Source organism: Ovis aries, chromosome 1 (genome assembly GCF_016772045.2).
Source record: "Ovis aries strain OAR_USU_Benz2616 breed Rambouillet chromosome 1, ARS-UI_Ramb_v3.0, whole genome shotgun sequence".
In the NCBI taxonomy this organism is placed as follows: domain Eukaryota; kingdom Metazoa; phylum Chordata; class Mammalia; order Artiodactyla; family Bovidae; genus Ovis; species Ovis aries.
In genome coordinates this window covers 118623087-118695175 of record NC_056054.1, presented here as the reverse complement: position 1 = coordinate 118695175, position 72089 = coordinate 118623087, and the positions used below count along the sequence as shown (strand labels likewise).

At 37.9% G+C, this 72089-nt stretch overlaps 1 protein-coding gene across 1 annotated transcript; it reads right to left on the bottom strand.

The window, feature by feature from the left end:
• Positions 1 to 14533: 14533 nt before the first annotated feature.
• Positions 14534 to 50702, bottom strand: LOC121820785 (flavin-containing monooxygenase 5-like). Its single transcript, XM_060403523.1, has 8 exons — positions 50627 to 50702; positions 47126 to 47265; positions 44139 to 44863; positions 38021 to 38163; positions 36873 to 37072; positions 25840 to 26189; positions 24059 to 24131; positions 14534 to 23040 (listed from the first exon to the last, which is right to left on the bottom strand). The coding sequence occupies exons 3-8, from the start codon at positions 44323 to 44325 to the stop codon at positions 22689 to 22691; spliced, it is 1305 nt and encodes a 434-aa protein (XP_060259506.1). The 5' UTR covers positions 44326 to 44863; positions 47126 to 47265; positions 50627 to 50702; the 3' UTR covers positions 14534 to 22688.
• Positions 50703 to 72089: the final 21387 nt, after the last annotated feature.

Here is a 72089-nt window from a genome sequence, read left to right as displayed (position 1 = left end):
GATTCTTTGCAACCCCATGGACTGTAGTCTACCAGGCTCCTTCATCCATGGGATTCTCCAGGCAAGAATACTGGAGTGGGTTGCCGTTTCCTTTTCCAGGGGATCTTCCCGACCCAGGGATCGAACATGGGTCTCCCACATTGCAGGCAGACGCTTTAACCTCTGAGCCACCAGGGAAGCCCGAGTTTGATAACAGCGAATCCTAATGGAAAGTTACTGTTTTGCTCCTAACCAAACTTGTGACCCCAGTGTTCAGGATGGAAACAATTGTTTAATGAAATTGTCAGAGTATAAATGCTCATGATGTGTAACACTGCTGCTTTGAATTTATTACTTAAAGTGAAATTTGCTCAGTTGTGTCCGACACTATACAGTCCATGGAATTCTCCAGGCCAGAATATTGGAGTGGGTAGCATTTCCTTTCTCCAGGAGATCTTCCCAACCCAGATATCCCACATTGCAGGTGGATTCTTTACCATTTGAGACACAAGAGAAGCCCTTACTACTTAAAGCACATGTGCAATTTTTGTGTGACAATTGAATATAAATGGCAAAATGTATGGTCTCTAAAGCATTTCTTCTATTAACATACCTGTAAGCCTGTTCATAATGTCTGATTAGTTTTCCTCCAACATGGAGAACTAGATAAAAAAGAGGTCTAACACCAAGGGCCATGAATGGACCCAGAGCAGGCAAGTAAGTCATTCTGGCAATGCTGAAAAAATATGTTGATTATCAATGCTTTCTGTGGAAAGGCTTGAAATTAAAAGGGGGAAATGATGAAGAAAATTTTCATATATTGTAGTGTGGGGAAATCATTCTGGCTTATAGATGATTTAAATTGAACTTTAGGTAATCAAAACACCCCAATTGTGGCCTATTAAACTTATATTGTGCATCTGCTTTAACCATTAAAAAAAAAAGCACATTCAGAGTAGAATAAAGAGGTATATTTTGACTATTATCCTCATGATAATATGTCTATTAATTTTGTTTGTCTAGTCCAGGTACTATGACAAAGTAATCAAAAACAGAGGTAATGCTGAAAAATAATACAAAATGTTGATGATAAGTTTGGAATTCAAGATTATTTCCAACTCTGTGTCTATTTCATAAATTAGGTAGGACTATGACCCCCTTCATAGGAAGTAGCCAAGAGTGACCATTTCCCCATTCCTTCAAAGAGTTGGCAAAATTGGAACAGAAATGGAACTAAAACCAAGTTTCTCTTCTAAGTTTATGACTAACCTCTCTATTCGAAACTTTATGTACTCTCCCTCCTCATGACTGAGAATTATCAAAGAAAAGGAGGCTTGAAATGAAGCAGGATCTTATGGTCCCTACCTCTTTCCCCTATGTTCTCAGTTGGTCTTTTATCTATGAAAAAATTTTAGCCAATGGGTGAATTTAATCAAAGAAATGAGAAAATGCAGAAACAAGGGAAAACAGTCAAAGGAGACCAAATAATATAGTTTCATGATTAAGCATAATCAAGGACCTTTAATTCCTTGTCAAAGACTATAGATAATATCCTGAACCATATCCTGTGAGCTGTCTTATAGATACTGAAACCCTACCAAGTGAAAGAAGTTGCCTATATTATGACCTGAATATAGCTGTGAAATAAAAAGCCACAATTCTAAGAACTGGCCTCAAGGAAATGGGAATAAACTGATCCTGAAACTGAAGGTTAACTATACTTAAGACAATCAAGATAATGCTAATCAGACCACTGATGATCAATTTAAAAATGACTGTCAGCGCCAACTGTGCTGTTTCTGCACACAGTCCCATCCCTCTATCTATTAAAAACCCTTGCCCACTGTTTGTCAGTTAGATGGAATCCATCTTTGGACAGGAATCGCCCCTCCCCTCTCTTCTCCCTGCTACTAGGATCCAAAATGAAGCAAACTTTCCTTTCCATCATCCTGGCTTCTTTATTGGCTTCTGATGGTGAGCAGCTAGATCCCAGTTTTGGTTATATTTCCTCTCTAAACTCACAGGAGCAAGTTCATCTTGATTCTTGAGTAATCACTTCTATCTGCTTCCAGATCATAAATACATTATGATCTATCTGGGAGAGAGTTGAGGAGATTATTTAATTGTGAAGGTCACTTTCAGGCCACACACAATTAAAATACTTTGTAAAAGTTTTATGAAAGGGAATGGCAATCTTGGAAAATCTCACATCTGATTCCAGTAATGTGAAATGGACAACATACAACTCAGGGCAGTGATTGAAATTTACTGGACCTATTACCATAGGGAATGTTGGCCAAGTTTTGGTGGCTAAATTAAATGATACTTCCATGAAGTTGTGTGTTTGGTCTTTTTTTTTTTTTTTTAAATAGAGTACTACAAAAAGGTTGAAGTGGAAAGAAGATGGAGACACAGTAATGAGAAGGAGAAAAAACACGTTAGTCACTTTGCTGAGTTCTTTCCCCATATGCGTGTACAGAGTGTAGAAATGCCAACTGTCAGTAACTCAAAGGAGCAATGCATGCAATAAAGATGGCCTTAGAAGAATTTTTCAGGGGCCTATGGTGATGGAATTCCTGAAGAAAGTATAATAGATGAGTCTCAGGACAGCATACCTGTTCCACATCAGTGACCATGAGGCTAAGTTTGTGTACTACATTTGCCAAGACTTTATGCTTTCTCTTCATGAAACATCTAGATGTATATTTCTTTCTCTGTTTGAGTTAGTTCAGTTTAACTCTATGATCCTGTGTTTGTGCACTACTCGAAATCATTAGTTTGTTAGACTTATCCACCTCTGTATTTTCAGTGCCTGGCACATAGGAGATGTGATGATTAACTTTATGTATCCATTTGGTCAAGCTGTGCTGTCCATGGTCTACATGTTACTATGAAGGTATTTTAACTGGGATTAGTACTTAAATCAGCAGACTTTGAATCAAGCAGATTACTCTTCATTGTGTGGATGGGCTCATCCAATCAGCAAAAAGCCTTGTGAAAAAGACCAAGATTCCCTGAAAAGGAAAGAATTCTGCCTCCAAATTCAAGACTGCAACATTAGATCTTACCCAGTTTCCAGTCTTCTGGCTTGTCCTGCACATTTCAGGCTTGTTAGCCTACATAATCACAGAGCCAATTCCTTATAATAAATTTCTCTCTGTTTCTTTCCCTTCGTGCTTCTCTCTGTCTCTTTTCTCTATTTCACTGTCTCTGTGTATAGCTCTCTCTCTCTCTCTTTCACAATGAAAGATGAACCCCCAGGTCAATAGGAGTCCAATATGCTACTGGAGAAGAGCAGAGAAATAGCTTGAGAAGGAATGAAGAGGCTGAGCCAAAGCAAAACAACACCCACTTGTGGATGTGTCTGGTGGTGAAAATAGAGCACAATGCTGTAAACAATATTGCATAGGAACCTGGAATGGGAGGTCCTTGAAGTGGCCAAACAGGAGATGGCAAGAGTGAATATTGACATTTTAGGAATCAATGAACTAAAATGGATAGGAATGGCACATTTAATTCAGATGACAATTATATCTACTATTGTGGAAAAGAATCTCTTAGAAGAAATGGAGTAGCCCTCATAGTCAACTGAAGAGTCCAAAATGCAGTACTTGGGTGCAATCGCAAAAACAACATAATAGTTTCTGTTCGTTTCCAAGGCAAACCATTCAATACCACAGTAATCCAAGTCTATGCCCCAACCACTAATGCTGAAGAAGCTGACGTTGAACAGTTCTGTGAACACCTAAAAGACCTTCTAGAACTAGCACACAAAAAGGTGTCCTTTTCATCATAGGGGACTGGAATGCAAAAGTAGGAAGTCAAGAGATACTTGGAATAAAAGGCAAGTTTGACCTTGGAATACAAAATGAGACAAGGCAAAGACTAACAGAGTTTTGCCATGAGAATACCTCGAATAGCCAAAGCAATCTTGAGAAAGAAGAATGGAACTGGAGGAATCAACTTGCCTGACTTCAGGCTCTACTACAAAGCCACAGTCATCAAGACAGTATGGTACTGGCACAAAGACAGACATATAGATCAATGGAACAAAATAGAAAGCCCAGAGATAAATCCACACACATATGGACACCTTATCTTTGACAAAGGAGGCAAGAATATACAATGGAGTAAAGACAATCTCTTTAACAAGTGGTGCTGGGAAAACTGGTCAACCACTTGTAAAAGAATGAAACTAGATCACTTTCTAACACCGCACACAAAAATAAACTCAAAATGGATTAAAGATCTAAATGTAAGATCAGAAACTATAAAACTCCTAGAGGAGAACATAGGCAAAACACTCTCAGACATAAATCAGAGCAGGATCCTCTATGATCCACCTCCCAGAATTCTGGAAATAAAAGCAAAAATAAACAAATGGGATCTAATTAAAATTAAAAGCTTCTGCACAACAAAGGAAACTATAAGCAAGGTGAAAAGACAGCCTTCTGAATGGGAGAAAATAATAGCAAATGAAGCAACTGACAAACAACTAATCTCAAAAATATACAAGCAACTTATGCAGCTCAACTCCAGAAAAATAAACGACCCAATCAAAAAATGGGCCAAAGAACTAAATAGACATTTCTCCAAAGAAGACATACGGATGGCTAACAAACACATGAAAAGATGCTCAACATCACTCATTATTAGAGAAATGCAAATCAAAACCACAATGAGGTACCACTTCACACCAGTCAGAATGGCTGTGATCCAAAAATCTGCAAGCAATAAATGCTGGAGAGGGTGTGGAGAAAAGGGAACCCTCCTACACTGTTGGTGGGAATGCAAACTAGTACAGCCACTATGGAGAACAGTGTGGAGATTCCTTAAAAAATTGCAAATAGAACTACCTTATGACCCAGCAATCCCACTTCTGGGCATACACACCGAGGAAACCAGAATTGAAAGAGACACATGTACCCCAATGTTCATTGCAGCACTGTTTATAATAGCCAGGACATGGAAACAACCTAGATGTCCATCAGCAGATGAATGGATAAGAAAGCTGTGGTACATATACACAATGGAGTATTACTCAGCCGTTAAAAAGAATTCATTTGAATCAGTTCTGATGAGATGGATGAAACTGGAGCCGATTATACAGAGTGAAGTAAGCCAGAAAGAAAAACACCAATACAGTATACTAACACATATATATGGAATTTAGGAAGATGGCAATGACGACCCTGTATGCAAGACAGGGAAAGAGACACAGATGTGTATAACGGACTTTTGGACTCAGAGGGAGAGGGAGAGGGTGGGATGATTTGGGAGAATGACATTCTAACATGTATACTATCATGTGAATTGAATCGCCAGTCTATGTCTGACGCAGGATGCAGCATGCTTGGGGCTGGTGCATGGGGATGACCCAGAAAGATGTTATGGGGAGGGGAGGTGGGAGGGGGGGTTCATGTTTGGGAATGCATGTAAGAATTAAAGATTTTAAAATTTTAAAAATAAAAAAACTTAAAATTAAAAAAAAAAAAAGAATACGCTGGTCCTCCAACAACACAAGAGAATGGTCAATACAGAAATCAGATTGATTATATTCTTTGCAGCTGAAGATAGAGAAGCTCTATACAGTTAGCAAAAATTGTGGCTTAGATCATGAACTCCTTATGCAAAATTCAGACTTAAATTGAAGAAACTAGGGGGAACCACTAGACCACTAAGGTATGACCTAAGTCAAATCACTTATGATTATATAGTGGAAGTGGCAATAGATTCAAGGGATTAGACCTGATAGAGTGCCTGAAGAAATATGGACAGATGTTCACAACACCGTACAGGAGGCAGTGCTCAAACCATTTCCAAGAAGAAGAAAGGCAAAATGGTTGTCTGAGGAGGCCTTACAAATAGCTGAAAAAAGAAAAGAAGTAAAAGGCAAAGGAGAACAGGAAAGACATACTCACCTGAATGCAAAGTTCCAGAGAAGAGGAAAGAGAGATAAGAAGCCTCCTTAAGTGAACAAGGCTAAGAATTAGAGAGAAAATATAGAGTGAGAAAGACTAGAGATCTCTTCAAGAAAATTAGAGATACCAAGGGAATTTTTCATGCAAAAATGGGTACAATAAAAGACAGAAACAGTATGGATCTAACAGAGGCAGATGATTTTAAGAAGAGGTGGCAAAAATACACAAGAAAAACTATATATATACATATATATGTGTATGTATCTATATCTATATCTATATCTGTTTCTATCTATCTATCTATCTATCTGTATATATATATATATATCTTAGTGATCTGGATAGCCACAATGTGTGATCACTCACTTAGAGCCAGGCCTTCTGGAGTGTGAAGTCAAGTGGGCCTTAGGAAGCATCACTAAGAACAAAACTAGGGACGGTTATGGAATTTCAGTTGAGCTATTTCAAATTCACCCGGGTTCGATCCCTGGGTTGGGAAGACCCCCTGGAGAAGGAAATGGCAGTCCACTCCAGGACTATTGCCTGGAAAATCCCATGGACAGAGGAGCCTGGTAGGCTACAGTCCATGGGGTCACAAAGAGTCGGACACAACTGAGCAACTTCACTTCACTTCACTTCAAAAGATGATGCAGTTAAAGTACTGCACTCAATATGTCAGCAAATTTGGAACACACAGCAGTGGCCACAGGACTGGAAAAGGTCAGTTTTCATTCCAGTCCCAAAGAAGGGTAATTCCAAAGAATGTTCAAACTATTGGGCAGTTGTACTTATTTCACATGCCAGCAAGGTCATGCTCAGAATCCTTCAAGCTAAGCTTCAACAGTACATGAACTAAGAACTTCCAGATATACAAGTTAGATTTAGAAAAGGCAGAGGAACCAGAGATCAAATTGCCAACATCCATTGGACCATGGAAAAGCTGGAGAATTCCAGAAAAACATCAACTTCTGCTTCACTGACTATGCTAAAACCTTTGTCTCTGTGGTTCACAGCAAACTGTGGAAAATTCTTAAAGATACGGGAATGTCAGACCACCTTACCTGCCTCCTGGAAAACCTGTATGTAGGTCAAGAAGCAACAATTAGAACTGGACATGGAACAATGGACTGATTCCAACTTGGGAAAGGAGTACGTTAAGGCTGTATATTGTCACCCTGCTTATTTAACTTTTATGCAAAGTACATCATGCAAAATGCTGGGCTGGAATGCACAAGCTGGAATCAACATTTCAGGGAGAAATATCAATAACCCCAAACAAGCAGATGATACTACCCTAATGGGAGAAAGTGAAGAGGAATTAACGAGCCTCTTGATACATGTGATAAAGGTGAAAGAGGAGAGTGAAAGAGGAAGTGAAAGAGAGTGAAAGGAGAAAGTGAAGAGGAATTAACGAGCCTCTTGATAAATGTGATAAAGGTGAAAGAGGAGAGTGAAAAAACTGGCTGAAAACTCAACATTCAAAAATTGAACATCACGGCATCTCATCCCATCAATCACGGAAAATAGATGGGGAAACAATGAAAACAGTGACAGACTTTATATTCTTGGGCTCCAAAATCACTGCAGATGCTGACTGTATCCCTGAAATTAAAAGATGCTTACTCTTTGGAAGAAAATCTATGACAAACCTAGACAGAGTTTTAAAAAGCAGAGACATTACATTTCTGACAAAGGTCCATATAGTCAATGACTATGGTTTTTCCAGTAGTCATGTACAAATGCCAGAGTTGGACAATAAGAAAGGCTGTTCAGTTCAGTTCAGTTGCTCAGTCGTGTCCGACTCTTTGCGACCCCATGAATCGCAGCACGCCAGGCCTGTCCATCACCATCTCCTGGAGTTCACTCAGTCCATCGAGTCTGTGATGCCATCCAGCCATCTCATCCTCTGTCGTCCCCTTCTCCTCCTGCCCCCAATCCCTCCCAGCATCAGAATCTTCCAATGAGTCAACTCTTCACATGAGGTGGCCAAAGCTTTAGCATCATTCCATCCAAAGAAATCCCAGGGTTGATCTCCTTCAGAATGGACTGGTTGGATCTCCTTGCAGTCCAAGGGACTCTCAAGACTCTTCTCCAACACCACAGTTCAAAAGCATCAATTCTTTGGCGCTCAGCCTTCTTCACAGTCCAACTCTCACATCCATACATGACCACAGGAAAAACCATAGCCTTGACTAGACAGACCTTAGTCGGCAAAGTAATGTCTCTGCTTTTGAATATACTATCTAGGTTGATGAGTGCCAAAGAATTGATGCCTTCTTACTCTAGTGCTGGAGAAGACTCTTAAGAGTCTCTTGAACAGTAAGGAGATCAAACCAGACGATCCTAAAGGAAATCAATCCTGAATATTCATTGGAAGGACTGATGCTGAAGCTAAAGCTTCAATATTTTGGCCACTGATGCAAAGAGCTGACTCATTGAAAAAGACCCTGATGCTGGGAAAGATTGAAGATAAGAGAGGAAGGGGAAAACAGAGTGTGAGATGGTTGGATGGCATCCACAACTCAATGGACATAAGTTTGAGCATACTCCAGGAGATAGTGAAGAACAGGGAAGGCTGGTGTTCTGCAGTCCATGGGGTTGCAAAGAGTCATACACATCTAAGTGACTGAATGACAACAACAATAGATATCTACGAATAAGATACATTTATATTCTATTCTTTCCATTTTTGGGAAAACCCTGCTAACATAGATTGGGCTTTCAATAAATATTTTTGAAATGAGTGAATAGGAGTGAGAGAGGGGATGTGGGACAGCCCTACTTTTTTCAAGGAGCATATTTTCTGAAGTGTTGGGGCTGGATATTCCACAATAAGACATTATTTCATAATATTAATTACCTGAAGAACTCACAGATGTATACACTGTTCTTTCACAGATATTCGAAAAGTCATCAGTGGATTAAATCCTATGTAATAGACATGTGGGCTCTTTGTTTTGATAACTCAAAAATATTAAAGGAATTGATTTCTTCTAGGGCAGGATTGTCTTGCGTCTTGGCAAGTAAGCCCACTACAGCTCCAGCAGACAATCCTTTTAAGTGGAGCAGAGCCCTCCAAGACATTGAGTATGTGTTGTAAATAGGCGATTCCAGTTTAAAACTTTGTATCCAATATAAGAATAAACTAAAATAGAGAAACACTGCATGCACTTTGTTAAAAAAATATTATCCAAAGCATCTTGGTTTAATGAGTTGTTAAAATTCTATGTATGTTGTAAATGCATGCTATGCAAATTTCCTATAATTTTTCACATGTTTAACCAAAAGTCATTTCTGCATTGTCAAACACAGTGCCCAAAGTCTTGTATTGCTGGGCTCATTAAACCATTCTCAAAAAGAAGTAAATTAGAGATGAAGAACTGGTTTAGAAAGAAAGAATGCTTTTTAATCTTTGTCGAAAAATAGAATTGTGTGATTTAGGAAATTAAATAAGCCTCTATCTAAAGAAGATTATAGGGTAGTTTAACATGAAATGGAAGTGTTTGTTGTTCTATTTCAAGTGTGTATGTGTTGAATTGTGTGCTGGTCTACTTTGAGTTCTTTTCTTACTCTAACACTCAAGGATTTCCTATACTTTTAATGAAGGTTGATATTTTATACTTTATTAATATTGCAACCATTATTTTATTTCTGTTTGTTTTGCATAGCTTAATCTATCCTTTATTGTCTTAGCTATGAGTCAGTAAACTATTTTCATAACGAATCAAACAAATATTTTAGGTTTTGTTGGCCTTATGGTCTCTATGATAACTACTCAGCAAACGACTGCTAGAGATAATGTATAAACAGCTGGGCATGGCTGTGTTTCAGTAAAAGCTTACTTACAAAAATAAGCAGTGAGCTGGGCTGGATTTGGTCTGTGGGCCATTGTTTTCTGCCCTTTCTTCTAAACTTTGATGTCACTTGAATCCTCTAAAGTTAGACTGTATCTTATTCAATGAATCTGAGAGTTTAACTCACTTAAATTTACATATTTTCAAAAGTGATACCCTTGGACTTTATCTCTATCATTTTGTTTTATACCCCTTTTAAGGTATCCATATATTTTCCTTCCCCCCTTTTAAGGTATCCATATATTTTCCTTAGCTTTATGGACAGTTTTCTTTGCTTGTCTCTTCTCTGGCATTTAGAAAGTTGTGTATATTATTGTTTTTGTTGTTTGATTTTATTGCTTAAAGTTTTCATATGTATTCTCTAACATGTTTCTGTGTCCTAGTCATCAGAGCTGTTCAGAAATGTTCTAGTTCTTGGCTTTCCTGGGAAAAAGTTTTATTTAATTGTGATAGGATTGTATTTCTCTTATTTAAAGTTAGATGTGGCCACATGAAGTACATTGGACAATATGTGAATGGTGGTGATGCGTCACTTTCAGAATGTGCTGAAGAGTGAGTGAACAACTTACCATGTTTCCTTTTTCATGTCTCAACAATTTTGGATGTGTGAATAGAGATGCGTCTTCTATCTAGGTCCTTGATTGACTATGATATGTGGAGCCCTCCTGCCGACCTGCCACAAGTAGAAAGAAATACTTGTGATTCTGAACAATAAGGCTTAGGGCCACAGCAAAATTGACATTATCCTGAGTGATGGAAAACCTAATACCTTGAAGTGGCATGTTGCTGGTGTTCAGTTGCTAAATTGTGTTTGACTCATTGCAACCCAACAGACCATAGCCCATCAGGGTCCTCTGTCCATAGGTTTTTCCATGCAAGAATACTGGAGTGAGTTGCCATTTCCTTCTACAGAGGATCTTCCCAGACCAAAAATCAAACCCATGTCTCCTGCACTGGTAGGCAAAGTCTTTGCCACTGAGCCACCAGGGAAGTCTATACCAATAATCTAGAAAAGGGAATAAAGAGAATCCAAAATTTGGGGTCTTACAGGGTTGGAAGAGGCAACTGATTCTTAACTCAATAAATAAATAAATATAAAACTGAGAAGATCTTTGATTAAAACTCAGTCTTGGGATAAAAATCAAATTAAGGGTGCAGTCATCCCACCCACTATTATAGCCCTTGAATGGATTAAGGTGTCAAGGTCCAGCCAGAGAACTGGTTTTGAGTAAATCCGTTCAACTGAGCGGGGGAAAAAAAAATCTCAGGGTGTTTCTCTATTGATATGTGCAAGGATAAATTGCAGTTCACTCAGCACAGGGGTGGGAAAGAGAGAGAAGAAGAGAAACAGAGGAAATGGGAGTATGTATGAGTGTGGGTGGGGGCAGGGGAGGAAGCATAGCTGGGAGAAGGCAAAAATACAGCAGCATAGAAAATACATATAGAAAAGGCTGTGGTCATGGCTCCTGATACTTGGAGTTGAACTGGAACTGAATGCATAGGAAGGTAAGTTTTTGAGAGTTGTGCTGTCAGAAGAACCATCTGCCTAGACTAAAATAGACTGTAACCATTTGAGACTGAAAGTGATCCTTGAGCTCCCAAACATCAATGGATGTAGACAAAAGACAGGAAAAGCTGCTTAGTCAGGAAGGAGGGCAGAGTCCCTGAAGTCCATTTCAGGTGTGGTCATGGAGCATAACTAAGCAAACAGAGCTACTAGGACATGCAGCTAGGGGAACAGGACACCAAACTTCAGAGAGTGGAATCAGGATCAAACCAAAAACACTACCCACTCCCAGTGGTATCTAAGCATTACCAAAGTATCATCACAAGAATATGGCATATTTTCAGTACCCCTGAAGAGGCTGGGAGTTTAGCACAAGTTTAATCTCCTTTATCTCTATCCCAATGTGTCTTGACATAATTTTAAATTTGTAGATTCAGGTTTCCATTGTACTTTTTTAAAAATAAAATTTATTTATTTTAATCGGAGGTTAATTACTTCACAATAGTGTATTGGTTTTGCCATAGAGCAAATCAGAGTCATTGTGTAACTTTTTTCTCCCAGAAAATAACATTAACATTTGTGTTCAGTATTGAACTCAAAATTGAAATAATTACTAGACATTTCCATGTTTAGTTTGTTTCAGAGAATAAGTCCAGTCTTATGAGATCTCTTTTTATGAGCTCTTAATTTTCTTTAATTCTTCTAGCAATTTCTTCAAGAACAGTGAAGGAACAGGGCAACTGTATTATTTCAGACACAACGTGGAGTTCTTAAGACTCCCTGGATATTTAATCTTCACACAGAGCAGTGATTCAGTGTTAAGACTTAGGCCAGACAGCTTAACATATATTTTTCATTTGGAGGATGAAAGGATATTAAAGCTTTTGACCTCTGATGAATTTTGTTATAAAAAGTATTATCTGATGTAGTAATTATAATATACATGCAAATATTGCTTTCTTTTAAAATAGGTATCACCAAAGATCCATGATAAGTTTATAGCAAGAAAAAAATTTCAAAACTACTTTCCACTTGCACCGAATACTATCACCATCTAAATTCAATGAAACTCAGTCATTTAGGTATAAGTATTTATTGTGAACTTCTACTAATGTGAGCTCTGTGGTAGATGTTTGTGTATAGAAGCTGGTAGAGTCGGGTGATTGGTTCCCACTCATGAGTCTAAGCAGTACACAGAGGGAAGTTTGAATGATACATGCCTGCAATGAGGGGGAAAAACCTCAAATAAACAAGTCTGTATCTCAAGGAACAGACATAGAAGAACAAAGTCCAGTTAGCAAAAGGAAGAAATTAGCAAAGAACAAGACCAAAAATAAGTGAAATAAAGACAATAAAGACAATAGAAAAGATCAACAAAACCAAGTGCTTTGAAAAGATAAAATTGACAAACTTCTAGACAAAAAAAATGAGAATAAATCATAAATGAAAAAGGAGACATTACAACTGATACAAAGAATCACAAAAAACTACTAACAGTTACATGGAAACATTTTAGAAAACCTAGAAGAAATGTGTTTATTTCTAAAATCATGTAACCCTGGGTTTCTCTGATGGCTTAGATGGTAAAGAATCAGCCTGGATTACAGAAGACCCAGGTTCCATTCCTGGGTCGGGAAGATCCCCTAGAGAAGGGACTAGAAACCCACTGTAGTATTCTTGCCTGAAGAATTCCATGAACAGAGGAGCCTGTCAGGCTACAGTTATGGGGTCACAAAGAGTTGAACACAACTGAGTGACTAACACTTTCATATAATCTACCAAGATTAAATAATGATAAAATAGAAAATATGGACAGACTAATAACAAGAGACAGAATCAATAATAAAAATTCTCTCAAGAAAGAAAATCCAGACCAGATAACTTCACTGGTGAATTTTAACAAATATTTTAAAAAGTATTTATACTAACCATCCTCAAATTTTTCCAAAAAATTAAAGAAGATGGGACATTTTCAAACTCATTTTTACAAGACCAGCATTCACCTGATACCAAGCCAGACTATAAAAAGAGAAAATTACAGACCTGTAACCTTGATTAACACAAATGTAAAATTATTAAATAAAAGTCCAAAAAATTGAATTAAACCACACATTAAAAAGATCATACACCATGATAAACTTACATTTACCACTTGGGGGAAAAACAAGTGAAGAACTGATGTCTTTGAACTGTGGTGCTGGAGAAGACTCCTGAGAGTCCCCTGGACAGCAAGGAGATCAAACCAGCCAATCTTAAGGGAAATCAACCCTGAATACTAGTTGGAAGGACTGATGCTGAGGCTGAAACTCCAGTATTTTGGTCATCTATTGCAAACAGCTGACTCATTGGAAAAGTCCCTGATGCTGTGGAAGATTGAGGGCAGAAGGAGAATAGGGCATCAGAGAATGAGATGGTTGAATGGCATCACCAATGCAATGGACATGAACTTGGGCAGACTTCAAGTGACGGTGAGTGACAGGGAGTCCTGGTGTGCTGCAGTCCATAGGGTCACAGAGAGTCAGACATGACTGGGCAACTGAATGACACATGCAAATGAATCAAAGTGATACACTATTTAACAAAAGGCAGCGTAAAAATCATATGGTCATCTCATTACAGACAGAAAAAGCATTTGACAAAATCCAATAGCTTTTCATGATAAAAATTCTCAACCAACTGTGTTTAGAGGGAATATATCTCAACATAATTAGGTTCATATATTTTTCAGGAACAATATAAGAATACCTACTCTTACCATTTCTATTCAACATAGTACTATAGACAAGAAAAAAATTGAAGGCATCTAACTAAGAAAGGAAAAAATAAAAGCCTCTGTTTACTGATGGTATAATCATATATATATCACCCTAGAGATTCCACCAAAAACTGTTAAAGTTAATAAAAGAATTCAGTAAAATCATAGATTCAACATCAAAACACAAAATGTTTCATTTCTCCATACCAACAACAAAACATCTGAAAGAAATTAAGAAAACAAATCTTATTTAATTATTGGAATAATTAATACTATCAATATATCCATGATATGTAAAAGAATCTAAGTATTCAATACATTTATTATCAAAATTCAATGATATTTCTTAGAGAAATAGAAAAATAATCTTAAAATTTGCTTGAAACTACAAAACCTTGATAGCTAAAGCAATTTCACACTAGAAGAGCAAAACTGAAGACATTGTACTTCCTAATTTCAAAATACATTACAAAGCTATCATAATCACAATAGTACGGTACTAACATACAATGCACCAATGGATACAGAACATATAGCACAGAAATAAACTCAGGCATATAGAGTCAACCAGTATTTGACAAAGTTACCAAGAATACACAATGGGGAAAGGATAACATTTTCAATAAATGGTACTGGGAAAACTGGACATCCACATTAAAAAGGATGAAATTGGACTATTATCCTAAGCCATATGCAAAAATCAACTCAAGTGTGTTAAAGACTTAAAATGAAACCTGAAACCATTAATGCCTTAGAAAAAAACATAAGGGAAATAATTGACATCAGTATTAGCAATTATATTTTGCATACAACACATACACACACAAAAAACAGAGAATATAAGCAAAAATAAACCAATGGGGCTATATGAGACTAAATTTTTTCTATGTAGCTATTGATACAATCAACCAAATTAAGATGCAACCTATGGAATGTGAGAAAATGTTTGAAAACCAAATAATCAATTAGTGATTAATGTCCAAAATATATCTGGAATTAACACACTTCAACAGGAGACAGTCCCAAGATGGCAGAAGAATAAGATGGGGAGACCACTTTCTCCCCAACAAATTCATCAAAAGATCATTTGAATGTGGAGTAGCTTTCACAAAACAACTTCTTTCTGAAGGTTGGTGGAGGACACCAGACACCCAGAAAGGCAGCCCAATCTCTTCAAAAGGAGATAGTGCAAAATATAAAAAACAAAAATGACAAAAGATTTAGGGATGGAGACACATCCTGGGGAGGGAGTCAGGAAGGAGAAGTTTCCACACAAAAGGAAATCCTCTCACAGGCTTCAGTGGGGAGATCTGGAATCTCAGAGAGCAGAATAACCAGGAAAACAAAACAAACCAGAATACTTGCCAAACTGTGACTACCAGTGGAGAAGTGGCTCAGATGCTCATGTCTGCCAGTAGGGAGTGGGGACTGGGCAGAGATGTGTCGGTTCTTAGGGTAAGGATGGGCCTTGAATGCTCTGAGGACAATCTGAGGGAGCTAATGTGATATAGCAACCCAGACCATGGGGTCGCCAGAGAGGTAAAAATTATGAAAAACGACCTTTCCCCTGAAAGGCTTTAACACTGCATGGTGATCACTGGTACACTCACAGAACAAAGGATTGCACCCTGGTGAATATCAAAGGAGAGCAAGCAGACTGCCATTTAGGGCCCTCCCTCCCCAGAGACAGAGAGGCAGGTGTGCAACAGCCAGAGCTTGAAGGCAAGGGACTGCTGCAATCTCAGCCCTACAGACCGCATCTTCCACCAAACTGTGAGCAGGCTGCCAGTAGCTAACGTCTTTCTGGGATCCTGGATGGTTCACATAGGCCAGGAGTGTCACAGCCTGAGATCAGCCCCCAGAGGAGACACACAGCATACCTGGAACTGTGCCCTCACGCCTGGGAAACCGAGCGGCCAGGACCAGGGAGGTACATAAAGTGCACGGCCCACCCGGGACAGTGCATAAGCACCTGGTCGCCTGAGTGGCTTGGACCTGGGCCTGGGAAGGGCACAAAACTCACAGCCCATCTGGGTCTGTGCTCTTTCAGAACACCCAAGAACCTGAGCATCTTAGACCTGGGAAGTGCATGGAATACGGGAAGCACTTGAGACAGTGCCCTAGTGGAGCACCCTGGAGCCTGAGCAGTGTGAACCTGGGAAGTACATGCTGCCTTGGGCTGTGGCAAGCCCAGTGTGGTCCACCCACTGTGAGCAATCCCTACATATGCCAATGATATTTGTTTGCAGTGTCCCTCTTGTCTACATTGCAACTGAACAATTGAGCCTGAATAAGTGGTCAACTTAGCCCCCTCATGTCAGGGTGGAAATTAGACACTGAAGAGAATTGAAAACAGAGGATGCCAAAATAAACAAAGGTGGCAGAACTGCCCTGGAAGTGACAGGTGCAACAGATTAAAACCCTGCAGTTGATGCTGAGACTATGCATCTGAGGGAGCAAGCATAGACTTTGAGAACAAGTACATGCTGGAACAAGGGGCTATCTGACACTAAACTAGCCCCACACTGCCCACAACAGCTCCAGAGAAATTCCTAGATACATTTTTACTATTACCACTTAAAAATTTTTAGTTCTCCTTTAACTTCATTTTTATGGCCAACTATTGAAAGTGAAAGTGAAGTCGCCCAGTTGTGTCAGACTCTTTGCGACCCCGTGGACTGCAGCCCACCAGGCTCCTCCATCCATGGGATTCTCCAGGCAAGAACACTGGAGTGGGTTGCCATTTCCTTCTCCAGTGTTTGAAAGTGAACAGTGAAAGTGAAGTCGCTCAGTCATGTCCAACTCTTCTCGACCCCATGGACTGTAGCCCACCAGGCCCGATGGGATTTCCCAGGCAACAGTACTGGAGTGGGGTGCCATTGCCTTCTCCAAAGGTGCAGCCATCCCATCTATATTATAGCCTTTGTGTGGATAAGGTGTCAAGGCCCAGCCAGGGCACTGGTTCCTAGTAAATCCATTCAGTTGAGCAAAAAACTCAGGGTGTTGCTCTCCTAATGATATCTGTACAGCTAAGGAAACTGCAGTTCACTCAACTCAGGGGTTGGGGAGAGAAGGAGAGAAACAGAGGAGGCAGGAGTATGTATGTGTGTAGGCAAAGGAAGAAGCATAGCCAGGAAAAGGTAAAGAAATGCAGTAGTACAGAAATATATAAAGGGAAGGCTGTGATCATGGATGCTGACACTTGGAGATGACTGGAATTAAACATATAGGAAGCTGTTTTTGAGAGAGTTGTGCTGTCAGAGGAACCATTTGCCTAGACTAAAATAGACTATAACTATTTGAGACTGAAATTGATCCTTGGACTCCCAAACATCAGTGATTGTAGGCTATCAACAGGAAAAGCTGCTTAGTCAGAAAGGAGGGCAGAGTACCTAAAGCCCATTTCAGGTAGGACCACAGAGCATAGCTGAACAAGCAGAAGCTTCCAGAGCATGAAACTAGGGGCACAGAACACCAAACTTCCAGAAAGTGGAATTAAGACCAAATCAGAAACATTACCCACCCCAGGGGTATTTCAGAATTACCGAAGTGTGGTCAGAAGTAAATGGCATACACTCAGTATCCCTTATGAAGGGTGGGAGTTAAGCACAAGATTAGTCTTCTTTCATCTCCATCCCAACGTGTCTTGACATAATTTGAGATTTTCATATCCAGGTTTCCATTGTTATAAAAACCGGGGTTATTATTCAATTATTTTCCCAAAAGATAACACTGACATTTTTATTCAATTTTGTACTAAAAATTGAAAATAATTACTAGACACTTCTAAGTTTAGTTGGCTTCAGAGAATGAATTTAGTCTTATGAGTTCTCTATTTTGAAGCTCTTAATTTTCTTCCATTCTTTTAGTAATTTGTTTAAGAAAAGTGAGGGAACTGTGACTAGGCTGCTGTATTTTTGCAGGCACGACATGTAGCTCTTAAGGCTTCCTGAGTATTTTACCTCCACACCCAGTAGTGACTCAGTGTGCAGCCACAGGCAAGTTTAACATATCTGTTTCATTTCTGGATGATGAAAGGATATTAAATATTTCTGATCTCTGATGGAGTTTGTAGTATGCAAAGTTTTATCTGATGTTAAAAATTATCATTTACATAGAACTTTCTTTTTCTGAAATAGACACCATCAAAGATCAAGGATAAGTTTATAAAAGGAAAAAATTTCAAAACTACTTTCCATTTGCGCTGAATCCTTCCAGCATCTTTGGATTCAATGAACCTTTATCATTCAGGTCTAAATATTTATTGTATTGAGCTTCCACTGATATGAATTCTGTGGTAGATGTTTTGCGTGTAAAGTTGATAAAATTGGAGATCTGTTTCCACTCATGGGCGCAAGCAGTACACAGGAAAGTTTGAAGGATAAATGCCTATATTAAGGGGAAAAAAGTATCAAATAAATAACCAACTTTTGTACCTCGAGGAATAGAAGAACAAACAAAAGCCCAAAGTTAGCAGAAGGAAGGAATTAACAAACATCAGAGCAAAAATAAGTGAAATAGAAATAATAAAAACAATAGTAAAGATCACCAAAACTGAGTTTTTAAGAAGTTAAAATTGACAAACCTTTCTGTCTGAGAAAAAAGGAGAATAATCAAAATTTAAATCAGAAAATAAAGAGGAGACTTTGCAACTGATACTACAGCAATGCAAAGGATCATGAGAGACTACTAAGAAGCACATGCCAAGAAACCCATATAACCTACCAAGACTGAATCATGATAACACAAAAATATGAGCATACTAATAGCAAGCAAACAGACAGAATCAGTAATAAAAATCTCCCAATAAGGCAAATCCAGACCAGATGACCTTACTGCTAGACATGGACACTATAAGAAAAGAAAATTACAGATCAATAACCTGGAAGAACACAGAAATAAAATTCTTCAAACAGAATTAAACAGCACATTAAAAGGATAATACGTGAGTGAGTGAAAGTCGCTCAGTCGTGTGCAACTTCATGGACTATAAGTCCATGGAATTCTCCAGGCCAGAATACTGGAGTGGGTAAACTTTCCCTTCTCCAGAGGATCTTCCCAACCCAGGGATTGAACTCAGGCCTCCTGCATTGCAGGCAGACTTTTTTTTTTACCAGCTGAGCCACAAGGGAAGCCCAAACTGGAGTGGGTAACCTGTCCCTTTTTCAGCGGATCTTCCCAACCCAGGAATCAAACCAGGGTCTCCTGTATTGCAGGCAGATTCTTTACAAACTGAGCTATTGGGGAACATGATAAACTAATATTTACCCCCAATGGCAACCCACTCCAGTACTCTTGCCTGGAAAATCCCACGGATGGAGGAGCCTCCTAAGAGTCAGACATGACTGAGCGACTTCACTCTCACTTTTCACTTTCATGCATTGGAGAAGGAAATGGCAACCCACTCCAGTGTTCTTGACTGGACAATCTCAGGGACGGGGGAGCCTGGTGGGTTGCTGTCTATGGGGTCGCACAGAGTCGGACATGACTGAAGCGACTTAGCAGCAGCAGCAGCAGCATCCCTTGGGTGCAAGAGGATTCAATACACATAAATTAATCAAAGTGATACAATATATTAACAGAATGAGGGATAAAGATCATATGATCATCTCAAAACACACAAAAAAGCACTTGAAAAAATTTAATAGCTTTTCATGATAAAATTTGCCAATAACCTGAGTGTGGAGGGAATATATCTCACATAATCAAGTTCATATATATTCAGGAAAACGTAAGGATACCCACTTTTGCTTTTATCCTAATTGCCTAGAGAAATTAGGCAAAACAAAAAAGAAAGAAAGAAAAGGCATCCAAGTCAGAAAAGAAAAAGTAAAAGCCTGTTTTCCAGATGATATGATCCTGTATATAGAAAATCCTAAAGACTCCACCAAAAATTGGTAAACTAACAAATGAATTCAGTAAAGTAGACTAAAAATCAATATAAAAAATCAGTTTCATCTCCATAAATGAATAAAAAACTTCTGAGAAGAAATTAGGAAAACAAATCTAATTTACAATAATAATATCAAAAGAATAAAAGACTGAGGAATAAATTTAGCCATGGGAATGAAATATCTGTATAATAAGCCCACAACTTGATGAAAGAAATTGTAGAAGACACATAAATCGAAAGATGTCCTGTTTTCATGGATTGAAATAAGTAATATTGTCAAAATATCCGTGATACCTAAAGCAATCTACAAATTTTATGTAACACTTATTGAAATTCCAATGGCATCTTTTAGGGAACTAGAAAAACAATCCTAAAAATTTGTATGGAACCACAGAAGACCTAGAAAAGCTATAGCAATCTCAAGCTAGAAGAACGAAACAGGAGACATCATACTTCCTGATGTCAAAATATATTATAAAACTTTCATAATCAAAATAGTATGGTACTGGCATAAAAGCAAACACATATACCAATGGAACAGAAGATACAGCCCAGAAAAGCATATATGGTTTTTTGACAAAGATACTAATTTTTGACAAACATACCAAGAATACACAATGGGGAAAGAATAATCTTTTCAACAAATGGTACAGGGAAAACTGAATAAGCCTGTGCTGAAATTGGACAGTAATCCTATGCCATATGCAAAAATCAACTCAAGTGTGTTAAATACTTAAATGTGAGACCTGAAAGCATTAAAGTCCTAGAAGAAAACACAGGACTAAGTTCCTCAACACTGGTACTGGCAAATATATTTTTGTATATGATACAAAAAGTGCAGGCAATGAAAGCAAAAATGAACAAAAATATCAAACTAAAATTTCTCTATGCAGCAAATGACACAATCAACAAAATTAAGAGGCAACCTAATGCAATGGGAGAAAATATTTGCAAACCAAATTTTCAATTAGTGATGAATATCCAAAATATATCTGGAAGTCACATACCTCAATTTAAAAAATAATTTAAAAATGGGCAAAGGGCTTGATTTTTCCAAAGACGTAAATGGCCAACAGGTACATGAAAAGATGCTCAACCACCCTAATCACTAAGGGAAATGGAAATAAATAATGAGGTATCCCTGCACTCATGTTAAGATGCCAATTATAAAAAAGTCAAAAGATAAGTATTGGTGAAGATGTAGAGAAAATGGAGTCCTGTACACTGTAGGTGGAAATGTAAACTGGTACAGCCACTTAAGGAAACAGAATATTGATTCCTCAAAATAAATTAAAAATAGAACTACTGTATAGTCCAGCAATTACTCTTATGGGTATATATTCAAAGGAAATGAAAACAGGAGCTTGAAGAGATCCTATAGTCCTATGTTCAATACAGTGTTAATCACAAGGTATGGAAGTAACATAAGTGTCCATCAGAAGATTAAGGGGTGAAGAAAATGTGATACACACAACGGAATTTTATTCAGGCTCAAAAGAGAAGGATTTCCTGCCATTTGAGTATAATGGAAGTATCAAGGGAGCCCTAAGTGAAATAAGCCAAATGTAAAAAGACAAATACTGAATGATTTCACTTATATGTAAATTTTGCAAAGTTTAACTCTTAGAAACAGAGTGTACAAGAGTGGTTACTGAGGTCTGGTGGGGAAACGGAAGGACATTGGTCAAAGGGAACAGACATTCAGTTATAAGATTAATAAGTTCTGGAAACCTAATGTACGGTATAGTGATTATATACTGTTTTGTATACTTGATATTGCTAAGAGGACATAGCTTAAGTGTTCTCACTACATATATACACACACACACACAAAGGTAACTTGTGAAATAACTAATGAGGTAATTAATATGCTAATTAACTTGATTGTGGTAATCATTTCACTATGTGTTTGTATATCAACATATCACATTGTACACTTTAAAAATATACAATTTTTTTATTTTCAATCATGCCTCAATAAATCTAGGAGAAAAATTTTTTACAGAATATCAGCACTAACCTCAGATCTAGCCTGTAATGTGACTGATTAATACAGACACAAATATTTCATCTCTCTGCTTAATTGCAAAAGTTATAAATATTTGCTTATTTTCCACTTCTTCCTTTCATTCTCCTCAGTGTTTTATATAATTTTATAGTTTTACTGCTGAATTATTTCATGTGTTTTGATAGTATGAGTAGACAAAATTACGTATGTTTCCTGATTATTCCCTCTTTTTCTCTCCCTGGCACCCTCCATAACCTGAAACTATCATCAATAATCCCTCAAACAACTTGATACTTCAATATACATGATTCTGTAGAATGTGACCTAGTGGAAAGGATTGCTGGTAAAATATTTCTTCATTGTTAATTTTTCTAAGTCATTGAAGAGAAACTTTTTCCTAGCCTGTGTTTTGCATGAAAAACAAAGAATTCACCAATTCATACAAAAGGAGGCTAGGAGAGACTGGTAACTGAGAACATTTCTCATATTATAGAAATTAAATGTGCTTTTCTAGAGCAAGCTTTCATATAAACCATTTCATTTGAAATCTCCAATTTTCGAGTTGGCTTTAGCTAAAGTTGTTACTCTACCCTTTTGGACTTCTGAAGACTCCAATTTTGCCAAATGCTCATACATGAGTAATTTTGTAATTATTAGGCAATTCACTGCATTAATCTAGTCCAGAGTGAGGGATAAATACTTGCACATGCCCAGTCTCTTAATTAGTGTGTGTTACTGTTAACCTACAATATAGCAATGATCACAGGAGGATTATCCTTTAATGATGAAAGTGAGAACAAAGAGGAGAAGGGCTACACAGATACTTTTAAGCCAAAGTGGCACAGACCATGGAGCCTGGTCACATATGAGGGTGCGAGTCCTCAGGGGCTTAATGATCCATTCTGTCTGAGTCAGAATGGCTTCCCGGGCTCCAGCCCACTTCCCTGGCCCTTGTAGGCAGTACTGGTAGGGTGTGCACGGCCCAAGGAAAATTTCCAGAGCCAGCTTTGGATCCCACAGGAAAAGTGAGAACAGGTTGGGTTTCACTGCTATTTCAGAGGCAATTTCATCCATGTAATTCACATATTGAACTCTGCGTGCATTGCGGGGACTATTCAGGTACCTCAAACCAGAAGAGGAAACTATCAGAAACTCCATCTCTCCAAGCACAATTACATCTAAACATTGGCTGATGATTTCTCCAAAAAATGAGATATAAAATGTTTTCTTCTTTTCATTGACTTTGGCCTCAGTGCTTTTCAACAAAATATTCTTGCAGTGTTTTTTCCCCAACAAATCCTTCCAAGGATCTTGGATATTAATAAGTGGGTTTCAGAAGATTTTTGTCTTTTCTTAAATTTTCTTTGTCCATGAATTTAATTCTCAATTAGGATATAGTCTCGTTTGGTTAAGTCAGTGGTGATGACTACACTATGGAATATGCTACAAGAATTGTACATATATTTGTGATATTAATTTCATTTTAAATATTACTGAAATGCAAATCTTCACCCTCCTAAACCAAAGTTACTGGATAACAGATTATGATTCTTAAAATAAAAGCTTTTATTTCTCATTGAGAACATGCTGTGACCTCCACACTGTAGATTCTCAGTAGATATTTGCTAAATAGAAATAAATTATATCCCCAACACTAGTGGTTGAGAATAATTTTCCTTTAAGAAGGTTTGGTGCAATCCACAAGCTCCTAACCAAACATTAGCATTTTAATTGGATCCTGTAATGGTCTCCTATCTCATTTCTCACATTGGTTTTTCTTTTTAACACGTTAAAAGAGTGAAACAATCCTTCATTTCATCATATATTTTCAGACGCTTTACATCTCTAAGGCTACAGCATGACACAAATTTATAATTATATGTTATATAAAGTGTTCCATAAACTTTAAATAAAATTCTACAGTTTCCAGGTTGGACCATTCTCTACCCATTCCATTCAATAAGTCCTCCATATATGATACTTATGCATAATTAAGAGGAAATTAAAACGTTGATAATTTGAGATCTCCTCCAGGCAAATAGACAGATTCCATCATGAGAAAAATATAAAGAAAGCTTGAAATACAAACACCTCCACCTAAACACTTTCTACTGACTTTCATCAAGAAGCAAGTTTCTTACTCTTTTTCAGCTTTGGTTCTCTTCTTTCTTATGTCAGCCATCATGCCACTCACTGAAGGTAATTTGTTCAATCCTAGGAAAGAAATTTCAAATGTGAAAATGATTTTCCTATTGAAAAGGTGTGGTTTGAGGAAGAAATGTGTAATAGGAGGGTCTGTTTGGTGGAGAACATCATGAGATAGCATAAGAGTGGGAGCGATGGATTCAGGAGCTGCTCTGGGTTGCCCTACATTCACTGTTCTATCAGGTGCACATGCCTTACACATGCAAAAACATGGCTTTAATGACTTCACATCTTGACTGCTGCTGCTGCTAAGTCGCTTCAGTTGTGTCTGACTCTCTGCGACCCCATAGACGGCAGCCAACCAGGCTCCCCTGTCCCTGGGATTCTCCAGGCAAGAACACTGGAGTGGGTTGCCATTTCCTTCTCCAATGCATGAAAATGAAAAGTGAAAGTGAAGTCGCTCAGTCTTGTCCCACTCTTAGTGACCCTATGGACTGAAGCCTACCAGGCTCCTCCATCCATGGGAGTTTCCAGGCAAGAGTGCTGGAGTGGGGTGCCATTGCCTTCTCCACACAATTTGACTGGCAGATCTCACATCTCACAAAGAAGAATGAACTGAAGGAAGGCACAAAGTAGTGTGTGTGTAGTTCCATAACCAGCGTATTTTTTCTGATTCTCTTTTAAATAGTGAGCTATACTTGTTCATTTATGCTATCACTTAGCTTTTCAATAGCTACTAATGGTGAGTCAATGACTCCTGATTGTCTTCATTGGATAGAGATTTCTTCTTGATTTTTCATCTTAAATCATGGAAAACACTTTCCCATAATTATTCCTTCTTTTAATGAAAAATAGCCTACATTTCAAGAAGCAGAATCTAGTAGGAACATATGGGAAACATTTTAAAGAAGGAACAAAGAAATGAGCAGAACTATTGCAATGTGATTGACATAATTTCATTAAGGTTGATTTGACTCTGTCTTCAATCTATTCTAAACCTAAAAGTTATGATATAAAAAAGAATAATAATTAAAAAATTAGCACCATGGCTAATCTTGATTCATAAAATCAACATTCATTGAAGGCTTACAAAAGACAAATGCTTAATTGTTAATTCTCACCGCTCTGCACAATACATCTAATTATTTCATTTTTATAAGTGAGGGAATTGTGGAGGTCAAGTAATATGTCAAGACCATGCAGTCAGCATGTGGAGGAACTGGGTTTTAATCAGATCCTGCTAGATTACAAAGCTCTTGCTCTTTTAATTTTGCTGGGGCCCTATTCCAGTTACTCTATGACTCTGCCATAATTTTCATAACTCACAGTTCATAATTCTGTGACTCTACTTGTCCTTTTTATATTTTAAACTTGAGAGACAGGCAAAAAAAAAATGCTCCTTGTAGTTGTGGATCACTCCAGAGATATTCTAGAAAGATTGGAAAGTAGGATAATTGTTATTTCCCATGTTGAGGTCTTTTCTCCTGCCCTCATTTCCTATATTGTGTACCTTGCTGATGTGCTTTAAAGAATTATTTGCCAATAAGTTGTCATTTGATATATTTAGGTAGTAGTTTTTTAATCTTCATTTTCATATGGGAATCCTAAAGATTACATAGCCATCAAACATTGAAGCAAAAAATCTCAAGAGACAGAATTTCAAATACTATAAAGGTGAGCTTCAGATATGTTTGCAGCAGAAGACTTCTGCAGTGCCTCTGAAATCACATTATCTGGATGGTTATTTTTTGTAAATATGGAAAAGGTCATGACATACCCTTGAATACATGTACAGCCCATCGGCTCTGGAGTTCTGATGTGGGAATAGTGGCTCCTACTGGCTGGAGGATGCCAATGAAAGCTAGCGTTGGTTTTTCTAGCTCAGGAGGGAAAACAAATTTATACATGGAACGCTGGATATCCAGAACTGTTGAATTATTTTCCAAAAATGGGAAAGAATAAGTGTATCCTGTGGCAAAGATGACAACGTCCACATCCTCTTCTGTGCCATCCTCAAAGATGGCTGATGTTTCTGTGAACTTTGTAACATTTGGTTTCATCAGAACTCTTCCAGAAATTATGTAGTTGGGTAGATCATCACCGACAGTAGCTTGATGAGTCAGAAATCTGAAGAATGAAAATTTGTATGCAGGAAAACTAATGTAAGTCTTTTTGGAAAGTAGGTAAGCTAAGAAAATGCTTAAAATGATTTTTTTAGTCATGCTAAAAAATGAAAGACATACATTTTTATTTTATAAAAGATTTTTTCTCAGTATTTCTTCTGAATTATGTTCTGAATAAACCTTCTGTATTCATCAAGGTGCCAATAATGTTTATACAGTGCTTACTACATGCAGAGAGAAACTTTTGAAAGGTGATATAAGTTTATAGCAGTGATATATTGATACTTAATTTCCTTAAAACAATTTTTTGGGGAGGTGAGAGAGATTTTTTTTTTTTATAAAGCAACAGGTGGAGTGTTTAAAATGGAACAGAAAAATCAGATCATAGTCTGATTTCCATTATTTTGAGAACCTACGTGGCATTTTTGTAATATTTACTAACATTATTTAAATTTAACACTGTTAGTAAACTAATAGTTTAATACTGTTTAAAGCAGTTTAACACTCCTTCTACCTTTGACTCCCCACATTTTTTCCTCCAATCAGCAGCCTGAGTGATTCTTTTAAAATGTAAAATTATTCCCAAATATATTGCTATTTCATTAAAAATATACTCTAAAGTTATTTCCATGCCCAAGTCCTAAAATTCTCTATGTGATCAGGTGCCTGCCTACCTCTCTGAACTACTTCCTGCCACTTTCGCTCTCCACCTGTGCTCTAGCTACACCAGATTCTTCACTTCTCCTGGAATAAGTCATGCCACTGATGTCTTTGGACTTGGTATTTCTTCTGCCTGGTATATTATTCTCTCAGATATCTCTCAGGATCTACCCACTCAATTCCTTCAGATTCTGATTCAAATGTTCTTTTATCACATAAACATTCCATAGCCATTCCCCGGTGGCTCAGACGATAAAGTGTCTGCCCGCAATGCGGGAGACCCGGGTTCGATTCCTGGGTCGGCAATTCATTTTCATTTCAAGCATTCCATAACCAGCCCATCTAAAAACACTTTATCTCCCAAACCCTGATTGTTTCTTCATAGCATATATTATGCTGTGTCATTGTACAACATTTTGAAAACTCTAGGAAGCCCGGCAAGAGGTAGAATTGTGGCACTGTCATCATTCTTCCCCAGTATCCAAAGTGCTACTTGATTATAATACGAGCTAAAAAATATGCATTAAATTTATCTAGGCTGTGCATATAGGCAATATTATGTGTTTCTTCATTTAAACTTCACAACAGATAGGCAGATAGGATTGCATCTTGTCAATACATATAAAAAAGAAAGACAAAATGCATAACTGCTCCAGGGTCATATAGCAGGTAAGCATCAGATTTGCTAAAATTGTTTTACATTTTAAAGCTACATATATATACACACATATATATACTTTTTTTTGCACATGCATATTATATCTTTTTACTAATAAAAGACAAAATTGATTTGTCATCCATGATTTTAATATATTTTAACTGAAATATATTTATATTCTTAATAATTGGGTGAATATATATTTACCACATTGTTTCTTTTATCTTTCCTATAATTTTCAAGCAAGATTTTATTCTATTAATATCATAGTTGTATTAATCATATAGTATATATATTTGTCCCAAATCTAAATTTTACTCTCTGAAACATCGTGGATAGCTCTTATTAGTTTGTATCTGGTGAAATCCACATTCACCCTTTCTTCATACCAATATAGAGAGATTTCTATCATCTTTATGTGGCAGAACTTCAGTCAACCGTTATCAGTTTCATTCTCCTTCTCAAAAGATTTTTCTGGTTCTATTATGTATTTCTTGAGGTTCAGTGTCCAGAATATTGCACTCTACATTTCAAATGCAGACAAATCATGTTTTCATAGAAAGTTCAATAATCATTCCTTATTTATTTCCATCAAAGTTTCTAATGAATCTTAGCTTTCTTGAGTTTCAAGTTATGAGAGCTGATAAGTCCATTCTTTTAACTCACATGCTTGCTACCTATATAATAATGAACACACCTGCCACTCAAACCCTATTATTGTTTCTTAAGGCAGCTTGAGAAGAGGGGTATTTATGGATGCGTGCACACATGTACACGTACATGCAAAGGAGAATAACAGAAGTGTCTATACAAAATTTGCCAGTCTCCTTGTTCCTAATCCTGATAATCACATACTCTACCACTAAGACTCTGTTATACATCCTAAGGGCTGATGACGGCAAGTCTGCTCTCCACTTTGATTTTCAGAATATTCTATCCTAATGCTTGCCATGTATCTCTGTAGGGATACCTTAAGTATCTCAAATGCTGTTTTCTAAAGCTTAAATCATCACACAGCCTCCTCAGATCTTCCAAATTTCCTATCCTTCTTAATTCCTTACCTTAGTAGGATGATACACTCTCTACCCAATCATTCAAGCTAGAAATGGGATGTTGATGTGTAGTTGGGCTTTTATTTTCTCTTTTATGTTATTCTGACATCGTAAAAACATTGCTGTACAGGGAGACAAAAATCTTGCTGTCTCACTTGCCTAACCTGTTTTAAAGATAGCAAATGCCTCTGCTAAGAGCACTTCTTTTTTATGCAAACCATCCAATCGCAAATCTGTAGCTCCAACCAATTCTTAGCGCCGATCAACTACTTATCTAACTCTCACACTCCAGGGCAATATTTCCCTTGCCCTTAATTACCGCAGGGCTCAGTCAGTTCAGTTCACTCTCTCAGTCGTGTCCGACCCTTTGTGACCCCATGAATCGCAGCATGCCAGGCCTCCCTATCCATCACCAACTCCCGGAGTTCACTCAAACTCATGTCAATAGAGTCAGTGATGCTATCCAGCCATCTTATCCTCTGTTGTCCCCTTTTCCTCCTGCCCTCAATCCCTCCCAGCATCAGAGTCTTTTCCAATGAGTCAACTCTTCACATGAGGTGGCCAAAGTACTGGAGCTACAGCTTTAGCACCATGCCTTCCAGAGAACATCCAGGGCTGATCTCCTTTAGAATGGACTGGTTGGATCTCCTTGCAGTCCAAGGGACTCTCAAGAATCTTCTCCAACACCACAGTTCAAAACCATCAATTCTTTGGCGCTCAGCTTTCTTCACAGTCCAACTCTCACATCCATACATGACCAATGGAAAAACCATAGCCTTGACTAGATGGACCTTAGTCGGCAAAGTAATGTCTCTGCTTTTCAATATGCTATCTAGGTTGGTCATAACTTCCCTTCCAAGGAGTGAGCATCTTTTCATTTCATGGCTGCAGTCACCACCTGCAGTGATTTTGGAGCCCCCAAAAATAAAGTCTGACACTGTTTCCAGTTTCCCATCTATTTCCCATGAAGTGATAGTACCAGATGCCATGATCGTTGTTTTCTGAATGTTGAGCTTTAAGCCAACTTTTTCACTCTCCTCTTTCACTTTCATCAAGAGACTTTTTAGTTCCTCTTCACTTTTTGCCATAGGGGTGGTGTCATCTGCATATCTGAGGTTATTGATATTTCTCCCGGCAATCTCAAATCCAGCTTGTGCTTCTTCCAGCCCAACGTTTCTCATAATGTACTCTGCAAAGAAGTTAAATAAGCAGGGTGGCAATATACAGCCTTGATGCACTCCTTTTCCTATTTGGAACCAGTCTGTTGTTCCATGTCCAGTTCTAACTGTTGCTTCCTGACCTGTCTATAGGTTTCTCAAGAGGCAGGTCAGGTGGTCTGTATCCCCATCTCTTTCAGAATTTTCCACAGTTTATTGTGATCCACACAGTCAAAGGCTTTGGCACAGTCAATAAAGCAGAAGTAAATGTTTTTCTGGAACTCTCTTGCTTTTTCCAAGTTCCAGTGGATGTTGGCAATTTGATCTCAAGTTCCTCTGCCTTTTCTAAAACCAGCTTGAACATCTGGAAGTTCACTGTTCACGTATTGCTGAAGCCTGGCTTGGAGAATTTTGAGCATTACTTTATTAGCATGTGAGATGAGTACAATTGTGTGGTAGTCTGAGCATTCTTTGGCATTGCTTTTATTTGGGATTGGAATGAAAACTGACCTTTTCCAGTCCTGTGGCCACTGCTGACTTTTCCAAATTTGCTGGCATATTGAGTGCAGCACTTTCACAGCATCATCTTTCAGGATTTGAAATAGCTCAATTGGAATTCCATCACCTCCACTAGCTTTGTTCATAGCGATGCTTTCTAAGGCCCACTTGACTTCCCATTCCAGGATGTCTGGCTCTAGATGAGTGATCACACCATCGTGATTATCTGGGTCATGAAGATCTTTTTTGTACAGTTCTTCTGTGTATTCTTGCCACCTCTTCTTAATATCTTATGCTTCTGTTAGGTCCATACCATTTCTGTCCCTTATCGAGCTCATCTTTGCATGAAATATTCCCTTGATATCCCTAATTTTCTTGAAGAGATCTCTAGTCTTTCCCATTCTGTTGTTTTCCTCTATTTTTTTTGCATTGATCTTTGAGGAAGTCTTTCTTATCTCTTCTTGCTATTCTTTGGAATTCTGCATTCAGATGCTTATATCTTTGCTTTTCTCCTTTGCTTTTCACCTCTCTTCTTTTCACAGCTATTTGTAAGGCCTCCCCATACAGTCATTTTGCTTTTTTGCATTTCTTTTCCATGGTGATGGTCTTGATCCCTGTCTCCTGTAGAACGTTAGTAACCTCAGTTTATAGTTCATCAGGCACTCTCTATCAGATCTAGTCCCCTAAATCTATTTCTCACTTCCCCTGTATAATCATAAGAGGTTTGATTTAGGTCATACCTGAATGGTCTAGGGGTTTTCCCTACTTTCTTCAATTTAAGTCTGAATTTGGCAATAAGGAGCTCATGATCTGAGCCGCAGTCAGCTCCCAGTCTTGTTTTTGATGACGGTATAGAGCTTCTCCATCTTTGGCTGCAAAGAATATAATCAATCTGATTTCAGTGTTGACCATCTGGTGATGTCCATGTGTAGAGTCTTCTCTTGTGTTGTTGGAAGAGGGTGTTTGCTATGATCAGTGTGTTCTTTTGGCAAAACTCTATTAGTCTTTGCCCTGCTTCATTCCATACTCCAAGGCCAAATTTACCTGTTGCCCCAGGTGTTTCTTGACTTCCTACTTTTGCATTCCAGTCCCCTCTAATGAAAAGGACATCTTTTTTGGGTGTTAGTTCTAAAAGGTCTTGTAGGTCTCCATAGAACCATTCAACTTCAGCTTCTTCAGCGTTACTGGTTGGGACATAGACTTGGATTACTACGATATTGAATGGTTTGCCTTGGAAACGAACAGAGATCATTCTGTTGTTTTTGAGATTGCATCCAAGTACTGCATTTCAGACTCTTTTGTTGACCATGATGGCTACTCCATTTCTTCTAAAGAATTCTTGCCCACAGGCAGCCAGGAGGAGCTACCCCACATCTAAGGAGCAGTGGCTGCACCGGTGCAGGGGGGCCTAGAGGAGCTACTCCACATTCAAGGTCAGGAGGGGCAGCGGTGAGGAGATACCCCTCATCAAAGGTAAGAAGTAGCAGCTGCACTTTGCTGGAGCAGCAGTGAACAGATATCACATTTCCAAGGTAAGAGAAACCCAAGTTAGAAAACTAGGTGTTGCAAGAGGGCATCAGAGGGTAGACACACTGAAATCATAATCATAAAACCTAGTCAACCTAATCACACTAGGATACAGCCTTGTCTAACTCAATGAAACTAAACCATGCCCTGTGGGGCCACCCAAGATGGGCAGGTCATGGTGGAGAGGTCTGACAGAATGTGGTCCACTGGAGAAGGGAATGGAAAACCACTTCAATATTCTTGCATTGAGAACCCCATGAACAGCACGAAAAGGCAAAGTGATAGGATACTGAAAGAGGAACTCCCCAGGTCAGTAGGTGCCCAATATGCTATTGGAGATCAGTGGAGAAATAACTCCAGAAAGAATGAAGGGACGGAGCCAAAGTAAAAACAATACCCATTTTGAGTTTTTTGTGTGTACGGTATTAGAAAGTGATCTAGTTTCATTCTTTTAAGTGGGTGACCAGTTCTCCCACCACCACTTGTTAAAGAGATTGTCTTTAATCCATTGTATATTCTTGCCTCCTTTGTCAAAGATAAGGTGTCCATAGGTATGTGGATTTATCTCTGGGCTTTCTATTTGGTTCCATTGATCTATATTTCTGTCTTTGTGCCAGTACCATACTGTCTTGATGACTGTAGCTTTGTAGTAGAGCCTGAAGTCAGGCAGGTTGATTCCTCCAGTTCCATTCTTGTTTCTCAAGATTTCTTTGGCTATTCAAGGTTTTTTGTATTTCCATACAAATTGTGAAATTATTTGTTCTATTTCTGTGAAATATACTGCTAGTAGCTTAATAGGTATTGCATTGAATCTATAGATTGCTTTGGGTAGTATACTCATTTTCACTATGTTGATTCTTCCAATCCATTAACATGGTATATTTCTCCATCTGTTAGTGTCCTCTTTGATTTCTTTCACCAGTGTTTTATAGTTTTCTATATATAGGTCTTTAGTTTCTTTAGGTAGATATATTCCTAAGTATTTTATTCTTTTCGTTGCAATGGCGAATGGAATTGTTTCTTAATTTCTTTTTCTATTTTCTCATTATTAGTGTATAGGAATGCAAGGGATTTCTGTGTGTTGATTTTATATCCTGCAACTTTACTATACTCACTGATTAGCACTAGTAATTTTCTGGTGGAGTCTTTAGTGCTTTCTATGTAGAGGATCATGTCATCTGCAAACAGTGAGAGTTTTACTTCTTCTTTCCAATTTGGATTCCTTTTATTTCTTTTTCTGCTCTGATTGCTGTGGCCAAAACTTCCAAAACTATGTTGAATAGTAGTAGTGAAAGTGAGCACCCTTGTCTTCTTCCTGACTTTGGGGGAAATGCTTTCAATTTTTCACCATTGAGGATAATGTTTGCTGTGGGTTTGTCATATATAGCTTTTATTATGTTGAGGTATGTTCCTTCTATTCCTGCTTTCTGGAGAGTTTTTATCATAAATGGATGTTGAATTTTGTCAAAGGCTTTCTCTGCATCTATTGAGATAATCATATGGCTTTTATTTTTCAATTTGTTAATGTGGTGTATTACATTGATTGATTTGTGGATATTGAAGAATCCTTGCACCCCTGGGATAAAGCCCACTTGGTCATGGTGTATGATATTTTTAATGTGTTGTTGGATTCTGATTGCTAGATCACTTTCTAACACCATACACAAAAATAAACTCAAAATGGATTAAAGATATGAATGTAAGACCAAAAACTATAAAACTCCTAGAGGAGAACGTAGGCAAAACACTCTCTGACATATATCACAGCAGGATTCTCTACGACCCAACTCCCAGAATGCTGGAAATAAAAGCAAGAATAAACAAATGGGACCTAATTAAAATTAAAATCTTCTGCACAACAAAGGAAACTAAAGCAAGATGAATAGACAGCCTTCAGAACGGGAGAAAATAATAGCAAATGAAGCAACTGACAAACAACTAAGCTCAAAAATATACAAGCAACTCCTGCATCCCAATTCCAGAAAAACAAACGACTCAGTCAAAAAATGGGCCAAAGAACTAAATAGACACTTCTCCAAAGAAGACATACAAAGGCTAACAAACACATGAAAAGATGCTCAATATCGCTCATTATCAGAGAAATACAAATCAAAACCACAATGAAGTACCATTTCACACCAGTCAGAATGGCTGTGATCCAAAAGTCAAAAAGCAATAAATGCTGGAGAAGGTGTGGAAAAAAGGGAACAGTCTTACACTGTTGGTGGGAATGCAAACTAGTACAGCCACTATGGAGAACAGTGTGGAGATTCCTTTAAAAAGTGGAAATAGAACTGCCTTATGACCCAGCAATCCCACTGCTGGGCATACACACCGAGGAAACCAGAACCGAAGCACTGTTTATAATAGCCAGGACATGGAAACAACCTAGATGTCCATCAGCAGATGAATGGATAAGAAAGCTGTGGTACATATACACAATGGAGTATTACTCAGCAATTAAAAAGAATACATTTGAATCAGTTCTACTGAGGTGGAGGAAACTGGAGCCGATTATACAGAGTGAAGTAAACCAGAAAGAAAAACAGTAACAAAGTATACTAACACATATATATGGAATTTAGAAAGATGGTAATGATAACCCTGTATGTGAGACAGCAAAAGAGACACAGATGTATAGAACAGTCTTTCGGACTCTGGGAGAGGGCGAGGGTGGGGTGATTTGGGAGAATGACATTGAAACATGTATAATATCATATAAGACATGAATCACCAGTCTAGGTTCAATGCAGCCTGCAGGATGCTTGGGGTTGGTGCACTGGGATGACCTGGAGGGATGGTGTGGTGGGGCAGGGGGAGGTGAGAGGGGGATTCAGGATTGGGAACACGTGTACACCCATGGCAGATTCATGTTGATGTGTGGCAAAACCAATACAATATTGTAAAGTAAAAAAAAAAAAACAAAAACAAAACAAAACAAAACAAAAACCAACACAACAATACCCAGTTGTGGATGTGACTGGTGATAGAAGCAAGGTCTGATGCTGTAAGGAGCAATATTGCATAGGAACCTGGAATGTTAGGTCCATGAATCAAGGCAAATTGGAAGTGGTCAAACAGGAGATGGCAAGAGTGAATGTCAACACTCTAGGAAATCAGCGAACTAAAATGGACTGGAATGGACTGACACATATATATGAATTTAACTCAAATGACCATTATATACCCCACGGCTAGGAACCAGACAAATCTAGCCTAAAATCCACTGGGAATATTCAAACCAGCCAATCCTCAACTGTTTACCTTGCCCTGCCCTGCCTGTATATTTTCTGTATATTGTCAAGGCTGCATATTATCAGCCCGCTTATTTAACTTATATGCAGAGTACATCATGAGAAACGCTGGGCTGGAAGAAACACAAGCTGCAATCAAGATTGCCAGGAGAAATATCAATAACCTCAGATATGCAGACCATACTACCCTTATGGCAAAAAGTGAAGAGGAACTAAAAAGCCTCTTGATGAAAGTGAAAGAGGAGAGTGAAAAAGTTGGCTTAAAGCTCAACATTCAGAAAGTGAAGATCATGGCATCTGGTAACATCACTTCATGGGAAATAGATGGGGAAACAGTGGAAACAGTGTCAGATTTTATTTTTTTGGGCTCCAAAATCACTGCAGATGGTAATTGCAGCCATGAAATTAAAAGATGCTTACTTCTTGGAAGGAAAGTTATGACCAACCTAGACAGCATATTCAAAAGCAGAGACATTACTTTGCCAACAAATGTCCATCTAGTCAAAGCTATGGTTTTTCCATTGGTCATGTATGGATGTGAGAGTTGGACTATAAAGAAAGCTGAGCGCCGAAGAATTGATGCTTTTGAACTGTGGTGTTGGAGAAGACTCTTGAGAGTCCCTTGGACTGCAAGGAGATCCAACCAGTCCATTCTAAAGGGGATCAGCCCTGGGATTTCTTCGGAAGGAATGATGCTAAAGCTGAAACTCCAGTACTTTGGCCACCTCATGCGAAGAGTTGACTCATTGGAAGACTCTGATGCTGGGAGGGATTGGGGGCAGGAGGAGAAGGGGATGACAGAGGATGAGATGGCTGGATGGCATCATTGACTCCATGGACATGAGTTTGGGTGAACTCTGGGAGTTGGTAATGGACAGGGAGACCTGGCATGCTGCAATTCATGGGGTCGCAGAGTCAGACACGACTACATGACTGAACTGCACTGAACTGAACTGCCCTGCTTGTCCCATAGAAACCCCAATCAAGTCTCTAGTATCTGTTTTCCCCTTGTTTCTGTTTCTAGCTGAATAAATTCCCATGTGGCCTTTCATGGCTTGGTATGTCTCTTTCTCTAAGAAAATGTAAGTAATACATTCTCCTTACAATGTCATTGACCTCTCCATGTTGCTGCTCACTTACCTCCATAAACTAAAATCCCATGAGTATAGTTTTAATATGTTTAGAAAATTAATTAGACAATAAAACAAGAGAAAATTGATGAACATTTATTATGTGTTTGGGACTAGTGTAAACTGTATATGTATTTTCCTCTTTAATGTTCAAAACAGCCACTGAATTGGTGAATATTTTCACCATTTTATATATAAGGAAGATGAAGCACAAATAGTTAAGTAAATCTGATCAATATCACACACCTATAAAGTGGTGACACTAGGATTCACACTACAGGTGTCTGGATTCAGATTTCTATTCAAGAGAAAGAAAGAATGTATTGAATTTCAAAGGACTCTCTCACAAGTCTTCCATCTTGTTGATGGAATCTTACCAGATTCCTGACTTTTTGAAAATTTGCCTCAGAAAGATGGAGTTTATTTTTATGGCATAGTATATTATTTGCTTCTCTACAGTCTAAGGTTTCAGAGCCTAAAGAAAAAGTGCACAGTAGCTTGAAAACATCGAGTGGGGACAGATGAAGCTGCCACCATGCCTGAAATTCAATTTCCTTCTTCTAAGTTTAATGAATAGAATGGCCCAGAGAAACATGAGAAAAGAAACGATGATTAACATTCTCCTAAGATAGCCAAAGTCTACTTTCAAGGTGGTAAAACATGAACTCTAAATCATCCTTATGCTCCAAGTTTGGCCCACTGATTCCAAAAGGCAACAGCAAAATTACTTTTTTAAAATCCTAGAACATACCTGTGTTGAGGTAGCAAGCCATAAATTTCATGGTTAAAGCGAGCATTTAATTTATTCTCTGCCCATCTGTTGATTAAAAATTCAGGGCAAATTTTGTTGAGAAGAGAATTAAAATGAGTAAAGAGAACAGTGTCCATGGGCATCCCATAATCCCAGACCCGGTTCCAAATCCATGCACCACGTCTTGTGCTGAGAAACACCTAGGAGAGAATGCAAGTAAATGCACAATAGATATGATAGTTCACTTTCATAGGATAATTTCTCAGTTCTTCAGATAGCACTCATTTGGCTCATGGGAAGGAATGGATAAAAACTCTATTGTCCTTTATCTTGAAGAGTTCTGTTCTCAAAAGCAGGAAGGCCAACAAATAGTTACACACACTCCCACATACAGACACATCTGACTTGTTGCTTATAGCACCAAACCTTCTTCTGGATCAACCCACTATTCTTTTTGAACCTTTCCAAAAGCAGTATTTGATGTCTGCAATGTCTTAAATTCCAAAAACACATAAGATTCAAAAAGGCTAGATATCAACAGTTGACACAAAGATCCCATCCAGCTGCTAATGACTGTGTTGTAGTAACTACAACACTTAGTTAATTTGTATCCCTATTGAAGGAATTGGGGTTGGAAGATGGTGTCAAGTGTCATGTCAATGAAAAATAAAGAGATTTAAAAAATGGTTATCTAGTAAGTTTTTTTTTCTTCTTTTTTTGGGAGGGGGGTTAATTCTTGGCTGAACTGGTAAAATCTTCAGACTCTGGTAAAAATAAACAATTTGAAAGTCTTTGAGGTTTGAAATATTTATTTGTATTTCATTCTCCATTTTTTCTTTTTTGGAGTAGATTATCAAGATGCCTATTAAGGAAACTGGAGAAGGAAATGGCAACCCACTCCAGTAATCTTGCCTGGAGAATTCCAGGGACAGAGGAGCCTGGCAGGCTATAGTCCATGGGATTGCAGAATCAGGCATGACTGAGCAACAATCACTAATTCACTATTGAGGAAACAGATGTGAGGAGGTAATTAACAACCAGTACTGAAACAGCATATGAGTACATACTACACATATTTTGCGCAATTTTCGTATTTCAGAAGGTAGGGGCCAAGTTGCATCTCAAGAAAGAGAATTTAGGCACCAAACCTGTGCAGCTACATGACTGAGCTCAATCGCCAAATCAGCTCCAGAATTTCCAATGCCAATCACAATGATTTTCTTGCCCTGAAATTTCTCTGGACTCTTGTATTCCCAACTGTGAATATATTGACCTTTGAAATGCATGATTCCTGTGGGCAAGAACACAATCAAGCATTGACCGTTATTTTACCTTTTAAACTGCTGGTATATTCTAAAGCTTATTGCTAAACTCAAAGGCCATCTAATTTAAATCTCTCATTTTCTGGTCTACTACTCTTGGTCTGTGAAATGTGCTTCTCTTACAGTATCAGACAGAATTAATTCTCCTACTGTTCTGTTCTGAAACAAAAATTTTATATTTAAACAAATTCTCAGGTTTCTTAAAAAGTCAGATATTTTACTTCTGCCTCTTTTTTTTTAACTTATGTATATCCTGCCAAGTCTTCAAAAAGAGCTTGACTCCTATACAAGTAGCACATCTTCTTTATCCATCATCTTCATTATTATAAATACTGCTCTGATCCAGTTTCCTGTCTTGCTTTCTTAACCCAAGCTTCATCCCTGTCTACCTTATTTTCCATCTCTTCCTAGGCCCAGTACACCCTTTCTACTAATACTAGCACTATTCCCTTTGCTCTCTGCTGCTGCTGCTGCTGCTGCTGCTGCTGCTGCTGCTGCTGCTGCTGCTAAGTCGCTTCAGTCGTGTCCGACTCTGTGCGACCCCATAGACGGCAGCCCACCATGCTCCCCCGTCCCTACTGGGGACAAATGCTCACTGATTCTGAGGCTGAAAGGATATAAAAACATTATTTTTGTTTAAAAAATATGCTCTGACTTAAACAAAAACCTCATGTGGCCAAACCATAATATCTGGTTGATTTTGTACTATTTCATCTTTCAGACAACATTGAGGCCTGCACTTATAGGCTTCTCTGCTCCTCTTGTGACATTGGACAGCCCTGTTCCGTCCTAATTGTGGATCATTCCTTGCTCTTTTTCCTTTATCTGGTGAATGTGCTCCAAAATCTCAGCTTTCCCTTGGAAGCAATTCTTTGATCATCACCTAGTGAATTCCTGAGCTCAATCATTGCTAAGTTCACTTTTCCTTTCAATTTCTGACTACAACTATTCCAATTATTCCCCCTCTTCCTGGTCCTACTAAAATGCCTCTCACTACCTGAAGATAACATTTTATTCTCATTTTTTATGAAACAATAAAAACCTGAGATGAGTTCCTCAACATCTAAAAGTTCCTGTGTTTTCATCTATCCTTCCTCTGTCTCTTTTTCCCAAGATAAAATATTTTTATTCTGTTCCAAAATGAACATTTTGCCCTCTGGCTCAATATGGGAGTAGACCTTGAGATCAAACAAACCTGGGCATACTTCGTAACTTTTTCACTACTAGATGCATTTGTAATGTGTAAAATGGAAATGGTTTCATCTAGCTCATAGGAATGATATAAGGATCTTTTTAACACTCCTAAAACATAGCACTTGAAAAATAAGTCTAATGTTCATCTTTGAATTTCTTAAATCTTATCCCATCCTTTTCCATTTTCAATAATCATCTCTAAGACCCTGTCACCTGCTCAAGCTTTGCCCCCTCAAACAGGCAGAATTAGCTTTCCCAAGACATCTTCTCTCTCAGGAAATGGCAACTCCATTGCCTAGGACAATAACATTATCCTTTTTATCCTTCTATAACATATCACTTTTAAAAAAATCACACCTCATAACTGATCCATCAGCAAATTCTTTTTTTCCAACTTCTACTAGGAAGTAAAGAGATACATGGAGTAATAGGCAAATTTGGCCTTGAGTACAAAATGAAGCAGGGTAAAGGTTAACAGAGGTTTGCCAAGAAATGCACTGGTCATAGCAAACACCTTCTTCCAATAACACTAGAGATGACTCTACACATGGACATCACTAGACGGTCAATACCAAAGTCAGATTGATTTTATTTTTTGCATCCAAAGATGGAGAAAGTCTCTATAGTCAGCAAAAACAAGATGAGAGCTGACTGTGGCTCAGATCATGAACTCCTTATTGCCAAATTCAGATTTAAACTGAAGAAAGTAGGTAAACCACTAGACCATTCAGGTATGACCTAAATAAAATCCCTTACAATATATACAGTGGAAGTGACAAATAGACTCAAGGGATTAAATCTGATAGACAGAGTGCCTGAAGAACTATGGACAGAGGTTTGTGAATTGTACAGGAAACAGTGATCAAGACCATCCCCAAGAAAAAGAAAAGCCAAAAGGCAAAATGGTTGTCCGAGAAGGCCTTACAAATAGCTGAGGAAAGAAGAGAAGTTAAAGGCAAAGGAGAAAATGAAAGATATATCCATATGAATGCAGAGTTCCAAAGAGTAGCAAGGAGAGATAAGAAAGCCTTCTTCAGTGATCAATGCAAAGAAATAGAGGAAAACAATAGAATTAGAAAGACTAGAGATCTCTTCAAGAAAATTAGAGATACCAAGGGAAATTTTCATGCAAAGATGGGCAAAATAAAGAACAGAAATTGCATGGACCAAACAGAAGAAGATATTAAGAAGAAGTGGTAAGAATACAAAAAGAGCAATAAAAAAATGATCTTCACCCAGATAACCACAATGGTGTGATCACTCACCTGGAACCAGACATTCTGTAATATGAAGTCAAGTGGGCCTTAGGAAGCATCACTATAAACAAAGCTAGTGAAGGTGATGGATCCCTGTTGAGCTACTTGAATTCCTGAAAGATGATGCTGTGAAAGTGCTGCACTCAATATGCCAGTAAACTTGGAAAACTCAGCAGTGGCCACAGGACTGGGAAAGGTCAGTTTTCATCGCAATTCCAAAGAAAGGCAATGCCAAAGAATGTTCAACTTCTGCACAATTGCAATCATTTCACATGCTAGCAAAGTAATGCTCAAAATTCTCCAAGTGAGACTTCAAAAGTACATGAACTGAGAACTTGCAGATGTTCAAGCTGGGTTTAGAAAAGGCAGAAGAACCAAAGATCGAATTGCCAACATCCACTGGATCATCAAAAAAGGGAGAGAGTTCCAGAAAAACATCTATTTCTGCTTTATGGACTATGCCAAAGCCTTTGACTGTGTGGACCACAGCAAACTGCAGAAAATTCTTAAAGAGATGGAAGTACCAGACCACCTTACCCGACTTCTGAGAAATATGTATGCAAGTCAAGAAGCATCAGTTAGAACTAGACATGGAACACTGGACTGGTTCCAAATTCAGAAAGGAGTACATCAAGACTGCATGTTGTCACCCTGCTTATTTAACTTCTATGCAGAGTACATCATGCGAAATGCTGAGCTGGATGAAACACAAGCTGGAATCAAGATTTCTGGGAGAAATATCAATAACCTCAGATACACAGATGACATCACCCTTTAGGCAGAAAGCAAAGAACTAAAGAGCCTCTTGATGAAAGTGAACGAGGAGAGTGAAAAAGTTGGCTTAAAACTCAACATTCAAAAAGCTAACATCATGGCATCTGGTCCCATCACTTAACGACAAATAGAGGGGGAAACAGTGGAAACAGTGACAGACTTTATTTTCTTGGGCTGCAACATCACTGCAGATGGTGACTGCATCTATGAAATTAAAAGACCAATGCTCCTCGGAAGAAAAGCTATGACCAATGTAGCATATTAAAAAACAGGATGCTTGGGGCTGGTGCACTGGGATGACCCAGAGGGATGGTACGGGGAGGGAGGGGGGAGGGGGGTCCAGGATGGGGAACACGTGTACACCCATGATGGATTCATGTTGATGTATGGCAAAACCAATACAATATTGTAAAGCAAAATAAATAAATAAAACAAAACTATAGTATAAATAAATAAATAAATAAAAATAAAAAACAGAGACATTATTTTGCCAACAAAAGTCCATCTAGTCAAAGCTATGGTTTTTCCAGTAGTCATGTATGGATGTTAGAGTTGGACTATAAAGAAAGCTGAGCACCGAAGAATTGATGCTTTTGAACTGTGGTGTTGGAGAAGATTCTTGTGAGTCCCTTGGACTGAAAGGAGATCAAACCAGTCAGTCCTAAAGGAAATCAGTCCTGAATATTCATTAGAGGGACTGATGCTGAAGCTAAGATTCCAATACGCTGGCAACCTGTTGCGAAGAACTGAACCATTGGAGAAGACCCTGATGCTGGGAAAGATTGAGGGCAGGAGGAGAAGGGGACAACAGAGGATGGGATGGTTGGATGGTATCACCAACTCGATGGACATGAGTTTGAACAAGCTCTGGGAGTTGGTGATGAACAGGGAAGCCTGGCATGTTGCAGTCCATGGGGTCGCAAAGAGTTGGACATGACTGAGCAATTGAACTGAGCTGAACTTCAAACTATATTTAAGATCCAAGCACCACATTATGTCTCCACTGCCACTATCCTGGTCAAAATCACCATCATTTTCCACCTGAATTAGCAAGAACCTCCTCCCTGGCCTGCCTGTTTTTGCTTTCCCAGCTCCTTCCCCAGCTGTTCTCAACACAATAGCCAACGTGATTGGAGCATGCCACTGCTCTGCTGAAAACTTCCCAGTGGCTCCCACCTCAGTTAAAATCAGAGCTATGGTCCAGACAATGGCCTTTTAAATTCTTATTGATCTGGTGCAGCATTCACTCTCTGTCATCATCTCCCTGTACTCTTGTACTCTCAACACATGGACCTGTCTGGTACACACCTACCTCAAGTTCTTTGCACTGTTTTCTTCCTTTTATACAATCTGCATTCCTCAGTTATTTGCATCACTTCCTCAATGCCTTGGGGTATCTATTCCAGTGCTAGTTTCTTGCTGAAGCCTTACCTGACCACTTCAACTAGCCTTGCATGACAAGCCTGTCTCCCCAACCACCAACCCTTTGCTCTTCCTGGTAGCTGTTTCTCTTCATAGTTATTACCTTTCACATATTTATCCTTTTTTGTGTCTCTCTTCATCTACTACCATGTATACTCCAAGGGGACAAAAATTTTGATCTGTTTAATTCTCTGCTGAGCCTCTGCCACAAAAGTGATGCTCAGTAGATATTTCTTGAATGAATACTGATTGAATGAATACAGGAATATCTAAACCTCTAATATGCTAATAACTAACAGACCGCTTTTGACCTATTTTATCTTTCTCTTTCTTCTTGTGCATTTGGAAACAGACAAAAGAATGGAAAGTGGGGGAATCCAGCATCTCCTGAGAAGCCCAAAGGAGTCTCAGGTTCAGCCCTCTTAGAGTAAACAGGATACATATTCTTCTTCTAGAGCTAAGAAGGAGCTCTTGTGCAGGTAAATCATTGCTGCATGATTCCTTATATTCAGAGTGCTTAAGCTTCCAAATAGTAAGCAGCACTGCAGTATCTTGTGAGATATGTAGTGACACTAGCACTCAGCTATTTGTAGTCATCCTGTTATGCTATGTTTATCTATACATATATATATATATATATACATGGGGCTTCCCTGGTGGCTCAGTGGTAGAGAATCTGCCTGCAATGCAGGAGATACAGGAGAAGCAGGTTCGATCCCTGGGTTGGGAAGATCCTTGGAGGAGTGCATGGCAACCCACTCCAGTTTCTTGCCTGGAGAATAGCATGGACAGAGGAACTTGGCAGGCTATATTCATAGGGTCACAAAGAATCAGACATGACTGAAGCAACTTAGCACTCACTCATCCTTTTTTGTGTCTCTCTCCATCTACTACCATGTATACTCCAAGGGGACAAAAATTTTGATCCGTTTAATTCTCTGCTGAGCCTCTGTGTGTATATATATATACACACACACATTCAGAAATAAAGCAAAATCTTAATATATTTCTGTATCTTTGCTCTTACTAATTACTTCACACTATTAAAATGTAGCACCTTCCTCTTAAATAGCCCAGAACTGGTGGTGATAGGATATTTTAGTATTTTTTATTTTCAATTTTATAAATGTATTATTTGAACTAACTTGAAAAAACTTGCATTACTTTATAATCAGAAAATATAATATTTATTATGAAACTAAGGTGACTTTCAGAATTATAAACTCTCTCCAAAAATAGTAATAGCTACAGTGATAGTATCTCACAACACCAGTGCCCTAGAATTCAATAACACATACCTGGAAATTTCTGAAGTGGCATGAAGGGATTGGTAAAAAGTCCACTACACACCATAATCCCATCAAAGACATAGGATTCCTGTTTTCCTTCAGCCTGCACCACAACATCCCACTGTCCCGTGAAAGAGAAATCAGAGTGCTTCTTCACACTGCACACCTTCGACTGGGAATGAGAAAAAAGACTCATGACCACTCTTCCCTGATGCCCTCAAGAACTCTTGACCTCAATGAATAAGGTTGACTGCAGGTACTCTCATCTGGGCTTTCATTAAAGTGCTCAAGTATAACTGGTCTCCTGAACAAGGCATTTTTAAGGTGAGATTAGCTCAATTTTTTCAGACTACAGTCCTCAGGGTAGCTAGGAGTGATCCCACACCAGGTGTACAGTTTGGCATTTCAGTCAATCTCCCATATTTTCTCCTGAAGGAGACTTCCATGGAGATGTATGATTTCCATGGAGATGTATGTAAAGCTCACAGTTTTGGCCTGGCTTTGGGCTCTAACAAGAGACTTCCTTGTATGCTGGGTGTTCTCTGTCCCACTTACCAGAAACCGGATGTGCTTCAAAAGGTGAAAGTGTTTGACATACATACGGAGATACTCCATGATTTTGGAATTGTGTAAGTAGTTGGGAAAGTGGTCAGGGAAAGGGTAATCACTGTAGGCCATCATCTCCTTTGAAGTGTTGCTGATGACAGACTTGGCCTGCCTCCTTCCGTCTTCTCCTACCAAGAAAACAAAGGACACCTGCTAAAGTATATCGACTTTAACAACAGATCAAACTATGAGTCTTCTTCAAAATGAAGAGCATTGTTATATTAAGGAATTCCACAATGTTAAAACATTCATATACAAAATTATCTCTTTTGATAAGGACAGTCTCTGTAAATATGACCAGGCTGGTGAAATGAAAGCTTTATATGGGCATCACCTAGTGAAATCAGATGACATATTGTGGTATTTGGGGGCATTCTGTCATAGTCCTTGAGATGTATCATTGCATGGCTCCAGCAAGGAAATTGAGATTAAGTCGTTTCTCTGAATCTATTTCTTCACTTCTAAGTAGGTACTTGTCTATGTCACAGAGTTGTTGTGGAGACCAAAGAATACACATAAAATGCTAGGAAAACCTTGCAGGGGAAAGCAATTATCAATGCATGCTTTGTTATAGGACTTATAGAAATTGCATGTATAGGGTGAAAAGGACATCAGACTGGGAGATTGGGGATTTTCTTGAGATGTATCTGTATTAGACATGGTCCATCCAGGAATATGGGAGCTCCTCTCTCGATACTTGAAACAGGGAATGTAATGCAGAGAATTGGTAACATAGGTAATGAGAAACCCGAAAAGCCAACGAGGTATTGGTGAAACGTTCCAGAGGTTAGCAAAGGCAAGCAGTCAGTACCACATCTAGGCTAGACCTAGCCAACTAACAGTTGGTATCTTTTGACCTACCTCCTTTTCCCTCCATGGTAACATTGAAGACCATGTGGTCCAGGAGTATAACTATAAGCTGAAGAAGAGCACTTTAATATGCCTATCTAGTGGCTAGTTTTAGTCACTCAGTCGTGTTCAACTCTTTGCAATCCCGTGAACTGTAGCCCACCAGACTCCTCTGTTAATGGGATTTTCCAGGCAAGAATACAGGAGTGGGTTGCAATTTCCTTCTCCAGGGGATCTCCCCAATCCAGATATTGAATCCATGCTTCCCTCATTGCAGACAGATTCTTTACCACCTGAACCACCAGGGAATATACCTATGATGCAGGCCAAATACTATCACTGTGCTCAGCTCTTGAGATTTCAGCTTTGTCCTGAAATTTTAGAGTTGGTATTAGTTGCCCTGGCTGTACATACATACTCTTGGGCTCAAGATAAAAATCTAAAGTTCATGTATTAGCATATAAGTGATAACTGAAGCCACAGAGGGCTAGGAAGGTATCCTAAAGAACACATAAAAAGTTAAAAAAAAAAAAACAGAAAAGTAAGAAGAGAGCTATAATTAGCAACATGAAAAATACTGAGAAGGAAAATCAGAAAGACAACAGAGTGAAATCACAGAAACTAGAGACAAGTGTTTTAAAAAGGAGCTGATTTTTAACATCATTGGATCCCCTTGAGAAAGCAATACAATTCTGGACAGAAAGTCCATTCAGTTTGTCCATTTTATTGGTAACAGTGGTGAGAGCAGTTTTGGGGAATTGCCAGGATGTCTATCATGTGGTGATGGTGGAGATGAAGGAAGAGCAAGCACACAAGTCTCCTTCAAGGAGCTAGAGTCTGAAAGCAAATGAGATCGATTGAACCTCATCCTTGTGCAGAAGAAAGGAATCAAATCACAGGTATTTTGTTGTTCAATCACTCAGTCATGTCTGACTCTTTGTGATGCCATAAACTGCAGCACACTAGGCCTCCCTATCCTTCACTATCTCCTGGAGCTTGCTCAAACTCATGTCCATTGAGTCGGTGATGCCATCCAACCATCTCATCATCTGTCACTCCTTTCTCCTCCTGCCTTCAACATTTCCCAGCATCAGCGTCTTTTCTAAAGAGTCAGCTCTTTGCATCAGGTGGCCAACATGGAGTTTCAGCTTCAGCATCAGTCCTTCCAATGAATATTCAGGACTGATTTCCTTTAGGACTGACTGGATTGATCCTCTTGCTGTCCAAAGGACTCTCAAGAGCCTTCTCCAACACCACAGTTCAAAACATCAATTCTTTGGTGGCCAGCCTTCCTTATGGTACAATTCTCACATCTGTACATGACTATTGGAAAAATCATAGTTTGACTATAAGGATCTTTGCTGGCAAAGTAATGCCTCTGCTTTTTAATATTCTGTCTACATTGGTCATAGCTTTTCTTCAGAAGAGCAGTAGTTGAAGGCTAAATTAGTGCTGTATTCCTTGCATTCTTATTTCCCAGATATGAAAAAAGGTCATTAGAAGTATATAGTATATAGAAGTATAAGCATATTCAAACTTACCTCATATCTCCACAGCCCTCCAATGTCATTGCTTTCTTCAAAACAGATGGGTTCCAGTCCCTCCTCCAGACAGATCTTAATGGCACCTAATCCACTGACTCCAGCACCAATCATCATAATTCTTTTTCCTTGCATCATGTCTTGCATCAGGAAACAGCATAAAATCAGACTTTTATTTCCATATTTTTTTTCTATCACATAAAGTTAGTTTTTCTCTAAAATTGCTAGTAAATGCATTGAAGGTATATCTTGTTCAAAGCAGATATGCCTTTCAAAGGAGCATCCAGTGCCAGAAAATCTTAGTTCTCTCAAGCTTTCTTGTTTTCAGGTACAAAGGGGAAAAAAATATTTTTTAAACGGTTTGATTCCTAAAATTTTTCTGATCATATGAGCTCACATTTTTACGTTTCTTTTTTTGATAGTTTCCTTATACCTAATACATTTGCACTTACACACTCTCAAAAACCTCTTCATTCATAAATTTTGCTCATACTTTTCTTCCTTCTCATTATGGTTTATTACATAATTAAAATACTTCCCACTGCTATATAATAAGATCATGTTGTTTATGTACTCTATGTATAATAGTTTGCACCTGTTAGTTCCAAACTCCCAACCCAATTTGTTCCTGCCTGGCCCTCCCTTTGGTGACCACAAATCTTTTCTCCATGTCTGTGGGTCTGTTTCTGTTTCACAGATAAGATCACTTGTGTCATATTTGTGTCACATATAAGTTATACTTTGGTATTTTTCTTTCTTTTTCTGAATTACTTCAGTTAGTATGATAATCTCTATATCCACTCATTTAGCTTCAGATGGCATGTGCCATTCTATTTTATGGCCAAGTAATATTCCCCTATATAAATATACTACATCTTTATCCATTTATCTGTTGATGGACATTTAGGTTGCTTCCATATCCTGGCTACTGCAAATATTGCTTCTATAAACATAAGGGTGTATGTATCTTTTTGAATTATATTACAAACAGGTTTTAATTCCTTCCGCTACTACTATCTGCTTATAGGAACACTTATGTACGGTACTTTAGCACATTTTACCTTTATTTAAGCTAGAGAATCCCTATTTTTGCCTCATGATACAGTTTGAAGTGGGGAAAAAAATAAAACCCCAACAGATTTCATCATAAAAGTATCATTCATAACACTCTTCTTGAGGTAGAGTGTGAACTATGTAAAAGTTAGGCATCTTCAGAAAAGTAGTCTGATTGCCTTTACACCAGAGATTAATATTGTGCCATTCATTCATTCAATAGATATCAATTGGCTGCCTAGTATATACCAGACACTACTTTACTGGGGCAGATATAGCATTGAACAGATCAGACACAGTTCTTTAAAAGCATTCTAATGAGGTAGAGACCAAACAATTAAGCAAATAAGTAGTAAGATGACACATTTATGTAGAAAAATTAAGGAGCATACAGTCTATAGGAAATAGAGGAGCCAGGGTATTATTTCATACAGGATGGTCAGAGAAGGACTCAAGAATGACATTTAAGCAGGTAGTAAAGAACCAAGACAAAAGTAAAGAAGCTGGGAATCAACCTTCTTGACTTCAGACTATACTTTAAAACTACAGTCACCAAGGCAGTATGGTACCAGTGCAAAGATAGAAATAGAAATCAATGGAACAAAATAGAAATCCAGAAATAAATCCATGCACCTATGGACACCTTATCTTTGACAAAGGAGGCAAAAATATACAACGGAGAAAAGACAGTCTCTTCAACAAGTGGTGCTGAGGAAACTGTTCAACTACCTGTAAAAGAGTGAATCTAGAACATTTTTAAACATCATATATAAAAATAAACTTAAAATGAATTAAAGATCTAAATGTAAGACTAGACACTATAAAACTCTTAGAGGAAAACATAGGCAAAACACTCTCTGATATAAATCACAGCAAGATCCTCTATGACCCACCTCCCAAAGTAATGGAAATAAAAACAGAGATAAACAAATGGGACCTAATTAAATTTAAAAGCTTTTGCACAACAAGGAAACTATAAGCAAGGTGAAAAGGCAGCCCTCAGAATGGGAGAAAACAACAGCAAATAAAACAACAGACAATAATTAATTTCCAAAATATATAAGCAACCCATGCAGCTCAATACCAGAAAAAGAAAGAGCCCAATCAAAAAGTGGGTAAAAGACTTAAACAAACATTTCTCCAAAGAAGACATTTGGATGGATAATAAACACATGAAAAGATGCTCAGCACCATTCACTATTAGAGAAAAGCAAATCAAAACCACAATGAGGCATCATCTTACATCAGTCAGAGGGCCATCATCAAAAAGTCTACAAACAATAAATGCTGGAGTGAGCATGGAGGAAATGGAACCCTCATACACTGTTGGTGGGAATGAAAACTGGACAGCCACTATGGAGAACAGTGCAGAGATTCCTTAAAAAACATATGACCTAGTAACCCCACTCCTGGGCATATACTCCAAAGGAAACCAGAACTAAAAGAGACACCTGTACTCCAATGTTCACTGCAGCACAGTTTACAATAGCTAGGACATGGAAGCAACCTAGATGTCCATTGGCAGATGAATGGATAAGGAAGTTGTTGTACATATACACAATGGAATGTTACTCAGCTATAAATAGGAACACATTTGAGGCAGTTCTAATGAGGTCGATGAACCTACAGCCTATTATACAGAATGAAGTAAGTCAGAAAGAGAAAGACAAATACTGTATATTAATGAATATATATAGAATCTAGAAGGATGATACTGATGATGGTACATACAGGGCAGCAAAGGAGACACAGAGGTAAAGAACAGACTTTTGGACTCAGTGGGAGAAGATGAGGGCAGGATAATTTGCGAAAATAGCACTGAAACTATATATTACCATATGTAAAGGAGATGAACAGTGCAAATTCAATGCATGAAACAGGGCACCCAGAGCTGGTGCTTTGTGACAACCTAGAGGGAAAGGATGAGACAGGAGGGGAGGAAGTGGTAGGATGTGGGACGGGGATTTCAGGATGGGGGTTACACATGTATACATATGGCCAATTCATGCTGATATATGCCCCAAGCCATCACAATATTATAATGTAATTATCCTCCAATGAAATTAAATTCTTTTTAAAAAGAACCAAGACATGTGATATCTGAGAGAGAATTCCAAGCAGAGAGTCAGGCACTTGGACTTTTTGAAGAAGGAAGGAAAGCCTTATGACTAATACCAAAAGGATATAAGGGGTATAATGAGGTTGGACAGGGAGTATTAATTACAAACATCAGAGGCAGTACCAGTATCAGAGGTCAGATTGGACAGGGTACTTTTTCAAAGGATGGAGAAAAGAATATATTTGGTATTCAGAAATGCAACTTACCTATAAGTACCTCTGATGACACTGCTTCTCTTTCCACTCTCTATTCAACAACATAATGGTTTATCCTCTACCACTTAACAGAACCACAAAGTAATAGTGTTTTCTCAAAGGATGTCTCCTTACCTTATGATGTGGTGATTTCTTCCCCGTATCTCTGCTCTCTACTCTGAATTGAAGGAGAAACTGAGTGGTGTTCTGTAATTTATAAGTTTCAATTATAGTGAATTAGAGTAGCTATTAAAATATGATTATTTTTCTATTTAGAGTTCCTTGGTAAGTCCTTTTAATTTAAGCAAACATGTATGCAGGTCAGGAAGCAACAGTTAAAACTGGACATGGAACAACAGACTGGTTCCAAATAGGAAAAGGAGTACATCAAGGCTGTGTATTGTCACCCTGCTTATATGCAGAGTACATCATGAGAAATGCCAGGCTGGAGGAACCACAAGCTGGAATCAAGATTGCTGGGAGAAATATTAATAACCTCATATGCAGATGACACCACCCTTATGGCAGAAAGTGAAGAGGAACTAAAAAGCCTCTTGATGAAAGTGAAAGAGGAGAGCGAAAAAGTTGGCTTAAAGCTCAACATTCAGAAAACTAAGATCATGGCATCCAGTCCCATCACTTCATGGCAAACAGATGGGGAAACAGTGGAAACACTGACTGACTTTGTTTTTTGGGGGGTTCTAAAATCACTGAAGATTGTGATTGTAGCTATGAAATTAAAATACACTTACTCCTTGGAAGGAAAGTTATGACCAAGCTAGACAGCATATTAAAAAGCAGAGGCATTACTTTGTCAACAAATGTCTGTCTAGTCAAGGCTATGGTTTTTCCAGTGCCATGTATGGATGTGAGAGTTGGGCTATAAAGAAAGCTGAGCACCAAAGAATTGATGCTTTTGAACTGTGGTGTTGGAGAAGACTCTTGAGAGTCCCTTGGACTGCAAGGAGATCCAACCAGTCCATTCTGAAGGAGATCAGTCCTGGGTGTTCATTGGAAGGACTGATGTTGAAGCTGAAACTCCAATACTTTGGTCACCTGATGTGAAGAGCTGACTCATTTGAAAAGACCCTGATGCTAGGAAAGGTTGAGGGCAGGAGGAGAAGGGGACAACAGAGGATGAGATAGTTAGATGGCATCACCAACTCAATGGACATGGGTTTGGGTAGACTCCGGCAGTTGGTGATGAACAGGAAGTTCTGGCATGCTGGAGTTCATGGGGTCGCAAAGAGTCAGACACAACTGAGCGACTGAACTGAACTGAATTGAATCCTGTACCACTGATGTTTTGCTACTCCTTGCAATTGTATCCAGAGGAAATGAGTTTACCCAAAGACAACAGCAATGACTAAATAATCCCTCTGAGTACTACAGTTAATGCATAGTATAGATATTCCAAGTACTTAGCAGAATTATAGAGTCAGCCAACACCCTGGACCACACAAAAGCAGAACAAACCTACATTAGCAAGAAAAATGAATCACAGAAATACATGGAGAAAGAGCATTGCACTTATTAACTTGAAAATTAGACCCAAATATTCACTGTCCATTTTTAAATGCCAAAGCTACTATGCTTCCACTAAGATATATACATTTTTTGGAAAAATTACCTTTCAAATGTCAAAAATGTTTACTCAGATACTTTTCTTGAGGGTATTTAGATTTTTCGGCTGTTGAATGAAGAACTATTAGCACATAGAATTTGTGTTTAGTATGTAATAGGTGTGTCTTTGATCATTTATATCCCCTCAATCCTCCAGGAGCTCCCTTTAAATTCTAGTTTCTAATTGTGTCTGTCCATTTATCCTCTCATCTGAAATAAATCCAGATAAAATCTCAGTGAGCCAAATCCCTCTCCAAATCTCTCTCCATATATGCAGCTCACCCACTTCTGTCCCACTGGAAATGGTAATAACTTGCTCTTTTGATAAATTCTTGATCTATTTTCCTCTTCTCTTGTGAACATTCTATACTAATTAGTTAGCCCTTTTCTTTCTATTGCATATATAAAACACAAGCATATTCCTCTAATCATTCAACAATATGGCCTAAAATAAAAATTTTGAAATACCTGTTAAGTTCCAAGGTCTTTGAGGAAATCCAGGTCATAAAACTAACCTGCAGCAAGAGGAAAAATAAAAGCAGATTTGCTCTTGAAGTCTCCAAGTGCTGAGGTAAGAAATGGGATCCAGAATGCTTCTCTCCTAAGGAGAGCACTGGCTTCTTCTTTGCTCTTTTCTATGCCAAGGTAGCCCACCAAGCTGTTTTTATAAGACGGCTAATTTGCAAAACCCCTCCCTGTGTCTCTCTCATTTTAACCTGGCTTTTAAAATCAGGGCTCTTGTAAAGAAACTGACACGTCATCAAATTTTTCTAAACAGTAACTATGTTAGCCTCGCAAAGTCTAATTAAATCAAAGAGATGATGAAGCTTGGATGAGCAGCTTGGAAATTGATCTATAGTGAAACTTGAAAAATATGGGGTAGCATTTTGTCTCCTGGATGATAAAAATGAATGCAAATGCACTGCAGCTGATAGAGCCCTATCACCAAAGCTAGAATAGGGAATAGGAGCTATTAACCAAATCGATCCTCTGACATAGTTAACATTTTGCATTTTTATGACTATTTCTTTATGGTGATTTCCTACTGCAATGGCTGTGTCAAAAGGCATTTGAGGAATAATTTTTCAGATTTTCAACAGATTATCTCTTAGAAAGATTAAACAGTTTCATTATGATTAAAAATGTTTGAAGATATCTTTACCTTCCCCTTGCTAATTACAAAATATTCCATTTTCTTAATGGAATCTGCAATTCTCTGAAAATCAACAAGTCTATGCTCTATACATATATTTTTGGTTCCTATGTGTTCCTTCTTTGGTAAATCTGATGAATATCATTTCTACATTACCATTTTTTTTCTCCCAAACATTTTCAAATATTTTCTCTCATTTTATCATTAGTTTTTAAAAATTACATAGATTTTTTTCTTCCATTTTGATCAAGTGATACATATTTTTTTCTCTAATTGTTGATGGGTATTTGTCATAGTCAGTTTTCTGTATCTCAAGATTTGTGAAATTATTCATATATATTGACTTTTTTCTTATGGTTTTATACTTTTACTTAAGTCTTTGGTATTTCCAGAGTTCAATTTTGACATAGTATAAGTCAATGCTTCAACTTGATCCTTTTCTTCAACAGTTCACTGGGTGACTTTGACCATTTTATTGAACAAATCCTTTCTCTATCATACTGGAAATGCCACCTTTATAAAATATGCAATACCTATACTTTGGGGTTTATTTCCTTCTCCAAGAATGCTTCTTTACATTCAGATATCAAAATCACACTGTTTAGTTATTGTTGCTTTAAAGGATATTGTATTTTGCAGCCTCCAACTGTTACTCTTCTGTTTTGATAATTTATTCACTTTCTATCATTTATATTTCTCAATGAAACAAATCAGCTTTTCACAGTTACAACAGAATAAGTTTATTAAACTCATCAGCTAATTATGGGATAATTGGCATATTTATATCATGGAAATTTATTCACATTTTTTTCCCTATTGTAAGCTTTCCTTTATAAAATGAGTCACAAATTTTATTGTTGATTTCTAGTTGTGTGTCTGATTTTTATCAGCAATGCTAATTTTTCCATTGTAATTTTAAACTTACTTCTGGCATATTAGTTAATAGCTGTGTACATTATCAGTTACTTATATATTATACGGAAAACTATACATATGTTATTTTTAATAGTTCACACATGCACATATGTTTCAATCATTTTGACCAGCCCATTTTAAGTATTTCATAGATTCTCATGTCAGTCCACATTAAACAATCAAAGAATCAAAACAATAATACCATTTGGTTTCTCCCTTTCTGTTAAGCATCCCTCTTATTTACTGAGTTGTCTACAATTTTCAGAGCAGTAATGCTTGCTCTTGGTCTGAGGAACATACATTATAACTTATAAGGAAATAATTTTTCTCTTCATAAATTGTTCTGTGTGGGTATATGAGTGTATCCCTTGTGTCTGTGTGTTTAATCAGGAAACAATATTGATTTTATTGGATGTATTCCTGAATCTATTAAAATAATCATATACTTTTAAAATTTGTATCTATTGCTGTAATGGGCTATATTAATAGATTTCGCCATTTGAATAATGTTTGCATCCAACACTAAATCTTGCTTAGTCTTGATATATGAATATTCAATAATGTTGTATTCTATTTCTTGGAATTTTAAAACAGTTTTTGCATTTAAACTTTTATCTAAGATTGTTCTACTGCTACTTTCTGCTGTCTTTGTCAAGGCTATGCTACCTTTGTTATCAGGGATATGAAAATTTTCATATTTACTTTATACTTTGGACAGTTAACATGGTATGATAATTATCTATTACATTGAAGGCCAATATCCTTCAATATAAGATATTATTAGCATAACTGTCTGATATGCTGTCAAAATAGGCTAATAATTGTCTGAGCCCAGTTATTTTCTTTTACTGTTTTAAACTCTTCATTTTTTTTAAGCTTATGCTTTTTCACATATCAATTCAGTTAATTATTCTTTTCATTGAAGGTTCAATCTTCAAAATATTCATCAGCTATTCATTATAATCTATGACTTTCAGATATCTGCTGATTTTAACTGTCCCTATGTTTCTTCTTAATCTTGTATTTTGTCCATTCACTTAATTTTACTTTGGGTTAGTAGTAAAGCTTCTCCAATCAGATCGCAATGAGATAAGGAGATTATACCAGGATGTAAATCAATGCATAACTTCAACAGAAGCTTGCAACAACACCAAAAATTTAATGGACATCAGCTGTGTCTTTACATAATTTAGTTAACTTACATTTTTGCACAAACTCCTTGTATCCGAGTGGATAAATTACAGTTGATTGAGAATACAATCACACTGAATTAGAGCTAGAGCCTTGTTTATTTTACTTTGCACTCCAAAAAATCAGTTTTTCAGTTTACTATCAAGTCTACAATTTTTGCTTTATTAATTCATGAATTTCTGCTTTTATTTTTGTTTCTTTTATTATGCTTTCCTTAAATTTGATTTATTGTTTCTTAACTTTTTAGTTATCTTATTTATTTATGTATTTTTATCATCGTTTATTCTTTATGGTTAAAATCTCTCTTTAATCACTATTTTGGCATGTTCCCTATTACACTTTTAAGATATAATATTCCTATGCTCATTATTTTCTGAAATGCCCTGTAATCATGTCAGATTTCTCTCCTTTAACTTGAGCTGTTTGCCAGATCTTTTTTGAAATTTCATTTTGTTTTATTTTATTGTACTCTTAATTTCTACTTGTATTTATGCGATCGTCAAAAAATACCCTGGTTGCAATTGACAAATATTTATTGATACTTTCTTTGATATATAATACATGATGCATTTTACTTGCATATATTATAGACACTGGAAAAAAAAGCATTTTCTAGCTATTAAATTCAGTATAAATTTATTATTTTAATGTCCTTTTAAAATTTATCCCTATTATCTGTTAAGAAATAAAATCTTTTTTGGAGTGCTATCAGTATATTTTTAGTCAGAGATTTTGCCTCACATATTTTGATTCTGTTCTTTATAATACAATTCTAATATACCACCACTGTGGATCAGGTTCTTTTTATATATTGTTAGGTATAAAATGACTTGTGAATCTTTTATACTGTTGCATGAATCATTTTATTTATTATTTTGAAATTGATTTTCTTTACATTTGTTCATATATTTTGCCCAAGTCTTTATTTATGCCTCTCTTTGGCTGTCTCATTATATTTTATGTGTTGTAATTTTTTTAACCTCTTGTAAGCAATAGATAGGGTTTTTTTTTTTTAAAGTATTTTGCTTTTAAAAACCTTAAAAGCAAAACAAATTAAAACATAATCTATAATTCTCTATTGACCTTTCCAACCAGGCAGGGTAAGTCTATTCAGCACAATTTCACTTCTTTGAATTTTCCCCTGCCTTTCCCAGTATTTGTTTATATTTTTTAAAATTTTGGACTACTTTTTTAAAAAAAATTATAATTACTTTAGGAGAAGGCAATGGCACCCCACTCCAGTACTCTTGCCTGGAAAATCCCATGGTGAAGCAGCCTGGTAGGCTGCAGTCGTTGGGGTCGCTAAGAGTCGGACATGACTGAGTGACTTCACGATCACTTTTCACTTTCATGCATTGAAGAAGGAGATGGCAACCCACTCCAGTGTTCTTGCCTGGAGAATCCCAGGAACGGGGGAGCCTGGTGGGCTGCTGTCCCTGGGGTCGCACGGAGTCGGACACAACTGAAGTGACTTAGCAGCAGCAGCAGCATAATTACTTTAGATAATCATCTCTTGAAGAATTATTAATGGCATTTTCATGCTTTGAGGGATGGCATTTAGAACAGTTATTTGGACTGGAACATTTTAATTGTTTCACTATTTGCTATTAATTCATCTGTATTGTGATTTGCTGGGTTATTTTTGTTCTTTATTTCAGCTGCTTTGAAAGTAATTTTGCTTTAATTCAAGTGATACCCAAAGAAAAGTATGTTGAAAATATACATATTATAGAGCACAATGAGTTATCCCAAAGCAAATAACCTTATAATCAAATACCCAAAATACCCAAAGCAAATAACCATATAATCATTATCTGCTGCTGCTAAGTCACTCGGTTGTGTCCGACTCTTAGCGATCCCATGGGCTGCAGCCTATCAGGCTCCTCCATCAATGAGATTTTCCAGACAAGAGTACTGGAGTGGGTTGCCATTGCCTTCTCTAAATCATTATCTAGATCAAGGAATAAAAGAATTATGGATAGCAGAGCCTCCTTTCATAGACCCTCAATCACTACCCCACTTTTCCCCCTAAAATGACTACATCTCAGTCTCTAAAACTGTGATCTAATAATAAATGAAATTAATGATATGTATTATTTTATATGGTGCTTCTTTCATTCAACATTATGTGTTGAGATTGAATCTATAGTTCATCATTTTTCATTTCTGTATAGAGTTTCAGTGTATGAGTATGCCACAATTGGTTTATATGAACATTCTACTGTTTGAGTTTTTTCCAACTTGCAATTCTTATGAATAATGCTGTCATAAATACACTTGTATATGTATCTATAGTAAGAATAAGGCTTCACTTCTGATTAGTATACACTTTGTCAACAAAGGTCTGTATAGTCAAGTTTATCGTTTTTCCAGTGGTCATGTATGGATGTGAGAGTTGGACTATAATGAAAGCTGAGCACCAAAGAATTGATGCTTCTGAACTGTGGTGTTGGAGAAGACTCTTGAGAGTCCTTTGGACTGTGAGGAGATTCAGCCAGGTCCATTCTAAAGCAGATCAGTCTTGGGTGTTCTTTGGAAGGACTGATGTTGAAGCTGAAACTCCAATACTTTGGCCACCTGATGCGAAGAGCTGACTCATTTGAAAAGATGCTGATGCTGGGAAAGATTGAGGGCAGGAGGAGAAGGGAACAACAGAGGATGAGATAGTTGGATGGCATCACCGACTCAAGGGACATGGGTTTGGGTGGACTCCGGGAGTTGATGATGGACAGGCAGGCCTGGCGTGCTACGGTTCATGGGGTGACAAAGAGTCAGATACGACTGAGCGACTGAACTGAACTGAATATATATTTCATTATGGTATACACCTAGTATAGATTTCATTTTTATTTTCTTGACTTTGCCTTTTGAAATGTGGTTGTTTTACATTTGCAGTGTCTAACTTACTGATTTTTCCTTTAGTGTTTGTGCTTTGGGCTTCCCTGATACCTCAGTTGGTAAAGAATCTGCCTGCAATTCAGGAGACCCCAGTTTGATTCCTGGGTAGGGAAGATCTGCTGGAGAAGGGATAGACTACCCACTCCAGTATTCATGGGCTTCCCTGTGGCTCAGCTAGTAAAGAATCCACCTGCAATGTGGGAGACCTGGGTGTGATCCCTGGGTTGGGAAGTTGAGAAGATCCTCTGGAGAAGGGAAAGGCTACCTACTCCAGTATTCTGGCCTGGAGAATTCCATGGGGTCACAAAGAGTCAGAGATGATTGAGCGACTTTCACTCACACTTTGGTGTCATATCTAACAAATTATTGCCCAATCCACAATGTGAATATTGACTCCCATATTTTTTAACATAAATTTATTTATTTTAATTGGAGGCTAATTACTTTACAGTATTGCATTGGTTTTGCCATACATTGACATGAATCCACCACAGGTTTACATGTGTCCCCCATCCTGAACCCCCCTCTCATATTCCTCCCCATTCCATCCCTCTGGGTCATCCAAGTGCACCAGCCCTGAGCACCCTGTATCATGCATCGAACCTGGACTAGAGATTCATTTAACATATTATAATATACATGTTTCAATGCCATTCTCCCAAATCATCCCACCTTCTCCCTCTCCCACAGAGTCCAAAGACTGCTGTCTCACATATAGGGTGATTGTTACCATCTTTCTAAATTCCATATATATGCATTAGTATACTGTATTGGTGTTTTTCTTTCTGGCTTACTTCACTCTGTATAATCGGCTCCAGTTTCATCCACCTCATTAGAACTGATTCAAATGTATTCTTTTTAATGGTTGAGTAATACTCCATTGTGTATATGTACCACAGCTTTCTTATCCATTTGTCTGCTGATGGACATCTAGGGTGCTTCCATGTCCTGGCTATTATAAACAGTGCTGCGATGAACATTGGGGTACACATGTCTCTTTCAATTCTGGTTTCCTCAGTGTGTATGCCCAGCAGTGGGATTGCTGGGTCATATGGCAGTTCTATTTCCAGTTTTTTAAGGAATCTCCACACGGTTCTCCATAGTGGCTGTATTAGTTTGCATTCCCACCAACAGTGTAAGAGGGTTCCCTTTTCTCCACACCTTCTCCAGCATTTATTGGTTGTAGACTTTTAGATAGCAGCCATTCTGACTGGCATGAAATGGTGATGGCTGCAGATGGTGATTGCAGCCATGAAATTAAAAGACCCTTTCTCCTTGGAACAAAAGTTATGACCAACCTAGAGAGCATATTCAAAAGCAGATATATTACTTTGACAACTAAGGTCTGTCTAGTCAATGCTATGGTTTTCCCAGTGGTCATGTATGGATATGAGAGTTGGACTGTGAAGAAAGCTGAGCACCAAAGAATTGATGCTTTTGAACTGTGGTGTTGGAGAAGACTCTTGAGAGTCCCTTGGACTGCAAGGAGATCCAAACAGTCCATTCTGAAGGAGATCAACCCTGGGATTTCTTTGGAAGGAATGATGCTAAAGCTGAAACTCCAATACTTTGGCCACCTCATGCGAAGAGTTGACTTATTGGAAAAGACTCTGATGCTGGGAGGGATTGGGGGCGGGAAGAGAAGGGGACAACAGAGGATGAGATGGCTGGATGGCATCACCAATTTGATGGACATGAGTTTGCATGAACTCCGGGAGTTGGTGATGATGGACAGGGAGGCCTGGCGTGCTGCAATTCATGGGGTCTCAAAGAGTCGGACACGACTGAGCGACTGAACTGAATTGAACTGATGATGAGTGAGGTTGAGCATCTTTTCATGTGTTTGTTAGCCATTTGTATGTCTTCTTTGGAGAAATGTCTGTTTAGATTTTTGGCCCATTTTTTGATTGGGTCATTTATTTTTCTGGAATTGAGCTGCAGGAGCTGCTTGTATATTTTTGAGATTAATTCTTTGTCAGTTGCTTCATTTGCTATTATTTTCTCCCATTCTGAAGGCTGTCTTTTCACCTTGCTCATAGTTTCCTTTGTTGTGCAGAAGCTTTTAAGTTTAATTAGGTCCCACTTGTTTATTTTTGCTTTAATTTCCAATGTTCTGGGAGGTGGGTCATAGAGGATTCTGCTGTGATTTATGTCAGAGAATGTTTTGCCTATGTTCCCCTCTGGGAGTTTCATAGTTTCTAGTCTTACCTTTAGATCTTTAATCCATTTTGAGTTTATTTTTGTGTTTGGTGTTAAAAAGTGTTCTAGTTTCATTCTTTTACAAGTGGTTGACCAGTTTTCCCAGTACCACTTGTTAAAGAGATTGTCTTTAATCCACTGTGTATTCTTGCCTCCTTTGCCAAAAATAAGGTGCTCATAGGTGCGTGGATTTATCTCTGGGCTTTCTATTTTGTTCCATTGATCTATAGTTCTGTCTTTGTTCCAGTACCATACTGTCTTAATGACAGTGCCTTTATAGTGTAGCCTGGAGTCAGGCAGGTTGATTCCTCTAGTTCCATTCTTCTTTCTCAAGTTTGTTTTGGCTTTGAGGTTTTTTTGTATTTCCATAAAAGTTGTGAAATTATTTGTTCTATTTCTGTGAAAAATACCGTTGGTAGTTTGATAAGGATTGCATTGAATCTATAGATTGCTTTGGGTAGTATACTCATTTCACTATATTGATTCTTCTGATCCATGAACACGGTATATTTCTCCATCTATTAGTGTCCTCTTTGATTTCTTTCACCAATATTTTATAATTTTCTGTATATAGGTCTTTTGTTTCTTTAGGTGGATATATTTCTAAGTATTTTATTCTTTTCTTTGCAATGGTAAATGGAATTGTTTCCATATTTTTTCTTTCTATTTTCTCATTATTACTGTATAGGAATGCAAGGGATTTCTGTGTGTTGATTTTATATCCTGCAACTTTACTATATTCATTGATTAGCTCTAGTAATTTTCTGGTGGAGTCTTTAGGGTTTTCTACGTAGAGGATCATGTCATCTGCAAACAGTGAGAGTTTTACTTCTTCTCTTCCAATCTGGATTCCTTTTATTTCTTTTTCTGCTCTGATTGCTGTGGCCAAAACGTCCAGAACTATGTTGAATAGTAGTGGTGAGAGTGGGCACACTTGTTTTGTTCCTGACTCCAGGGAAAATGCTGTCAGTTTTTCACCATTGAGGATAATGTTTGCTGTGGGTTTGTCATATATAGCTTTTATTGTGTTGAGGTATGTTCCATCTATTCCTGCTTTCTAGAGGTTTTTTTTTTTTTTAAATCATAAATAGATGTTGAATTTTGTCAAAATCTGTCTCTGCATCTATTAAGATAATCATATGGTTTTTATTTTTCAATTTGTTAATGTGGTGTATTACATTGATTGATTTGCATCCCTGGGATAAAGTCCACTTGGTCATAATGTATGATCCTTTAAATGTTCTTGGATTCTGTTTGCTAGGATTTTGTTAAGGATTTTTACATCTATGTTCATCAGTGGTATTGGCCTGCAGTTTTCTTTTTTTGTGGCATCTTTCTCAGGTTTTGGTATTAGGGTGATGGTGGCCTCATAGAATGAGTTTGGAAGTTTACCTTCCTCTGCAATTTTCTGGAAGAGGTTGAGTAGGATAGGTGTTAGCTCTTCTCTCAAATTTTGATAGAATTCAGCTGTGAAGCCATCTGGACCTGGGCTTTTGTTTGCTGGAAGATTTCTGATTACAGTTTCAATTTCCATGCTTGTGATGGGTCTGTTAAGATTTTCTATTTCTTCCTGGTTCAGTTTTGGAAAGTTGTACTTTTCTAAGAATTTGTCCATTTCTTCCAAGTTGTCCATTTTATTGGCATATAGTTGCTAATAGTAGTCTCTTGTGATCCTTTGTATTTCTGTGTTGTCTGTTGTGACCTATCCATTTTCATTTCTAATTTTATTGATTTGATTCTTCTCCCTTTCTTTCTTGATGAGTCTGGCTAATGGTTTGTCAATTTTATTTATCTTCCAAAGAACCAGCTTTTGGCTTTGTTGATTTTTAATGGTCTCTTTTGTTTCTTTTGCATTTATTTCTGCCCTAATTTTTAAGATTTCTTTCCTTCTATGAACCCTGGGCTTCGTCATTTCTTCCTTTTCTAGTTGCTTTGGGTGTAGAGTTAGGTTATTTATTTGAATTTTTTCTTGTTTCCTGAGGTATGCCTGTATTGTTATGAACCTTCCCCTTAGCACTGCTTTTACAGTGTCCCACCGGTTTGGGGTTGTTGTGTTTTCATTTTCATTTCTTTCTATGCATATTTTATTTTTTTATTTCTTCTGTGATTTGTTGGTTACTCAGCACCGTGTTGTTCACCCTACATATGTTGGAATTCTTAATAGTTTTTCACCTATAATTGAGATCTAGTCTTACTGCATTGTGGTCAGAAAAGATGCTTGGAATGATTTCCTTATTTTTGAATTTACCAAGGCTAGATTTATGGCCCAGGATGTGATCTATCCTGGAGAAGCTTCCATGTGCGCTTGAGAAAAAGGTGAAATTCATTGTTTTGGGGTGACGTGTCCTATAGATATCAATTAGGTCTAACTGGTCTATTGTATCATTTGAAGTGTGTCTTTCCTCGTTAATTTTCTGTTTAGTTGATCTATCCATAGGTGTGAGTGGGTATTAAAGTCTCCCATTATTATTGTGTTATTGTTAATTTCCCCTTTCATACTTGTTAGCATTTGCCTTACATGTTGCAGTGCTCCTATGTTGGGTGCATATATATTTATAATTGTTATATCTTCTTCTTGGATTGATCCTTTGATCATTATGTAGTGTCCTTCTTTGTCTCTTTTCACAGCCTTTGTTTTAAAGTCTATTTTGTCTGATATGAGTATTGCTACTCCTGCTTTCTTTTGGTCTCTATTTGCATGGAATATCTTTTCCAGCCCTTCACTTTCAGTCTGTATGTGTCCCCTGTTTTGAGGTGGGTCTCTTGTAGACAACATATTTAGGGGTCTTGTTTTTGTATCCATTAGGCCAGTCTTTGTCTTTTGGTTGGGGCATTCAACCCATTTATGTTTAAGGTAATTATTGATAAGTATGATCCCATTGCCATTTACTTTATTGTTTTGGTTTCGAGTTTATACACCCTTTTGTGTTTCCTGTCTAGAGAAGATCCTTTATCATTTGTTGGAGAGCTGGTTTGGTGGTGCTGAATTCTCTCAGCTTTTGCTTGTCTGTAAAGCTTTTGATTTCTCCTTCATATCTGAATGAGATCCTTGCTGGGTACAATATTCTGGATGGTAGGTTATTTTCTTTCATCACTTTAAGTATGTCCTGCCATTCCCTCCTGGCCTGAAGAGTTTCTATTGAAAGATTAGCTGTTATCCTTATGGGAATCCCCTTGTGTGTTATTTATTGTTTTTCCCTTGCTACTTTTAATATTTGTTCTTTATGTTTGATCTTTGTTAATTTGATTAATATGTGTCTTGGGGTGTTTGCCTTGGGTTTATCCTGTTTGGGACTCTCTGGGTTTCTTGGACTTGGGTGATTATTTCTTTCCCCATTTTAGGGAAGTTTTCAACTATTATCTCCTCAAGTATTTTCTCATGGTCTTTCTTTTTGTCTTCTTCTGGGACTCCTATGATTCGAATGTAGTGTTGTTTAACATTGACCCACAGGTCTCTGAGAAGGTCCTCATTTCTTTTAATTCATTTTTCTTTTTTCTTCTTTGTTCCTTTTATTTCTACCATTCTATCTTCTACCTCACTTATCCTATCTTCTGCCTTCATTATTCTACTGTTGGTTCCCTCCAGAGTGTTTTTGATCTCATTTATTGCATTATTCATTATATATTGACTCTTTTTAAATTTCTTCTAGGTCCTTGTTAAACCTTTATTGCATCCTCTCAATCCTTGTCTCCAGGTTAGTTATCCATAACTCCATTTTGTTTTTAAGATTTTGGACCATTTTTACTGTCATTATTTGGAATTCTTTATTGGGTAGATTCCCTATCTCTTCCTCTTTTGTTTGCTTTGGTGGCCATTTATCCTGTTCCTTTACCTGCTGGGTATTCCTCTGTCTCTCATCTTGTTTATATTGCTGTGTTTGTGGTGGCCTTTCTGTGTTCTGGCAGTTTGTGGAGTTCTCTTTATTGTGGAATTTCCTCACTGTGGGTGGGGTTGGATGGGTGGCTTGTCAAGGTTTCCTGGTTAGGGAAGCTTGTGTCGGTGTTCTGGTGGGTGGAGCTGGATTTCTTCTCCCTGGAGTGCAATGAAGTGTCCAGTAATGATTTATGAGATGGCAGTGGGTTTGGTATGACTTTGGGCAGCCTGTATATTGAAGTTCAGTGCCGTGTTTCTGTGTTGCTGGAGAATTTGCATGGTATGTCTTGCTCTGGAACTTGTTGGCCCTTGGGTGGTGCTTGGTTTCAGTGTAGTTATGGAGGCATTTGATGAGCTCCTACTGATTAATGTTCCCTAGAGTCAGGAGTTCTCTGGTGTTCTCAGGATTTGAACGTAAGCCTCCTGCCTCTGGTTTTCAGTCTTATTCTTACAGTAGCCTCAATACTTCTTCATCTCCTTTTGAAGACAATGGGCTGCTTTTCTGGGTGTCTGATGTCCTCTGCCACCATTCAGAAGTTATTTTGCAGAATTTACTCAGCGTTCAAATGTTCTTTTGATGAATTTGTGGGGGAGAAAGTGGCCTCCCCATCCTGTTCCTCTGCCATGTTAGGACCACCCCCTGACTCCCACATTTTTGTAAGAGTTTTATAATTTTAGGTCTTGATACATTTTGGATTAATTTTTGTGTATGGTGTGAAGTAGAGAGTGAAATTCATAATTTTGCATGTAAGTATCCAATTATTCCATTGTTTTTTGTTGAGAAGACCCCTTTTCACAAAATTTTTTACATCTTTATTGAAAATCAGTTTACTATAAACGAAAGGACTTATTTCTGTACATTCATTTTTATTCTATCAATTTATATTTGTATAGATACTTATGCTAGCAAGATACTGACTTCATGACTGTAGCTTTGTTGTAAGTTGTGAAATTGGGAAGTGTAAGTCTGCCAATTTGATATTTCCGGATCCCTCACCTTTTTATATGAATTTTAGGGTCAGTCAATTTCTTCAAAACCGCCACCTGGGATTTTGATTGGAATTCTGTAGAATCTGTATAATAATTTAGAGAATATACCTGTCTCAACAATATTGTCTTTCAATCCAATTAAGTCAATCTAAATATGTTAAGGTGTTTGTCATTTATTTAAGTCTTCCTTAATATCTTTGAGCAATGTTTTATGATTTCCACAACAAACTGTGGAAAATTCTTAAAGAAATGGGAATACCAGACTATCTAACCTGCCTCTTGAGAAATCTATATGCAGGTCAAGAAGCAACAGTTAGAACTGGACATGGAACAACAGACTGGTTCCAAATTGGGAAATGAGTACATCAAGGCTGTATATTGTCACCTTGCTTATTTAACTTATATGCAGAGTACATCATGTGAAATGCTAGGCTGGATGAAGCAGAAGCTGGAAGCAAGATTGCCAGGAGAAATATCAATAATCTCAGATATGCAGATGACACCACCCTTATGGCAGAAAGTGAAGAAGAACTAAAGAGCCTCTTGATGAAAGTGAAAGAGGAGAGTGAAAAAGCAGGCTTAAAACTCAACATTCAGAAAATTAAGATCATGGCATCTGGTTCCATCACTTCATGGCAAACAGATGGGGAAACAATGGAAATAGTGAGACACTTTATTTCGGGGGTCTCTAAAATGATTGCAGATGGTGACTGCAGCCATGAAGTTAAAAGGCGCTCGCTCCTTGGAAGAAAAGCTATGGCCAACCTAGACAGCATATTAAAAAGCAGGTACATTACGTTGCCAACAAAGGTCTGTCTGGTCGAAGCTATGGTTTTTCCAGTAGTCATGTATGGATGTGAGAGTTGGACCATAAAGAAAGCTGAGCACTGAAGAATTGATGCTTTTGAACTGTGGTGTTTGGAGAAGACTCTTGAGAGTCCCTTTACTTCAAGGAGATCAAACCAGACAATCCAAAGGAAATCAGTCCTGAATATTCATAGGAAGGACTCATGCTGAAGCTGAAACTCCAATACACCTGATGAGAAGAACTGACTCGTTGGAAAAGACCCTGATGCTGGGAAAGAGTGAAGGCAGGAGGAGAAGGGGATGGCAGAGAATGAGATGGCTGGATGGCATCACCGACTTGATGGACATGAGTGTGAGCAAGCTCCAGCAGTTGCTGATGGTCAGGGGATCCTGGCGTGCTGCAGTCCACGGGGTTGCAAAGAGTCAGACACAACTGCATGCCTGATCTGAACTGAATATTTTCTGCAAGAGTTTAATAATAATTACTATTAATTTCTATTTAAATATTTGATATATGCCAGTGAAGCCATCTGGGCCTGGGATTATCTTTTTGGGAAGACTTTAAGTTTCCTACTTAATCTTTTTCTTTGCTACTGTCCTACTTAGTTTTTCAATATCTTTTTGAGTCAATTTTGGTAATCTAATTTTTCTTGGAATTTTCCCATTTCATTTAGTTATCAAATTTGTTTTCATATAATTGCTTGCAATATCCTTTTTTAATATTTAAAAAATTCTGTGAGGATGGTAGTAATGTCCCCTCTTTCATTCCCGATTTTACAAATTTGAATCTTTGCTCTCTTTTTTCTCAATCTAAATCTACTTACAGGTATGCTTATAATCTTTTCCAAAAACCAACATTTGGCTTTATTATTTTTACCTCTTGTTTTTCTATTTTCTATAATAGTAATTTCTACTCTAATCTTCATTTCTAATCCTATGTTTCTGCTTGCTTTGGTTTTAGTTTGCCCCTCTTTTTCTAATTTCTTAAGGTGAGCGTTTAGGTTATTTAATTTTAAAATTTTTAATGTGGACTTTATGGCTATAAATTTTCCTGTATATATTGCTTCTGAAATGTTTATTGCAATATATATCCCAAACATTTTAGAATGTTATATTTTCAATTTCATTTGTCTCAAAATATTTTCTAACTTCTTCTTTGAACCATTGTTAAAGGATATTTTTTAAAATTTCTATATATTTATGTATTTCCCAACTTTATGTTTGCTATTGATTTGTAATTTAATTACATTGTGGTCTTAAACTATATTTTGGATGATTTCAATTATTTTTAAATTGTTGGTACTTTTTTTATGGCCAGCTTACACTAAGAAATGTTCCTTGTGTTCTTAGATGATATGTTCTGTTGTTGAGTGGTGTGTTCTATAGATATTAGCTATATCTGATTTCTTAATAGTGTTGTTGAAGTCTCTATATCCTTGCTGGTTTACTCTCTAGCTGTTCTATTCTAGCCTAACCTAGCCTGCCCTATTTTATCTTATGCTATTCTATTCTATTCAGAATGGTGTATTGATGTCTGTAACTATTACTATTGATTGTTCTATTTCTTCAGTTCTGTCTGTTTTTGCTCAATATATCTTGAGGCCCTATTTTTAGATATATATGTAATTTTTATATCTTCCTGACAAATTGATCCCAGGTGGTGCTAGTGGTAAAAAAAAGCTGCCTGACAATGCAGGAGATGAAGTTTGACTCCTAGGTCAAGAAGCTCCCCTGGAATAGGAAATGGCAAACAGCTCCAGTATTCTTGCCTGGAAAATTCCATGAGCAGAGGAGCATGGTGGGCTATAATCCATGGGGCTGCAGGGAATTGGACACGACTGAGTGACTAAGCACAGCACATTAAAAAGTCTCTTTTTTTCTCTATTATTAACAGCATTTTTAACTTAAATTATATTTTGTTTGATATGCTATTAATATGTCTACTCTAGCTTTCTTATGGTTGTTGTTTTCATATCTTATACTTTTTTCTTCTGTCTTTTAGAATATTTTTTAAAATTTTTATTGGGGTATAAATACTTTACAGTGTTGTATTAATTTCTACTATATAGTAAAGTGAACCAGCTATGCATATACATATATCCCCTCTTTTTTTGGATTCTCTCCCATTTAGGTCACCACAGAGCATTGAATAGACTTACCTGTGCTATGCAATAGGTTTTCATTTGTTGTCTATTTTATACATAGTATTAAAGCTCAGACGGTAAAGCGTCTACCTGCAACACGGGAGACCCGGGTTCAATCCCCGGGTCGGGAAGATCCCCTGGAGAAGGAAATGGCAACCCACTGCAGTACTCTCGCCTAGAAAATTCCATGGATGGAGGAGCCTAGTGGGCTACAGTCCATGGGGTTGCAAAGAGTCGAACACGACTGAGTGACTTCACTCAATCACTCATTAATAGTGTACATATGTCAATCTCCACCTCCCAATTCATCCCACCCTTCCTTCCCCTCTTGGTGTCCATGCGTTTGTTCTCTACATCTGTGTCTCTTTTTCTGCTTTGTAAATAAGAACATCTATACCATTTTTTTCATATTTCATATATATGCATTAATACACAATATTTATTTTCCTCCTTCTGACTGACTTCACTCTGTATGACAATCTCAAGATCCATCCATGTCACTACAAATGACCCAATTTCATTACATTTTATGGCTGAGTAATAGTGTATATGTGTGTATGAAAAATTGTATACATACATAGATGATAGATGCACCACATCTTCTTTATCCATTCCTCTGCTGGTGGACATTTAAGTTGTTTCCATGTCCTAGCTATTGCAAACAGTGCAGCAATGAACACTGAGGTGCATGTGTGTGTGTTTTCTTTTTTTGAATTATGATTTTCTCTGGATATATGCCAACTAGTGAGATTGCTGGTGAGAGAGTTAATGGAAGTATGTTGATAAGGAGTCCAAGCCTAAGGCCTATTTAAGGAGGAGGTGAACTTTCTTTCCTTTCCACATTCTTTTGCCTTAGACATGTAGACCTCGTAGGCAGCAGTATCTTTTGTTCAAGGATATGCTTCTTTTGAGCTCAGAATATATGTTATGGGAGAAGGTCTGGGTAAAACTTCCACAGCTTTGAGCTCTGGGTTAACCTGTTCCTTCTGGCTAATCTTATGCTGATGTCATCCCAGGATATATGTTACAAGAAAGGGTCTGGGCAAAATTTTCACAGCCTTGAGGTATTCTTTTCTATTCTTAAGAGCTAGCAGATAAGTATATAATACCCTGCTTAAAACTAGCAAGGCGGGTAGTCTTTCTCCCCCCTTTGATGTCTATGTCAGCTTTTTTCTGTCACTATCACTTTAATAAAATTTCTACTACACAAAGCTACGACTGACTGAGACTGTCTTTGGTCCCGGAGACTATGAATCCAGTGGAGCACTGTAAGCTTTCATCTATTATCTTGGGAGCTCATCTAGGACCCCGAGACAAGGTGTAAGCTATTATCTTGGGTGCTAAGTGATAAAGTCTATCACTGGGTCATGTGGTACTTCTTCTTTCAGTTTTTTTCAAGGAACCTCCATACTGCTCTTCAAAGTGGCTGTATCTATTTACATTCCCACCAAGAGTGCAAGAGCGTTTCCTTTCCTCCACAACCTCTCCAGCATTTATTGTTTGTACATTTTATGATGATGGCCATTCTGACTGGTGTGAGGTGATATCCTATATTTTTCAGTGTAAAGTATGACTCTTATAGACAGAACGTAGTTGGGTCTTGTTTATTTTTTAAAAATCAATTCTAATAACTTCTTTTTTGATTGAATTCTTTCACTCATATTTGATGTTATTTTTCTATAGCTGATTCATGCTTGCCATCTTACATTTTGTTTTCTCTATGTCTGCTTTCATTTCTCCACTCTTCTCAAGTAGCATATTGGGCACCTACCAACCTGGGGAGTTCATCTTTCAGTGTCATATCTTTTTGCCTTTTCATACTGTTCATGCGGTTCTCAAGGCAAGAAAACTGAAGTAGTTTGACTGCAGCCGTGAAATTAAAAGATGCTTACTCCTTGAAAGAAAAGCTATGACCAACCTAGAGAGCATATTAAAAACAGAGACATTACTTTGCCAACAAAGATCTGCCTAGTCAAAGCTATGGTTTTCCATTAATCATGTATGGATGTGAGAGTTGGACTATAAAGATGGTTGAGCACCAAAGAATTGATGCTTTTGAAGTGTGGTGTTGGAGAAGACTCTTGAGGGTCCCTAGGACTAAAAGGAGATCAAACCAGGCAATCCTAAGGGAAATCAGTCCTGAATATTCATTGGAAGGACTGATGCTGAAGCTGAAGCTCCAATACTTTGGCCACCTGATGCAAAGAACTGACTCATTGGAAAAGACCCTGATGCTGGGAAAGATTGAAGGCAGGAGGAGAAGGGGATGACAGAGGATGAGATGGTTGGATGGCATCACCAACTTGATAGACATGAGTTTGAGCAAGCTCTCAGAGTTAGTGAAAGACAGGGAAGCCTGGCATGCTGCAGTCCATGGGGTTTCAAAGAGTTGGACACGACTGAGCAACTGAACTGAACTGATGTCTCATTTAATGTTCTTCTGTTCCTCCTTTCACGACTTCTTTACTGCTGCTGCTGCTGCTAAGTCTCTTCAGTCGTGTCTGACTCTGTGCGACCCCATAGATGGCAGCCCACCAGGCTCTGCCGTCCCTGGGATTCCCCAGGCAAAAACACTGGAGTGGGTTGCCATTTCCTTCTCCAATGCACGAAAGTGAAAAGTGAAAGTGAATTTGTTCAGTCGTGTCCGACTTGTAGTGACCCCATGGACTGCAGCCTACCAGGCTCCTCATTCCGTGGGATTTTCCAGGCAAGAGTACTGGAGTGGGTTGCCATTGCCTTCTCTGGACTTCTTTACTATTAAATCCTTTTGATTAATTATATTTTTGAGTTATTTTATTAATAGGTTTATAATTTTTTAAAAAAGATGCTTATTAGAAGCTACTTCAGATTTTGTTGTTCAGTCACATAGTTGTGTCTGACTCTTTAGGACCCCATGGACTGCAGCACAGCCGACCTCCCTGTCCCTCACCATCTCCCGAAGTTTGCCCAAGTTAATGTTCACTGCATCAATGATACCATCCAGCCATCTCATCCTCTGACACCCTCTTCTCCTTCTGCCCTCAATTTTTCCCAGCATCAGGGACTTATCCAATGAGTCAGCTGTTCTCATCAGGTGACCAAAATACTGGAGCTTCAACTTCAGCATCAGTCCTTCCAATGAGTGTTCAGGGTTGATTTCCCTTGAGACTGGCTGTTTTGATCTCCTTGCAGTCCAAGGGGCTCTTAGGAGTCTTCTCCAGCACCACAGTTCAAAGTCATCAATTCTTTGCCACTCTGCCTTTTTTATGGTTCTGTTCTCACAACCATATATGACCACTAGGAGGACTATAGCCTTGACTGTACAGACTTTTGTTGGCAGAGTAATGTCTCTGCTTTTCAACACATTGTATAGGTTTGTCACAACTTACCTGCCAAGTAGCAATCGACTTTTGATTTCATGGCTGTAGTCACCATCCACAGTGATTTTAGAGCCTGAGAAGAGGAAATCCATCACTGCTTCCACCCTTTCCCCTCCTGTTTGCCACAAAGTAACAGTACCAGATGCAGTGATCTTAGCTATTTTACTATTTAGTTTTAAGTAGGCTCTTTCACTCCTTCAGCCTCACCAAGATGTTCTTTAGCTCCTGTTCACTTTCTGCCATTAGAGTGGTTCGGTTCAGTTCAGTTCAGTCACTCAGTCGTGTCCGACTCTTAGCAGCCCCATGGACTGCAGCACAGCACGCCTCCCTGCCCATCACCTACTCCCAAAGTTTACTCAAACTCATGTCCATTGAGTTGGGGATGCCATCCAATGATCTCATCTTCTGTCGTCCTCTTCTCCTCCTGCCTTCAATCTTTCCCAGC

Bases quoted from the DNA above. Each gene is read 5' to 3' on its own strand.
- LOC121820785 (XM_060403523.1), bottom strand. From the start codon at position 44,325: ATGAGTCTTTTTTCTCATTCCCAGTCGAAGGTGTGCAGTGTGAAGAAG. The intron at 26,190-36,872 runs GTATGTTCTAGG...TTCATTCTTCAG, and splicing joins GGCTTGCTACCTCAACACAG to ATTTCTGACTCATCAAGCTA. The intron at 24,132-25,839 runs GTATGTCATGAC...TTTCTTTCCTAG, and splicing joins GGCTGTACATGTATTCAAGG to GATTGAACAAATTACCTTCA.